We start from the raw sequence: 72089 nt of genomic DNA, 5'->3' as shown, positions 1-72089 counted from the left end.
AAGCATAAACAAACGGATTAGACTTAGTAAAAAAGGAGCAAGTCTAAAATTTACAAGGACAAACTTCATACCTCTAGGCGGCCCAGTTGGAGCTTTAGAAGAAGTGGCCGGCTGTTTCTCAGCCGCCACCTGTTTCCTGGCAGAACCAGGAGAGCTCCCAACAGTCGTCTTCCGGGCCTTGGGGTCCGGCTGTTGGGAAGATGAAGCTCTTGGAGCACCCGTCTAAAAAAAAAAAAAGTCAGTATATGCATAAACACTCCAAAAAGAGGGTGAAAGGTTCGGAGCTCACCAAGGGTGCCCCCTTCTTGGGGGAGTCGGTTGAAGCTTGTTGCATAATAGAGGCCCGCAACATGGCCTCCGCAGTCTTGGAGGCGGTGATCTTGCTCATGGCGTCAGCTGCAAAAACAAACGGCAAAGTTAATAAAAGATAAACAACAAATGTATGAAACAACAGAGTATTCGACAGGCCGACTACCTCTTGAGCACCAACTGCTGAGGCCACAGGCGGCCAAAAAGTACTCGTCATAGAGCCACTTGAAGCTCGGGACGCAGTGCAGGGGTACTTGCTCTCGTACCCCTGAAGTAGAGTTGACCCTCGACTCTACTTTAAAGAGTCCTTTTTCAAGGATCTCTTTCTTAGCCTTGGGGGAACAAGCGGCATGCTACGGCCGCCTGCAAGAAGAGGCGGATTCCTGTTCCACCTATTGAAGCGCTTGTTCTGCTCAATGTCAGAACTCTCAATGATGAGGAAGGTGCTCCGCCAGTCCTTCCACTTGTTTACTTTACCTCTTGTCATGAGGTAGCCCCTGTGGCTTGTCAATTGATACCAGCCGGTACCGCCTGTCTTAGGGGTCCGGCTGAGATAGTTCATATGGGCGAAAGCCTCGAAGCTCGGCTCCACCCCGTGCAGTTCGCACCCGGCCACATAGCCGAGTACGTTGACCCAAGAGTTTGGGGCTAACTGCCATAACCCCAACTCATACCCATCCAAAATCCGCTGAACAGCCGGATGTAATGGGAAGCGAAGCCCTGCCTTGATGGCCGCCTCATAGCAGCCAAAGCAAGAGCTTTCATAACTGGAACCAGCCGGCCAGACGACTGTGTCTTCTGGATCCGGCACAAACACTAGAAAATCGGGGCCCATGGTGTGGTTTGCAATAAAGCTCTCCACTTTTTCTTGCATGGCTGTGATTCGGCCCCGAGGTACCGTGCAGTAGTAGGGGTATTTAGCTCTCGGTAAGAGGCGGATGGTTCCGCCCAATTGTCCCCCTTCTCAACTGCGTGAGAAAGTCTCGCCTCTTGCAGGCGGCTGTTTTCCTCTTCTGTACCCAAAGAAGCATGGCCAGAAGAGCTTGACGAGGAATCGTCCTCGGACGAATCTGAAGAGGACGACTCCTCCCCTCTCCCGGAGGGGCCCGCCTCCTCTCTTTGAAAAGGAGCAGATTTGTTAACTGTTAAATTGGAAGGGGTCACTATGACTCCCCCCACAGAATTGCCGGCATCCAGGCCGCCTTGTCTCACTTCCACATCATGCGCCTGGTCAGATGTTTCACTAATCGACACCCTGTGGGAGGAGCCGTCTGAATTTGAGATCCTAGCTGTCTTTTTCGTTCTGGCCATCCTACTCTGCATAGACACAGATACAGTCCGACTTTGTATAAAGGGCAAAGATGGGTCCGGAAAAGGGCAGGCGGCACTACTAGTCCTAGATTCAGCCGTCCCCGGTGACCGGCTGATCACTAACCTAGGTCGTGTCGTGTGCTTCCGTGGTGCCATTTCAGAAAATAAAAAGAAAATTAAGAGTAAGAGAACTGAGTTACCTGAACGAGTGACGGTTGATGAAGTTCTGAAAATCCTGTGCAGTCGGCTTGTCAGAACAGGCGGTAGGCAGAAAAAGTCCAAAATGTCAGAGCAAGTTCAGGGGTCCGAATGTTCTCAAATAGTTCTCAAAGTGTGAAAATGACTCAAGGAAACTCTCCCTTATATAGGCGAAGTGAGAAGGCGAAGGGTCACTTCCAGAATTCAAAATTTGGGCGGGAAAATCTCTCGTCCTTTCGCCGACTGACACCTGTAGCAGGCCGTCGCCCGTTACTGTGCGACACCTGTCACAGGTAACACGTGACCAGTCACGTGCCACCTGTGAGGGGCAAATGATTAGGGGATTTTGCTCCCACCAATCGGAATGCGCCAAGTGGACCAATCAGGTCCTGCCAAGTGTCTCCTAGTTGGAACTGTCAGGACTTGCCACGTGGCACGCGCTTATTCGTCCACCTTGGACCTGTAATGTCACGACATGTGGCATACTCCATGCCTAATGGAGAACCCGGCCACCCAGGCCCAACTTCCGAGGGAAGCCCAATCGGCCCTAGGTTTACCTAAACCTAGGATGGGCACGTTTCCCAAGGTTATAAATACCTCCCTTAATCCTCATTAAGGAGGACACGAAGAAGTTTACGAAAAAACATTACGGAACAAACACATTAATAACCGGCTGATCTCGCTAACAAAGCAGATTACCTACATTAAACACTCTCACCTAGAGAGACCTTATTGCTTTAATTTCCGCATTAATTACTCCTTAATCAGGTACTAACTTGACCGTTGGAGGCGGAGCTCACAGGAGTCTCCGTTATTTTGCAGGTACAGGCGTCCGGTTCCAGTCTCGGAATTGTAACTCTCCCGCAGGACATCAGAAAACCCCGAAACACCTTCTTCTCTTCGGGCCGAACATCTCGTCGTCTGAAGAGGATTCTTCTTCAGTCGGCTCTCCTCTTTTTCCTTCTTCTTCGTTAGACTGCAGCAGAAGGAATCAGGGGGCAAAGAGCGATATGAGCACCAAGTTAAAAAAAAAAACGAAAACGAAAGAGAAAAGCAGCATTAAGACAAGTCTAGAAGGCTCACCGAAGTCTTCAAGAGGCATTCGTCTTCGGTCGCCCCGTCCTCTTCTTCAGCTTTCTCCTCTTCCACCTGAGGATTAGCAGTAGAGGTAGAAGGTTCAACACCGCTTCTAGAGGCCTCAACAACCCTTGCTGCCCTCACAGCAGCAGCAACAACAACAGCCTGTTCTACAAGGCTCAGAAGGAAGAAGGGGTCACGTTTCTTCCACCAGATCTTCTGCGCCTCGTACTCAGCAGCGCTGACTATCTGAAGCTTAGTCTTGCGCAAAGAAGGGGGCTGGTCTGATGACTTGGTTATATCGGGAGCGTTATTCGTCTCCCGCCTTGCAGTGTTGATCCCGAGCCGATTGTAGTTAATACCAGAATTTCCCTCGTATAGCACTGAAAAGTCGAAATTCAAGGGTTAGTCAGCACGAAGAAAACAAACAGTAAAAGAAAAAAGAGAAAAGCAAAAGCCTTCGGCCCCAGCCGAACTCCTTACGCCCTTGGTATTTTCGGCTGAGGCCGACAACGGCAAGCATCTTCTCCTGGAAGATATAGTGGTAGCAGGGCAGCCAAGTTGTGGGCACTTGGGCCATTCGGCCCGTGCCCCTTGGATTCTTCTTCTTGCCGAAGGGAGTCAGCAGCTCCTTTTCATGACCATTGAACTTGTCAGACCGATGCTCCTCATCTAAGGATCAGGCTCGCTCAAGTACCTCGGCCCACCAAAATAGTTCGGATGGTCCTCTTCCGAAGGCTCCCGAACCCAGATCCATTGGCCCCACAAATCCTTGTCTGAAGTATCATTCGTCCAAGTGGTAAGATGCCCCCTATGGGTCTCAATCCGCCACCAACCAGTGCCATGATGTTCGTCTGATTGTTGGTTCGACACCAGTTTGTGGAGTTTTCGAAAAACATGGAGGCTCGGCGCAAAACCATAAAAGAGGCACACCTAGAGGAACGTCATCATCCTTCGGATGCTGGCGGGGGTTAATTGGCACAACGAGATGTTGTACCCGTTCAGCACTTCAACAACAAAGGAGTGCGGAGGGAACCGAAGCCCAAACTGCAGCTGCCGAGTATACACCCCAATGTACTCAGGGGGAGGACGGTGAATCCTATCTAGAGCTGTGGGTATTCGGCACTAATATCCATTTGCCTCCATTATGCCGTAAAAAATTTCAATCTGCTCGGCAAAGCAGTAGAGGGGACTCTCGTCCACCCACCAGTCATAAGGAGAGGTAGTCATCAACCCAAATTTCTCGGGGACGTTGCCCCACTCCCATGCTCCAGGGGGCAAATCCCAAGGTCCGGGCGCCCAGCTCCCGCCTTGGCCGGAGGTGCTAGCCTCCCCCGAATCTCAGGGAGGCGCGGATGACAACGGCACCGCAGGAATCGCAGCACCGCTTGAAGAAGTTGTTGTCCCAACCCTGGGACGAGGGTTGCGGCGCTAAAAGGCGGCATCATCTCCAGCAGACGATTGTGTCGCGGAATCAGCTGAGGAACTTCCTCCTCCTCATTGACCACCATAGGTCTCTTTCCTCGGTCTCGAGCCATTCTCGTCAGTGGAAGTTCGAGAAATCGAGAAAAAGGGGGATGCTCTAAAAATCAAAGAAATCCGAAGAAATTTCGAAGAAAATTACCTTTATCAGAAGCGGAATTCACCGATCTACAAGTTCGGAGCAACAAACTTCGGTTTCAGGTTTCAGATCGCTGAGAATATACGGAAAAAGGAAAGCGGGTTAACAGTGGTGATTAGCGAGGAACGGAAGAGAATTAGCAAAGAAATGAGGAAAGAGAGTGGGATGAGTGGCCTAAAAGTCTTTTCGGAAGTAAAATTCTAGGAGTCTGCGCCACTAAAACCCCCACTAACTCCACTCCAATGCAACCGTTAAACACTTCCTTAATTAACTACCCATTAAACCTTCCAACTTCCCTAATTACTCTCTAAATAACCGTTGTTGCCTCAATAACTACCCAAATTCAAACTCTAATTAAATCGTTTACTTCCCTCCATTTTGCAAGTCAAAACCCAGCCTGTCATGCTTCCGAATCGGGTCTGGGGGGAAGTTGTTTGGGTCCAATTTACTTCAATTGGGCCAGTCCATAAACGATTTAATTACAAAGACCAAGGCTAAGGTTCAACTCTCCAAACCATGTCAAGTCAGCTGAGGCCCGGTCAATGTGGCAAGCCCACTTGATTCACGGTCCACTTATCTATTGAGAAAAGGTATAAAAGCCTTCAATCCTCTCTCTCTACATATATACACTTTAAGCCTCAAGCAATTAATATTCTTTCATAGCTTTCTCTCTCTAAACACTGTACTGACTTCGGCATCAGAGGGGCCTTCCTCGGCAACACCCCCGAGGCCAGTTCACGTGTGTTTGTTGTGCAGGAAACCCTCGGCCCAATCATCACTTCGACCGAGATTAGTCTTCAGCCCACAGGAAAGGACCTTGTCGAAGGTCCCATTATTTTTACCCGAAACAAATGATATTAACGATGTTATCTTGAACAAAGAGGAAAGTGTTAATCCAACCTTACATGGATAACATTGTGGTCTCGTCTATGTTACTTAGATACAATTACGATGAGTGTCAAGTCCGAGCACATATTCATTAAGTGTATTGTCCATTTGGAAGCACATACTACAAAGTACACATATTTGCTTTTCCTACCTTCTATTTGAGAATTTTCTTATACTGTAACAAATGTTGGGAAGTGTCTACTAGACATTACTATACGGAAGCTAATCTAGCCGCTGATTGGTTAGCTAACTATGGAGTCAACTCTTAGAAGATGGTGATTTTCTCAACGGTCCAGAGTGATCTTTATGCCTTTTTATTGGAGGATTTGAGTTGAGTGACTCGGGCAAGACTTATTCCCTCTAAAAGGGGATAATGTGTGTGTCGTGGAGTCTTTTTTAGTGCTTTCTTTTTTGTTTTTGTTTTGCTGTTTCTTGTAGTTTGTTTTGTTTTGTGTTTGTTTTGCTTTCTCTTGGGATTTGCCCCTCTCCCTCACCAAAAAAATTGACCTAGACAATGGGCCAAATAAGTAATTAAGGGCTTTTGTTCACTATTGGCATGTATCCTGACTGACCCATATCCATCATCTACGTGGACCATTGGAACATTACCTTTTGCCATGTGGATGGGAATCACTATTTGACAAGACCCCACGTGGCATCTCACGTTATACAAGTGTCATGCATCTTTCATTCCAAGATAAGATTATTTTATCTATTCACAAGCATTCAAATTACCTTTTTTTTTTATTTACTAGATGAAGCCTGTGCGATGCACAATTATTTGTATCTTTTAAAACAAATATCTTTTGTATTTATGTGTTAAAATTTGTTATTTATTCGTTGTACGTAATGTATAATTTAATATTTTTATTTTAAAATAAATTGTGAATTTCCTCTCATTGGTTATATATTTAGATAAAATTCCTAATTTCAAAGTATAATATATTATATTTAATTAACTTTTAAACTTTAAAATCTCATTCGTCAATTTTGCTTATGTGGTATTTGAATTATTTAATTCAAAGAGAATTTACAAATCTCTTATTTGATTGGCTATCACTAAAAATTTATTATCCTACATGGCGCGCTAAGAAATTTAATCTATATATATACTAGTTTTGTGCCGGGGCGATGCCCAGATGATTGATAAAATTTTTAGATAACTTTTTTACTTGAATGTTAAATACGGTCAAATAATTCGTTCTGATAGTGTAGGATATTTAGACATACGATATCATATGGCTTATATTTATATAATAGTTTATTTTTTTATAGTTTTGTTTGTAAATAGATATATATGTTATTATTGACTTGAAATAATTTTTATTGAACTTAATTTATTTTTACTGAAATAAATTTTTTTTTTACCAAACTAAAATTATTTTTATTGATTCTCTAATATTTTTTTTACTGAAATGAAATATTAGAATTTTATCGATAATAAAACTCTATACAACAATTTTATCTTAAAAAAATCTATCAAAAACCACTTATTTAGCATCACAATAATACCTATTTATCTCCTACGTGGGGCGACAATTGGCGAAAAACTGGAATGCCAAGTGTCGTTGTCTCGTGCCCTGACTGCGAGACCGACTTTATTTATTAGTGATATATATGATATGATATTAGATTTGGGACTAAATTAACTTTATCTGATACCATTACCAAGCCTAGATACAAGTTCTTAATCCTAACGGGAACATATACTAATCAACATAGATACAGAAGACAAAGGAAGGAGTTGAAGTAATTAATTAACAAAGATCATGGTAATTACTTCCAAAACCAAAGCACAATACAATATGTTCAAGATGCATTATTTTGGGACATTATTTTTTAATGCACTATGTATTCAAAAAATTGATAGATAAGCTTAGCCACTTAGGCATTGCATATGGAATATCGATATTAATCAAACAATTTACCCAAAGGAGTAAAGATTAAATCAATAAGCATGTAATTTGGCGTTCAATCCATGCTTACACGTGAAAGCAAATCACGTAATTGCTTTATTAGTGCGATAAGGACAGCCTAACTACAACTTACCTTCAACCATAATTACTATTTACACAATTAAGCCTGCTAGCTGCTTAATTAGCCTTTTTATTTAGGCCTACATACATTTTTATTATTTAGTTATCTCACACACATACATTATATTAAGGCAAGTTACATTCATTCTCTCTCTCTCTCTCTCTCTCTCTCTCTCTCTCTCTCTCTCTCTCTCTCTCTCTCTCTATATATATATATATATATATATATATATATATATATATATATATATATATATATATATATATATATATATATTATTCTAATTTATGTTACAGAAAAAATAAATTTTCTTATAAGATCATGTAATTTAACTTAATATAACAAGTTTAATTCATTATAGGCCAAGGAAGAATGTATAGGAATCAAAGTTCAATCAATAAAATAACCCTATGTTAAGCTACTTAATTAGGAATTAGGAAGCACCATATTAGCTAGCTAACGGCCTCCGTTCAATAATATTTTACTCGATTGGAGAAAAATATGTCAATTATGACCTAATAATTTTATCTTCCCTATTTTATTTGAACAATTGTTCTTTGAATTCAGCTTGTTACACATATCTACAAGTTTCTAACCAATATTGTATATATAACTATTAGTTTAAGTCATGAATTGTTATCATATGACAATAAACTTAGCTTGTTAGAAAATTTCCGAATTTGTTCACAAATTTCTCAAATCAAGCTTTGTTGCAATCAACTCATGAAATCTTCTAAGTCAGCCTAGCTAACTCAAATAGTTCACATGCAAACTAGCTATTTACATGACCATATTATAGTCTACCCTGGCCTCTACCGAATATAGAGCAGTAGACTAGTAGAGTGACTTAGCTTAGGCTAGTAAATGCATGGTATGGTAGTTGTGAGGTTGCTCGCTCCTCGTGAAATGAAAGCATGAAATTGTAAGGCATGCCACTCATCATTTTATTATCATTATAATTATATACTTGTATATGATTGTTACAAATATAAAATATTTTTTTTTTTTTTTTTTTTTGGCTTGATTTGATCTTGGATGATCCGTTGTGATTCTTTAACTCAATAAATTATTAAAAATGTAGATAATGTAGAAAGTGGAATAGTCAAATACTTATACTCTCAACTTTAATACTTTACTTTTACAAGTCATTATTTTTACTTGTTATGTACATTAGCCTGCTTAGTGGAGAAGAATAGAAGAGAATCCCCTGACTGACATTAACGTCTATTTGATTGTTTGGAATTTAGAGTTCTTCCAACTCTTTGGTCAAATGTTATTCCGTTAGTCCTAAATCTAGAATTCACTAATTAATATGATTAAAGATTCTAATTATGTCCGTCAAAAAAAAAAAAAAAAAAAAAAGATTCTAATTATGAGATTAATGAAATGCCATTATATTGGAGATTAATGACATGCCATTATTTGATTTTGAAGAGAAAATCTTGCTGATGAAAGAATTCACGATTTTCAACTAGTGCTTCTTGTAAGTATTGTAACTCGTACGAAGCTAAGTTGCAATATAACACAGAGTGTAACACAAACTAGACAATGTGCAAACATGTAACATGTACTCTATTTCATGATCCATGCTAGCCTTACTTAAGAGGTACTCAATGAGTTAAGAGTATAGCGTACAAGACTCTCAAAATTAAATCTCAAAAAATACAAGATTCATACCTAAAGCCCTAATGTACACTTACTCCCTCAGTCCTTCAAATATGTTCTTTTTTGTTGCTCTTATATTTGAAGTCTTTTAGCAGGGAAAAAAAAACAAAAAACCAAATTAAAATATGTAGAAAGAACAAAAAAAAGAATGCAAGGAGTACTATTATTTACTTTATCATTAGAAGAAGAATATTACTAACGAGCGTCCCGGGACGTTAGATAATTAATAAATTATATTTATAAAAACAGTATTATGTTAGGAAAGCATGCCAAAATCGCGCATATATAGATCGATGTTGTTTAGGGTAAAAATATCCTTGACACGTGGTCCAATCCTATAGAGACACGTGGCCCAAACAAGGCGACACGTGTCCCAATAGGAAGATGACACGTGACAAACAAGAGAACACCTGAATAAGAGAAAGGACTCCTTACATCAGGAGGCACAAATCCCGAGAAAGGCACTAAAACGGCGCCCCCAAAGGACACTTGTCCTTACCTGATTGCGCCGCCAATCAGAGCACACCATTCTAGGTTACCAAACCCTAGATGGCACACACTCCCATCCCTATAAATACTCCAATCATTTATGATAGGAGGGGTAGATAGAGACATCTCATTTATTGCATAAGCAATTTTCTCCAATTTCTGTCTATTTTCTCTTATTTGAAGTCTTTTAGCAAGAAAAAAAATATGTAGGAAGAACAATAAAGAATGCAGGGAGTACTATTATTTACTTTTATAATTTACTTTATCATTAAAAGAAGGATATTGCAAACGAGCACCTCGGGACGTTAGATAACTAATTAATATATTACTAAAAATAGTATTAAGTTAGAAAAGCATGCCAATATCACGCATAGATCGGTGTAATTAATATTTATTTTACTTTAATATTTTCACTTTAAGCTCCCTTATCTAACCCTCAAAGGCGCACAAATAAATCACATTTTAATTTCCCTTTCTTTACATTTAAGTTGATGCTTTTTATTAACGAACTAATTAATATCCGGCCAAAATAAAGTCATTAGACAATCGTTTAAAAAATTTGCGTTGCCTAGCTAACACCTAAACAATAGATTTATCGGTCAAAATAAAGTCATTAGACAATCGCTTAAAAAATTCGCGTTGCCTAGCTAACACCTAAACAATAGACTTATCACAATTATTTCTCACTACTACACTAGTTAATGATCTTCACATATACCCAAAAGTTTCCCAATATTAAGTGAAATGTTTATGTCATTCTAACTTTCTAGGATTTCCAAAATTTCTTACGTTGTTAGGGGGTACCCCATTCATTTATTTATTATATTTGGTGTTTATATATGTCACCAAACTTACTGAATTGCGTATTTTCTTCGATTTGTTTGATTAAAGCATGAATTAATTAGTATATCTTCTTAATTTATTAAATTTATTTCTTACAAACAATTCAGTACAGGACTACCTTATAGAATTTGGTACACCATTAATGAATAATTAGTACTCCGTAGATGTAGTTTATAGAAAGGAGAGACCTATAAAATGTTTGAAAAGGCATCATAAATAAATATTCTACAATCATCTCAACGCACTTAAATGTTAAATCTTTATTTGTGTTAACTTAATAGATGATTTTTGTAGAGTTTTAATCAAGTGGTTTGGATCAAATCAAATTTATATTCCATCGGTTTCTAGCCAAGCATATTCATATAGTATAAAAATCAATCATGAGCTTTAATTATCGGCTTAAACATTTTCCTGTCAAGTAGTATATTTATCGTTGGGTATGGAGTATTGTTATTAAAATCCCGATTTAAATCTTAGAATCTTATGCTTTTACGATTCATGTATGTCACACGTTTTGATTTACGATTTTTCCTGATTTTACCTATTTCTCCTAACTAGCTTAGCGAAATCCTTACAAGTTTAAAACATGACTATATAGTTATTTATAAATATATTGTCAATTATTGGTTGTTTAATGGATGAACAATTGTATTCTATCAATAATTAGGTTTCAACCTCATAATTTAAATATATTAAATTAAAATAATATGACGTCTTGATTATGCATGTCGGTAGAATCTTACGATTCTACAATTTGTTTTTACGATTCGATTCTAAGAGTCCCTTCCGATTCATAGTAGACTCCTGATTTTAATAACTTTGGTATGGAGAAACTCATGTTACATCCATATTTTAATCCCAAGGGATTTCATGTGAGAGGACGTGGTATATAAATAAATCTTATGATTTAATCATAATTTGAAACTTTAAATTGAGTTGGTCTTTTGACATTTGTTAAAATAAATAAATAAATAAATAAAATAAATAAATAAATAAATAAATAAAAAAGAAAAAAAAAAGAGAGAGAGATAGAATTACTATAGTCTCCAGATATGTAAAGGCTAACTAAAATTATGTATGCATGTGTAGCCTTCTAGCATTTTGCCACAAAAGGAATTAGCCCTTGTCTTCCCGACCTTACTAATTAGTCTGAAGCTAAGCAACACCGTATGATAAAGTACAAAAACTATTTTTTAGTCTCAACCATCTACTTAATCTTTTGGTTGAATTGGTTCTTTAACATGGTATAAGAGCCAATAATAACGCTACACAAAAGTCAATTGTCAATCTCACCGACCCCGACCTACCTCCTTTCAAAGTGGAATTTATTTCACTTATGAGGAGGTTCAATATGCATCTACACTTCAAGCTTAACGAGCTCTCATGTGAGGGAGCGTGATAAAATATAAAATCTAATCGAGTTTCAACCAACATATTAAGTTTTGGTTGAATTGGTCCTCTAACACCATATAATTTAAAAAGGCTATTCATTTTCATTCTTTGTATGTTTTGATAAGTTTTGAGCGAATAACATTTTACCAAATTTAAAGCACCAAACTACAATTAACTCTTATTGCACTGTCTCAACATTAATTTGGGTGTATGAATAGTGTATAAATTAAAAGGCTATAATTTTATTTTATTTTTTTTAAAATGGAAGAAATATTCATATTTTAAAACTTTTTCTTACGATTCGTAGGAATATATGTTCCACATTGACTACATACATACGAGGTATGGACTATGGAGTACGAATTTTGAAAGCAACTAAGCTCCAAATATTTTACTCCATAGTACTATTAAACTTAAAAGAAAGGTGTAAAATTGTACGGATAATGTTATAGGTATGATAATAATAACATGAACACAGCGTGAAATAGCAAGAGCATAAAAAAATCTAAGTAGAGCACTCCTTATTGTTTTAGCTTTTTTACTAAAAAAAAAAAAAAAAAGCTGAGATTTGTAAGTGATCACTTCACTTCCTTCCTCTCACTTTTGACTTAGCTAGCCTTCTTTTCTGTTAGTTTGATCATCACTCCTTTTTGCACTTTATTCTTTCTGTTCCTTTTTTTATTATCATTCTAATCATTTTTTCTTTTTTGCCAATTATGTTTTAAAATACTTGTATAAAAGGTCGGCTCTTTTTATTAAGCTTCTTAAATAAACACATATATATATATATAATTTAATTTGTATGTTCATAGATTAGATATTGTGCTATGAGCCTATGTATGATTGCTACCTAGGTTATGCTATTTAAGGAAGTTGAAAGGATGGATATAAGTTGATTAGATGAAGAATGTGTAGGTTTTCCAAAGGATGGAACAATTAATTTTTGCTAGATTGTTGCATATCTTCTGATTTGATGGTCAACTACGTTACAATGGCCATACTCTTTTGGACTTAATTATTTTTTTTCAATCAATTGAGTTCACTTTTAATTCATTTAGTTTGGCTTAGTTTAGTTCAGTTTAATCCAAATTGATTAGTCTTTCTTCCTTATAAGTTCATTCTACCGAATGTGTAAGATTTCAAACGAACGGAACATTTTTTTTTTTAGACTTAGTTTCAAGTTAATACACTACAATTTAATTTCATTTAGTTTAGTTTGTTTTAGTGTAGTTTAATTCAACTCAATTAGTTTTTTTCTCTCAATAATTTCATTCAATAATTCAATTTTTAACTAATTTCTTCTCAATATATAATTTCATTCATCAATTTATCTCAATCCAATTCATTGAGTTAGGCTACATTGATTAAGTTCAAATTCATTCAATTCAAAAGAACAAGGCCTAAGATTATTAGAGATATATGGAGTAATATATAGTACTTCATATATAGCAGTATTAATTATCCATTATAGCACTTTGTAAAATCAATGAGGTGATCAACTATCAAGGGAGCCCCCATTAATCAGGTTAAATCAACCACTTTTTTTTTACAGAAAGGGTAATGATATATGTAGTTCTTAGGGCTATACATAAGCATTAAATATACTTTCTAAAATGGAATTAAGTTGGGAATTTATGACAAAATCACGCACAGATCGATGTAATTAATATTATTTTATCTTTAATATTTCCTCTTTTAGCTTCTTATACATAGCCCTTAGGGCTATGTTTATCATTTTCCAAAAAATAAAATAAAGAAGAAAAGTAGATGAAATAACAAATCTGCCCCCCCCCCTCCTATTATTGGATGAAATGACCCTAATACCCTTTATTTACAAATAAAATGTGTAAATCACACTTATAAACTTGAATTTTTCCCTCAATTATGATCGTGCTAACCGTTTTCGGTTAGAAGTCCAATAAATACCAAAAATGATGAAACAATTTTTTCAGGCCCATTTGCAATCGCAATAGTTGAAGGTTCATAGTACACAACAATTACACGTGGTTAGGAGTAAGGAGGTAATTTCAGTATTTCATGATGTGAAAGATAATCAACAAGAACTTTGATTGATGATGCTTAATTAAACTTGATCGAGAAGATGCTCTCACTCATGGATTTGATGATCATTGTTGTGAAAATCATGCACCGAGTAATTTTCTCAAATTATTTCCACCATTTTCTTCTCAATTCATCATAGTATGGTTAATTGGCTAGTAATAATCCAATGCTGATTTATCATAGTTTTTGGAAAACATGTCCAGTGGCGAATTCCGCACATATGGATAATGTGTTGATCACTTGTGTTCCTCTAGTTTCATAATTCCTTACATATTATGAGTGACTAAAATTGATACTCCAGTCCTTAGGTAATTTATGTGTTAGATAAGGAATTCAACTTAAGTTGTGTTCTGTTTAACTTATTTGACTCTTTTTTAAATAAAATAGGTTCAAATAATGTAAAACAAATCATAAAAAAAATCCAATAAGTTTCGATAAATTTTAGTTAATTTAATTCATAACTATATTAAATTTAAATTAAGTTCCAATATAAGCTACAGAAAATTATAAATGTGCCATATCCCTTTGAAAAAAACACACATGCTTATTGACTTGTCATTATTCTATAAAGTATACAAGAATATGGAGACATCATTTGCCTTAGGTATAGCAATTTAATATTTATGTATTTTACATATTGGGTTTTCTCAATCTTATTATTTTTTTAATAGAAAGATTCACATATTCAATTAGGTACGTCTTCTTTCAAGACTAAGACCCAATCTATCAAAGTTGAGAAAATAGAAAAAATTACGGACTAAAGAAGGGTCTATTTGTTGATGACTATCACTCGGGTGACCAAGCGAGCGACATAATCCGCAACTCTATTAGGTTCTTTGTAGACGTGTCTGAACCAAATGACTGGGATTGTTGAAGCAAGATCCTAACTTTATCGATTAGCAATTGAATTTTTCCAAGGACATATATGATACTTGGCCTTGCAAATAAAATATTTGTAATAGTAAGATCATCACCCTCAACAAAGATGTGGGTAATGTTTAGGCTGCAGCCATAAAAGGGCTACAAGAACCTAATTATAAGTAGAATTGGCTGTAAGCGCACCCCATTATGGTCCTAGATCATAACTCATATAGATGCAAAATTATTGATAACGGACTCATCAGTTGAGTTTTAATAAGGGGGAGGGGATCAATGCACCCAGCAGATTGGATAATCTTTATAGGTTGAGCGGGGGGAGTCTTTTTGTGTTGAAATATCCAACGAGTCAAGTTACATTCAAGAGTGTCATTCTATATAAATAGAAAATCAGAACAAAAGCTTTGTGTCTAAATAGTGTATGTAAGAATAAAACGACGGTCAATTTTTCATATTCGGAAATTCAAAATTCAAAGAATGAGGCAATCTTAAAAGACGAAGCTGAGAGACCGAGAAAAAATTTATGTTATATGAAAGGAATGATAACAATGCAAAGTACAAGTACTAACCCACTTGGAAAACAAATGGGTAGGGTAAGCCTACAAGGTTGGGTCTGAAAATAACTAGTAAGATAGTGAGATAGTCTAAAACAATAGTACTCGTACATATTAGGCTCATCCTTAACTGATGATGTTTGTACAATTTACACAAAAAGGAGTCCTAAAACGGTGGAATTATTTCTTTTTATTTTTCTGCATGATCGAGGCATGGGCAGCCACAATGATCACAACGTCAATCAATATTAATCATCATGACTTATGGTCCATTCTAATCTAATTAAAAAGCTAACTTTGGCTACCCTAGCTATTATCTAATCATCTTAGATTTTATACTATTAAGATACGTACTCTATATTCTATTTACCAAAAAAAATTATATACTCTATCATTTATTTTATCCCATTAAAAATTGTCTAGGTAAGCTAGATAGTAACTTTATAACATATACCTCTAGAAGATAATTAAATACTAATTAATTGATTTAATTACTTAAGTTAAGGGGGCGCTTGGATTGGGAGTATTAAATTAAGGAGTAATAAAAGTCAAACCAAGTAAAATTAAAGTAAACATAGGAGAGGGAGAGCTAGTGGTGATGTGATTGTATGTAAGAAGATTTATATAGTGATGGTGTGGGTGAAAAAGAGAACTATTACCCTTATTTTGGGTTACACTAGGGGGAGGGTGGGTAACTTATTACCCTCGTTTTGAAGATAATGATTCCTCCATCCTTCTCTTTTCCTTATGTCACTACAACCTTAATTCATTCATAAACACCTTGTCTCTCTACAATAATACCTCTAATCAACTATAATTTAACTAGTTTGACTTTTATTACTCCCTTAATTTATTACCCCCATTTCAAGCGCCCCCTAATAAAAAGTGGAGGGGGAGTTAGCATGAAGAGTGAAATAAGGCGACTACTAAGATATAAAGTTGTTAGTTGTTTAACCTAATTCGATATTTTGCTCAAAACAAAACTTGTGTGCTCCGGAAAAACTATCAAGAAAGGTTTGTTAGTTTGGTTGTTTTAGGATTGTTCACTCTTATAATAAAAAGTATATATTTGTATCAATTTCACCTATTTTATTGGTGTCCAAAAATTAAAAAATAAATAAATAAATAATAATAATAATAAAAAAAAAAAAAAAAAAAGAAAACAGTTAAATATTGGTGTTGATGTGCCTTTTCTTTTTATATATGTTTACATTATTTGTATCTTAATATTTATAGACTTCATATAATCTTTTTTATTTTGAGGAAGACTTCATATTATCTTATTTACGTTTTTGTTCGAAAAATTACAATTTGATTAACAAAGTTGAAAAATAGGATAAATAAGATAATAATTACCTTATTAATCAAATTCACATTTCAAAATTTTTCAATACGGAATACTATTGTTCTGTTTGGTTGACAAGTATCATGTCCATTTATCTTGAGTTCGTTTGTATTGCAAATTTGCAAAATTTATGTGTCGTTTTTTTAATTAACATTATTAGTCGTAATTAACTTAACATGAAAAAGTACTATTCAGATTAAACCTACCCTTTTTTCTAGCTTCGATTTTGTGCAACCTATATGACTAACATCAAACTGATTAAAACTTGGAATTCAAATTAATAGTAACAAAAAAAAATCAAATTTAAAGTAGAAATGAGATTTGTCAATGAGGTAATAATTCCTAGATTGATGAGTTAGGATCCAATACCTCATCTAAAAAATGGTCCACTTCATCTAGAAATCCTTATATGATCAATGTCCCACCACCCATAACCAACATCATTAATCCCACATTCTTCCTTTCATATTCTTTTTTAATTTTCTTACCAATCACCTGTCTATGTCTTTTAGCATCTTAAGCCTAACACTTTCCCACTTTTTTCTTTTGTTTAATTTTATCTCATACAAAACTTTTCCCTTTTCATGTAATATATGTTTTAATTTACAATTTTACCCTTGCCCTATTTTTTGGTATTCTATATGTATCCCACACCACGTGATGTGCATGTGGCCTATCAATTTCTAAGATATGCAAGAGGTAAAGGTAATTTCCTTATATGTTTTGTTATTTTATTCTTTTAGTCATGTAATTGTAAAGATTATTTTATTTTGTTGTGTAAGTGAGAGTTTACCTAAGTTAAGAGGATTCTCTTGATCCGTCGTAATTTTAAAACTAACAAATTAAAGTGAGTGTCATTATATTGGAAGTGTGTTTCTTTTGCTATTTGTTATGTTATCCTGCCCTGCAAGGACGAATAGCTTAAAAAATGTGCGGCTATTATAAACTTTTTGTGAGCTGTAATTTTGTGAACTACGAATTATTCTGTAGAAGTTTTATACGGAGTATTATATAAGAGTATACAAATTGTACGTTTTTTCGTATTTTTTATGTATCTCTCTTCTCGGTTATGATATCGTGTTAATTACAATATCACATGTCAATCTGTAATCATCACTAATCTAGATATCTAATGAGCTAGCGAGTTCTAGCATTTAAAAAACGAAACTCATGAAAAGTGCACTCTTTCACGAATAATTTGCCAAATAGAAGTAGCAAAATTATCTATTTTTATTGCGAGTTACAACCTTTTAAATTTATTTTTGCAAAATACAAGTATAACCTAAAACCACACTAAGAAATTTAAATTACAAACAAAAACCGGACTCCTTATAGGAGTGTGATGTCATTAATAAACAAGTTATTGGAAACACGAGTCATTTGGTGGGGAAAATAGTTAGCACGAGTCATTTTGTGGGACCGTTTATTATGCCTAATACATCATTCTAATGCTATATTAAGGAGAAGATTTGAGATTGTAAACAAGGGGTTAACTATTATGTGCCTAATATATCCCTCTTACCAGTGTTGAATTTATTTCACATTATAGGTAATTTGTTCGTTTACTTATCCTATTGCCCTCTTAATATGTCGTGTGTGTCATAAGGATGTGTTGTGATTATAAAAACAGAGGGATTACTGTTATAAATAACATGATGTCATGATAATGAGTGTTCCAAAGCGAGTAAGAAAAATCAGCACTTGAAGCTGATCAGATTTGAGAGTACTAATAATACACATGGATTACGGAGATAAATCACCAACAACTTCATCTGATCTTCAAGAATGAAGCTAGTGATAGTTTGTATGTTGACATTGGTGTGACTTACATGCGTGCACTTTTTTTTGCCATATATAGTGAGTTGGGTTGTTGTTGTGCCAAAGGTGGGTTGGTAAATTGGTTTTTCTAATATTTTCTTCACAACATTTTATTAGTGCTTCCAAAATCACGGCTATATCTTTTTTATTTTTATTTTTTAACCCTTTTTAGTATTAGTGTATTGGTAGTTTGGTATCCAGCATTATATACATCGTGTTGTATCTTGCATGTGTTAGTTTCGAAATTAAAGTGAGAATCTTATCGAGATACTGACTAATCAAACAAGTGAAAAAAGGAAGGTTATTATTAAAGATAATAAAATCAAACCTCTTAATCATCTCATACAAGTAAAAAGAAAGAGCTATTTCCATAACTACAATACTCTAAACAGTAGCTAGCTAGCTAGCTATGTTAGTGTCTGTGTGATATAGAGCGAGCTCAAGTACAATAAGCAACATTGTGCAAAAATGGATACACACCTAAATAGAATGTTGTAGAAATGCAATATGACATATAGCGTAGATAGAGTAAAATATATTGATGATACAATAAATAATGATGGTAAGATATCCCCATACTAAAAGGCATAACGACCAAGATGGACATGAGTATGAGACAGAATCAATGTTGAACATTGAATATTGAATGTTGATGTACAAATTACAATTACGATTACAATTGAAATTGAATATGTCCGGAGCACAGTGATTGTGAGTGTAAGTGGGGCTCGGATTATTTAACATTAATAATATAGGCTTCATTTGGTGGTTGGGGCGATACAATACAACACCACATACAAACTTGCTATTCGTATTTATTATATTTCTATGCTTCATTTGACATTTGTTCGACCTATAACCATTAGTATTTATTATGAAATTAAATATACTCTATGTACTTTAGTTTCCAATAATGAATCTGTAAGAGTATTTAAGATTTGTAAGAGTATTTCTCCCACCAAGCTACTCCCTCCGTTTTTAAATACTTGCTCCACTTTTCATTTCCGGCCGTTTTTAAATACTTGCTCCATTTCCTTATTTAGAAAACTTTTACCATATTTAATTCATTTCTCACAACTAATGAACCCAACATAAATCATATTTTATTAATTTCATATTCTCTCTCCTTCAATTCTCTCAACTAAATATTATTAATGTTAAATAATCCCGGCCCGGCCCATGCCCAGCTCTAATTATCTCTATCACTTAATTATTTCTGATCAATTTTACAAAGAATTGAAAAACTTGATTATTAGGATGAAGTGCAATTGATCACATGAAATGTGTGATGGATCAACGATACCCCGTTAAATTCTTATTATAATTGATAATAATCCCTCGGTTTCTTTAGTTTTTTTTTTTCTTTTCTTTTTAAATTTATAAGCACACTTTTGACCGAGAATATACAGTAAGACTAGTAAGTATTCTCGGGTGATGCCCCGAGTTCCCTCAATAATATATATCCTTATGTTTTAAAAATCCTTATATTAATTGACTACATATAAAATAAGGGTAATGCTATATGTAGCTCTAAGGGTTATATATAAGCATTAAATACACTCTTAAAAATTGTATAAAATTAGAAATTCATGACAAAAACACGCGTAAATCAGTGTAATTAGTGTTTATATTTTTATGATTTTCTAACTTTGCACGATTTTTTAGTGTGTATTTAATGCTTATATGTAGCTCTAAGGGTTATGTATAGCATTTTCCATAAAATAATTATAAGGAATAATTATTTTCTCAAAGGCATTATCACTAATGACTAAATTTATCCCCGTTTGAAACATTAGTTGGTTTAAATGTTCATAATCGGATAAGTAATTTAGTTTACGATTCCATTGACATTTAATATTTGAGTTCTCCTAGACTTTATTCAAAACCCTCAATTTGAAAGCAAGTCTTTGGCTCTCAGACTTTTAGAATTTCTTTCTTTTTCTTTTTTTTTTAAAGACGATTGCCTATTTGGTATTTTAATTCTGGTGGCGATACCCAATTTGTTAATTGTATTTTAAAATAAATTTTTTTATCTATATGCCAAATTTTAAAACGCATCATTGATACAAACATTGTTATCATATTATGTAAGAGGTGTATATCCCTTTTGATTTGGAATATTTTGACGTAAGATATATATTATATACACTATATATGAGAAAAATATTTAGGGGGCGTTTGATTTGGGGGTTTCAGGAAACGGAATGGGAATGATTCCGTTTCTTGTCGTTTGTTTTTCCATTTCAATCATTCCCTTTACCCTTTTTTATTTTTCACTTTACCTAAAATCCCTCTAATCTCATTCCCTACCCCCCCTGACTTTTGCATTCCCATTCCGGCGAGCACCGTCAGCGACCACCACCGTCAGCGACTACCGTCAGCGACCACCGTCAGCGACCACCACCGTCAGCAACTACCGTCAGCGACCACCGTCAGCGACCACCACCGTCAGCGACCACCACCGTCAGCTTGTTCAAGGTAAACCCTAACTTCAGAATTCGCTATTTTCGTGTTTGTTCAAGGTAGATTTGATCTTTAGATTGATTTTAAATTTCATTATAATACCCTAATCTATGCTCTGTTACTTGTAAACAACTTCTGATACTTTTGCTAAAATTGTGTTGAGATGTTATCTACTTCAGATAATTTTACTTGAACTGTTTGTCTATGTTCTGCTACTTGTAGCAACTTCTGATACTTGCTAAAAATGGGTCATGGGTGGAGAATTTCGTTTTCAATAATGAAAGCATAATGTTGGCATCTTATTTCTAGTCTGCAATTACATTATGATACACTCTTATATATTAACCAATTATGGGGAAGAACATGTAGCCGAAGTAGGATCAATAAATTGGTTCCCTATGGAAATTTGAGTGGGAAGTATTCTAGTATTTTTGTAAGTGTTACAACTTACGAGTTTTTTATGATTTTACTCTGGACTCCAGAGCAATGTTAGTGACATCATTAATTTAATTTTGATTTTTATTAACTAAATCAAATATTTTCATACGATCGTATCCAATTTTTTGGTAGTAGATAGATAATTTTATAGGCATCATGTAGCATTTAGCCTTTCCCCTGTAGCTTTTATGCTGTTTGCTGTACTGTGATATGATGTGTGGTCTTCAAATTATAGTGTCCAACTAGCTATAGTTGAAAACTCTTAACCACGACTGTGAAGCCCGGTTCTTCCTCCTCTGTTGGTCCATCATGTTTACTTTTTGGAGATAATGTGCCCTTTCAAATTTAAAATTATGGTTTCCTCTGGAAAGATGCTTATGTAGAAAGGTTTTTGCTAATTTTGTCATCTCTATTTTGAGTAGCTATATCTGAGTTTGAATTATGCTTGTAACATTGTCTATTTGTTTCACTTTTATGGGCATTATTATGTTTGTAGTAAGATATGCTTGTGCTTGGCATTCATTTTTTCAAGGTAAATTTTCAATACTTGACTATTAATGGTAGTGTTGTGTTGTGAAAAAGGCTTGTATAATTGTATTCATTCTGTAAATGCAACAAGTTCTTGCTTTTCCCTCCCTTTCCTTCCAATTACTTGTTATCCAAACAAAGGTGTTGCCATGTCTTTCTCTTACTTGTTATCCAAACTGCCTGAGTTTATATTTTGTATAGTAGACAAGTAGTAGACAAGTATGAAGTATGAAAGAAGGCAGTGTTTCTTGAATTGTTGAGATGTATTGTAGTATGTGTTGTACAATATTGATTTCATATGTATATACATGTATATATTGGTTTAGGTTGAAACTTGTCAATGATATAGTGTTGTTGATTTTCTTTTCTACAGAAAATGGCTCGAATTGGTACTTCTTTGAAAAGGAAGAGAAATTGGGACTTTATTCGTTTCATAATTACTATGATTAATTGTGTTGTGTTGCTACATTTGATATGGTACACAATGAGAAAAACTATATACAATTCTCATTCTCTAAAGCTAGATAAAAAAACTAGAAGAAAGATGAGATTGCACAATTTGAATAGAATGATTAGAGAAAGTGACACTTTGTGTAGGAACTATCTTCGTATAAATCGATTCACATTTGGTGTACTTTTAGAAATGGTTAGAGATATTGGCGGATTAAATGAAACTAAAAACACATGTTTGGAAGAGATGGTTGCGGGTTTCTTATACACATTAGCTCACCATAAGAAAAATAGAATGATGGGTGCTCACTTTTATAGAAGTGGTGAAACTATTAGTAGACAATTTCATGCTTGTTTGTTAGCAATCTTAAAGTTACATGTTGTTCTTCTTAAGAAACCAACTCCAATACGAGAGGATTGTGACGATGAAAGGTGGAAATATTTCAAGGTAAATTAACAAAACCAACACTTTAATTTGAGATAAATAAAGAGAGAGACTAGTATACATAAATGAGAGTAATATTGTTTTTTTTTTGTAGAATTGTTTAGGTGCCCTTGATGGTACAATGATTCTAGTTAATGTTCCTTGTGATGATCGACCCAAATATCGCACTAGAAAAGGTACCATTGCTATGAATGTTTTAGGAGTATGCTCACCTGAGATGGAATTTACATATGTCTTACCCGGTTGGGAGGGATCGGCACATGATTGTCGGATTCTTCGAGATGCTATTTCTAGGCCTAATGGGTTGAAAGTTCCTAAAGGTAATACGATTGACATAGTAGACTTTATTTGAGATTAACTTAGTAAGAGAGTAATTTTGTTTTTTTTTTTGAATTTGTCAAGGTTGTTATTATCTATGTGATGGAGGATATACTAATGGAGAGGGATTCCTTGCACCATATAGAGGGCATCTTTATCATATTAAAGAATGGAATAATGGCCCCCGACAACCTCAAAACGCTGAAGAATATTTCATTTGATATGGTACACAATGAGAAAACCAGCTGAAGGTTTTGCTGATGCAGTCAACAACTTGGAAAAAGTTGCCCCTCCACAAGTTACACTTGATTCAAGTGATGATGAGGATGTTCTAGGTAGTGGTAATGTCACTCAAACTGTTACCTCTCCTCCTTATAAAAAGATCAAGACTGAAAACACTACAAAAAAAAGTAAGAGAGGAAGTGGTGGTGCCGGAAGTTCTAATGAGCTCGCTAGCTTACAAGCATTTATGAAAGACATGAATGTTCATCTTTCCACTATGGCTACTGTGATGGCACGCACTGATGATCGTGAACAACGTGCGGATGAAAGAGAGCAAAAATTAGTTGAAAAGAGTGAACAAGTGCTAGAGGAACTACTCTCTTTTAATCTTGAAGGTGTCACTCCTACCCAAGTTTTTGAAGTGGCTAACATTCTAACCGCACAACCTAACAAGCTCATGATATTTTCAAAGTGTCCGGATGTTTTGAAAGGTGCTTATGTTAAGAGTCTTCTTGGAGGAAGCGGTGATGGTAGTGCCTAAATAAATTTTATGTTATGGTTTTATGTATGGTTTTGTATTAGGAAGGATTATTGGCAAAGACTTTGGTTGAATGTCAATATTATTAGAATACTTTTGGTATGAACTTTTATCTATGAACAAGTACTTTGGTATTATTTTCACCATGAGGTGATAATTTGGATTTGTAATCAATGGAGCATGAAAAATGTTATTTATAGTTTTTTTTTTATAATGTCTTTATAGTTTTTTTTGCTTAACTTTTTCATAACAAGGTCTTCAAGTATTAATTCATGATTTCACAGGTTTATCATATAATACAAGAATTTAAAAAATGACAATTTCATTCCCTAGCTTGAACCAAACAGTCACAAAGGGAATCAATGAACAGTTCATTCCGTTTCCTGGATGCAACCAAACAACCAGGCTAAATCAGGGTCAACCCATTCCTTTCTCCTGCATTCCCTGGATTCATTCCATTTCGATTCCCCTGCGCGAACCAAACGCCCCCTTATGTTATTCCAATTTTCTACTCATGTGTTAATATTCACTTGACAATCATACCTATAAAATTAAAAATACAGTACTGCCGATCATAAAGTCGTGGATTATAATTTTTAAAGTATATCATAAATGGATTTATTTTGAAATACTCTTTAACATGAATATTATGATATAAAAATAATAAATTATTAAGATAATAATTATTGAAAGTTATAATTTAATTTTTTTTAATAGGATTATAATTTAATTTGTACATATAAATATTAAACCAGCAATTTTATCCTAAAATCTATCCAAATTTTATTGAAAATGAAACTCTAAACTAACTTTTTTTTCTTACAAAATATATCTTTATTTATCCAATATTTCTATCCTACATGTCATACTAATAATTAATTGTTGCCTACGTGGCGCGATACTTGGCGAAAAGTTGGAATTCAAGTGTCACTGTCTCGTGGTCTGGGTAAAAGTTTAGCTTTATATATTAGTTACTAGTTTTGTGCCCGGGCGATGCCCATGTTGATAAAAATTTAAGATAACATTTTTACATGAATGTTAAATACGGCCAAATAATTCGTTCTAATAATGTAGATATTTAGACATACGATATCATATGGCTTATATTTATATAATAGTGTACTTTTTGTAGTTTTGTTTGTAAATAGCCATATGATATCACAAACTTTAATCAGTAAAAACAAGTTTTAAGTAAAAAATAATTTTAGTTTAGTGAAATACTTTTAGATCAATGAAAATAATTTAAGTCAATAAATATAATTTCAAGTTGATAATAATTTTGTTTATTGATTCTCTAATATTTTCATAAATAAGTTAAATAACAACGCATTTTGTATGCGGCTAGCCACACCATTTGGCCGGACAAAGTAATACGTATAAAACTAACCGAGTAACCCCTGTAATACTAACTGAGTAACCTCTAACATTGACTAAGTAACCCCTATCTATAACACTGATTGAGTAACCACTGTAACACTGACCAAGTAACCTCTATAGCACTAACGAAGTAACTTTTGTAATAGTTGGTGACACGATTTGGCCAGCTACGTATAAAAGTTTGTGATTATATATATTATAAACAAAACTTATTTTTAGAACTTTTTAAAACGAATTTGATGATGGAAATAGAACAAAGTTATAGGATATTTATTAAAAGTTTATGATTAATTTTGTATACATGAAATATTAGAATTCTATCTATAATAAAACTCTATACAACAATTTTATCTTAAAAATCTATCCAAAAATCGCTTAGTTAGTATCATATGTGTCACAATAATACCTATTTTTTCGCCTACGTGGCACGACACTTGGAAAAAAACTGGAATGCCAAGTGTCGTTGTCTCGCAGCCTCGTGGTCTGGCTGCGAGATCGGCTTTATATATTAGTGATATAATATGAGTAAAAATCTTTTTTAAAAAAATAATATTTTGATGTTAGTGAATGTAATAAAATTCTACTTGTATATGATATAATTTAATTTTTTATTGACCGAGAATATACAATAAGATAGGCTATATATTCCAGCGATGTGTGCGAGAAATGTACCACAATGCAAGATCTATTCAACGGTCGTAGCTTTGATGAAGGAAATCGTATTTGGTTCAATTTAATGTATTTGTTAATTTAGATTTCAATTATATTATAGATTTCGTATGGCTTTTTATTAATGAATTGAGTTGTTTAAAAGAATATATATATATATATATATATATATATATATAAGTATTTATTATCAAAATTTACAATAGTTTACCATAAAGTCAAAGTCATCACTCAGTTAGAGCTCCCCTTCCGGTTTCAGGAGATCTTGTGATCGATTCTAATCACCCGCCCTTATGGCTCTCTAAACAGACACACACCCAAAAAAAATAATATATATATTTCGTATATAAAATAAAATACAATAGATAAATCCAACAAGATCTCACCTTGTCAAAAAAATAAAATAAATAAATAAAATAATATCACATGTATATTATCTCTTGTAGATTAATGAAAATTTATGGTCTATATTTTAAAATTTTGACTCAAATATTGACAATGAGGCAAAAAAAGGAATTATTAACTTAATATTGCGGAGTATACACCGTGTCTTTTGTCAGTTGGTCTAATTGATGTAGTTGAGTTTATAATTCTTTATACATCGTATTTATTATTGACATACGGAGTAATGTATTTATATTTATTGGACAATCAATAATTAATCTTATCATTGATGATTTTCCTTCATAAAAATGATAGATAGAGAACATTTCCCGTTTCATTAAAAAATATTGAAACTAAATAGTAGATTGATACTCCACCTGTAAACACTGCAAATTGTATGGAAACGAACGTATTAATTTCATAACAAACAATCCACCACGCACTGTGATACAATTTTTTTTTTCTTTTGGTTGGTAAGCAGAAGGTTTCTATCAGGCCGAAATCTCTTATAGATCCTCCTCTACACCCTCTCGCATTAGTGGGCTAGGTACTCTTTGGAAGTGGGGGGACGCACTAAATGAGTAAGTTATTTGGTTGAAAAAAACTTGGTGAAATGAGGGAAGTAGAACTTCCTAGGAATTTTCAATTCCCACAAAATGTAGGAATTTACTTACCTAGTCCTCTCTAGATAAGTTGAAATTCCTATGGAAATTTACTTCCCACATTACTAACCAAACAACTTTAAAAAATTCTTTCTGGCTATGGAATTTAATTCCATATATTAGAAGTTCATGGGAATTTTCATTTCTTATGTTAACCAAACAACCCCTAAGTACGATGAGAATACCGTGGTCTATCTGGATTTGGTTCGAATTTAATTAAATTTAACGCCTTAGACTTGTTTTGGTTTAGGATTAGTAAGATTTGAAAATTCTCAAGTGCATCCAAACTCTACACATATGGCTAATCTATCTAGGCATAGAGATTGAAAAGCCTGAATCGAATGAGTGTAACGAGTCTAGGGTCTGGTCTAGCCGTCTAAAATGGTTTTGAACCATTACTATTTTTTTAATGTTTCATATTTTCTTTTTGGTAACAAAAGGAAAAAGAAAAGTCTTGTTATTTTAGGGCATGTTCGGCACTAATTTTTGAGTAACTTTTAGTAGTTTGACAAAGTCAATCCACTATAAAATTTGAGCATTTGACAATATAATGGTTATTAACTTTTATCAAAAGCTAATAGTATTATTAACTTCTGAAAACCAAAAATTGTGGTTGATAATTATTTAATCTATAATTTTAGAGGAAAAAATATTAATTTTTTTTTTTGTACAATATACAATTACTTACCAAACACTCATTTTTTATCTATCTACACAGCTAACAGTTTGTGACACTTAACCGTTACTCACACAACTAACGACTATATTTTGTTGAACGTGCCCTTAATATTTTGAGGAAATCACCAATAACAATTGCTACCTTTGTTTTAGAATAATTAACATATATAACTTTACTAGATGAAGCCCGTTTGATGCATAGTTTGTTTGTATTTTTTCAAATAAAATGTTTTACTAAATATATATTTATCTACTACCTCCGTTATATATTAGTTCAACTTTGGAATATTTTATCTCTCACAAATAATAGCCAAAGTTACAACTAATATGTGACGGAATTGAAGGTAATAAATTTTGTGATATTCGCTTGCTTATGACTTGAATTTTTTATTATAAAATGAATTATTAACTTTGTTTCTCATATTTAGATAAAATTCGTAATATAAAAAGATAATATTTTATTTCACAAAGTTTCATATGTGGCTGGTCACACCGTGTGGTCGGGATTACTTGGTCAGGAGTTACTTGGTTGGTCAAGGGTTACTCTATTGATTAGGGGTTACTCAAACGGTCAGAGGTTACTCAGTCAGTATTTGGGTGTGTCTCAGCCGGCCACACGATATGGTCAGCCACACAAAAAAACGCGCTGATTTTATTTTTATAATTAATATAATTTTTTTTATCTAAAATAAATTGCAATTCTTTTTTTTTTCACAGGCTATAATATAACATTTTCCTATGTGACGCTCTAAAATTAATCTTACGTGGCCTAACCCTATTATAGCATTTTAAAATTATTAATCCTACGTGGCGCTTTTTTATTATTATTATAATCCTGCGTAGCGCTTTAAAAAAAAAACAAAAAAAAACTAATCTTACGTGCCATAATCCGATTGTAGCTAGCGTTTTAAACATATTAATCCTAAGTGGCGGTCTAATAATTTTTAAAAGAATAAAATCCTTCGTGGCGCTCTAAAAATTCGGGAAAAAACTTCCCTTTATATATATACTAGTTATGTGCCCGGGCGATGCCCAAATTGTTGACAAAATTTCAAGATAACTTTTTTGCTTGGATGTTAGATACGGTCCTACAATTTCTTTTGATAATATAGGATATTAAGACATACAATGTCATATCGCTTATTTAATTAAATAATAGTACGTGCACATAGTTTTGTTTGTGAATAGGTATCTATGTCATTATTGATTTGAAATATTTTTATTGAACAATTATTATTGATATGAATAATAATTTATGTCATAATTGCACCCCCGATGCCCAAATTGTGAATAGGTATCTATGTCATAATTGCACCCCCGTTGCTTAGCCTGAACATCCTGTTGCCGCCCCATCACAATTGATATCCTATCTACCAGCTATTGTTGCGATTAATTAAAAACAAAGGAAATCTGTATTAATATAAAATTTATACTCCGTAGTATGTAGAAAAAAAATACTCGTACACTCCAAAGTTTTATACCTAATGATGCCCATATTGTTGATAAAATTTTTGGATAAACTACTTTTTAGCTTGAATGTTCATTATTATGGTCATGTAATCGGTAATCCCTTTTGATAATGCAGGATATTTAGACATACGATATCCTATCTCTTATTTATAGAATAGTGTACTGTTTTTAGTTTTGTTTGTAAATAGATATCTATGTTATTATTGACTTGAAAATATTATTTAACTTAAATTATTTTTACTTAACTTAAAGTATTTTTACCAAATTAAAATATTTTTTACTGATTCTTTATTGTTTTTTTTAAATAAATTAAATATGATATAAATGGATCTTATTTTAAAGAATTTTTTAAAACGAATTTTATGATGGAATTAAAACCGAGTTATAGGATATTTATTAAAAGTTATGATTTATTATTATATTATTATATGAAATATTAAAAGTATAGTGATAATAAAACTCTATACAACATTTTTATCTTACAAAATCTATCCAAAAATCGCTTACTTAGCATCATATGTGTCACAATATTACCTATTTGTCGCCTACATGGCGCGACACTTGGCGAAAAACTGGAATGCCAAGTGTCGATGTCTCGTGGCCTGGTTGCGAGACCGGCTTTATTTATTAGTGACTATTACGTGCCCCGTGCGTTGCCCCGGATACCCATTTTAAAGAGTGTACTTATTTGTGGGCATGTTTTGTATTATTATTATAATTATAACTAGATGGAAGCACGTGCAATGCACGATTTTTTCATCTAAATTTTTTAATTATTTGATTTATTGTATTTAATAATTTCTAACAAAATATTACAAAAGTATAATATTATTTTTTACTATAATTTATAATGAATTTATTAAATATAAATAAATTTAAATATGATATTTTTTCCGTTATATAAAATCTTTAATGTGAAATGATAACTTTTTAATAATTTAAATCCTAAATCATTATTCATTGTTTTACCATATCTTTTATTTCGATAAAACCACCAACCTCGTCCACAACCAACCTACTATATCAATGGATAAATTGAACCGTGAAATGTTAGCCAAACTGAAATTTATATAAATTAAATCTTAACATTTATATAAAATAAATCAATATATTTACCATGAAATGAAAAATTGTTGCGATATAAAATCAAATCTATACATTGGAATTTTTTCATCATCTCCAAAAATAACAAAAGCCATCCATATATTAAGTATACAATATCTAATCTTTTGCCATTACATAAACAAATATTTGTTAAGTATCCTAAATAAATAAAATGTAACTAATAATTACAAATATAAATTAAACATAAGATTTTAAAAATTACCCGGACATTGATGACCTAAAACTAACACGCACAAAATTACTAACACAAAATTCGCTTGATGGGGTTTTGTATTGATACGAAATTTTATTTGTGTCGTATGATGTGTTAGATCTTCATGTAAAAAAACATTTAGTAAATAAAACATAAACATATAATCGTTGAGTATCCCTAATTAATACAATGTAAATAATAGTTAGAAATACTAATTTAAACATAGGATTTTAAAAATTAAGCTAAAAATTACTTGGCCATTGATGACCAAAAATTAACACAAAATTACTAACACAAAATTCGCTTGATGGGGTTTTTTATTGATACGAAATTTTATTTGTGTCGTATGATGTGTCAATTCATAATGGTAGGTATCACAAATTTTAATTTAATTATAATTAATGAACAGTTTGTATTTTTTATCATAAATACTATCAAAATTTATCCTATAATGATAGGTACCAAACTTTATTATAAGCGTTTATCATTTAAATATTTCTTCTTATATTTTTTTTGGATTTCTTATTCTCGTAGTATTGAATTAATTAATAAATTTATCTTTTCCTATATTTTTATTTTATTTTTTTTCATTAAAATAATTTAATTCGTGGATTATAATCTACGTGACATTAAAATTTAAGATATATCAAATCTAATTCGTTACTTTTATCTTATTGGTCGAAATAATTATATTTCTTACGTGGCGCTCCGAATGCTCTCGAATAATTTTATTTGTGTGTGTGTGTGATATATATATATATATATATATATATATATATATATATATATATATATATATATATATATATTAGATTATCATAATAATAACAACAATAAAATTTTTATTATTAGTATTTACATTTTTTAAAATGTTAGATACAAAAAGAGAGGAGAAATACTACCTATTATTCTTTTTTCACGTTTATTATTATTTTCTGTTTTTGTAAGTTGCACTATATTCGCTTGGTCTACTACGACCAATGTTTGTGAATTATACATAAAAAAATTTATATATAATTAAGATATTGTTTATCAAAGCTCTATGTCGACATAAGGCTAAATTTCAATGGGACACTAAAATAATAGAGGGATGTATAATTTTGTGAAAAGAAGAGTGCGTCGGTAAAAAAAAAATAAAAAAAGTTAGAGGTAATTGTTTTTTTATTAAAATCAACGGATTATATTATTGGTTTAATTGGACCATTTGTAATATATGGCTGGTAAATGGGCTTCAGAGGCTTTGTAAAACCCTTAAAGTTCTAAGACCTTGCTAACATTCATCTGAATTCACTTCAAAATTCCCTTGTATTGTACAAGTTCTGTTGTCTCCTAATTTTAGTAGTTTTTTACTTCTTTAATTTCCTTAACAAAATCACAAACATACACAAAAATATTAGTACCGAATATGAAGAATACCTGGTTCAAAAGCTTTAATAATGGTAAATCAATGGTAGACTAAAAAAAATTAATGATACATGGCCATATTTATAATTATAATTATAATTATAATTATAATTACGTGGTTATTCGTATAAGAGTAAAATTCTATTGTTAATTGGATATTCATATTAATTATAATATATGGTGTGTTGCTTTAAATAAAATTCTATTGTCAATAAAAAGATAAATTTTTTTTCAAAAGAATTATAAATTATTTTATGTATATATATATTTTTTTATCCTAAACAAATCTATCCAATCTAATCTGACATCTAATATAATGTGGTGTGTTGCTGTAAGTAAAATTTTATTGTCAATAAAAAGATAAATTTTTTTCAAAAGAATTATAAATTATTTTATGCATACTGTTTTTTATCCTAAGCAAATCTATCTAATCTAATCTAATATGGCATCTAATCTAATCACAATAATATCTATTTGTCGTCTACGTGGCTCGACACTTGGCGAAAAACTGGAATGTCAAATGTTGTTGTATCGTGACTTGGTTGCGAGACCTGCTTTATTTATTATTGATATGATATGATATGATATGATATGATATGATACTACGTATTAGATTTTGTTAATTAATTTTGACCACATATTATTTTTGCTAACTTAAAAAATTCAAATATTATTATGTTAATGTTGGTAAAATAATATTAATATATATATTTTTAGCTTTTTATAATTCATACTACTTTGTGTGATATAATTGTATTATTTTAAAACAAAGGGAATAATTCAATCAATTTTCTAGTTATATTATATGTATTTGTCACATTTGCGAAAATTGCTATACACAATTAAACCATTACCGTTACCAATTGTTTAGTTAGAAGTTTTGAGTACGTAACAATTACCATTACTCTTTTCCACCTATTTGTTACCTCTTTATAACCTTAAATAATTATTACCCTTACCTTCTTAAAATAAAAATAAAAATAAAGGAGGTAGGTTTAATTTAAGTGACTTCTTTACATGGTTTATTCCAAACAAATGAAAAGGTAAGAGTCAAATGAGTCATTTTCCCCATCTTATTTGTTTCCTTTCCATCCAATTTTCAATATTCATACAAAATGCCTCATAAATTAATCCTATAGAATGTTTCAAAAAAAAAAAATTAATCCTATAGAATTTTGGACCAGATCATTAAAAAAAAAAAAAAAAAAAACTCCTTCCGTTTTTAAATACTTGCTTCACTTTTCATTTGCGGCCGTTTTTAAATACCTGCTCCATTTTCTTATTTGGAAACCTTTTACAATATTTGATTCATTTTTCTCAACTAATGGACCCAACATAAATCATATTTTATTAATTTAATATTCCCTCTTCTCTAATTCTCTCAACTACTTTTTGTTTTTTTTTTACAATTTTTTTATTTTTCCACCTACTTCACTACCTCCATATTTTATTACTTTTTTCAATTTCTCCTAAAACTTCACGCAAGAAAAAATGGAATAAATATTTAAAAACGGAGAGAGTAAATAATACTTGTATTCTTCAATTTTGAGACTAGATCGATCCTCTTTAGTTTTCCCATACAATTATTCAATTATACCATCTGTACATACCAATATACCATCCCTCCAAAATTAACCCAAAATAATCGCAAGTGATGAACCCCGACAAATGAACCGAAAGCAAGGCCATAATCGTAAAATCATCACCAACCCCTCAAAACAATTTCTTTCTCCTCCTGCACGCTCTTTTTATAAAAAAAAAAAAAAAAAAAAACAGCACCAAATTCCGAACAATTTCAGTGGAGAGAGAAAAATTAACAGTCATCATCAATTTACAAATACAGCACCACTCTCTTCATTCCTTCATTCATACTGGAGTACTACTACTATAGTCTATATATAACCAGTACAGCACTTGTATTAATGGCGTTTTGACTTTCTCTCTCCTCCATTCTCTTCTTCTTCTTCTTCTTCTTCTTTTTCTCTCTCCTCTTTTTTTAACTACAGAGAATACATATCATTCTACGACGTCGTCTCTGATTTTATTCTACCACTACTTTCTCTCTTTAATTTCTTTCTCTGTTTTTCAGAGATTTTGAAATTAATGGAGTTTCGTTCTACATTCTTCTTCTTTCTTTTCTCTCTCCAGGTAATTATTATTATTATTATTATTATTATTATTATTATTATTATTATTATTATCATCTCTTTTTTATTGTTGATGTTGAATTATCAATTATGTGTTTGAATTTAAATTATATGCAGATTTTTTATACTTCCTATAAGATTGCAGGAAATTCTTTTGCATAATGTTTGATTTTATTTTAAACAAAAAATTTTTGCTGTATTTTTTTAGTATAATGTTGATATGTTTTTGAATTTTTTAATTTTGATTTTCTGTCAATTTATGGTAATTAGCTGTGATTGCGTTTGCGGTGTTGAATTTTTCTATTTTTAGTTTTTTTTTATCAATTTTCATGTTTATCTGCTAAATTTTCTTTTATTTTTAAAAATAATAGTAGTGTTTATCAATGCCTTTCACTGTTGTTAAATTTGATTATTGTTACTCCGTATTTTGTTTTAAATTTGTTCTATAATTAGAAATTATGTAAATATTTTTTTTTTTAATTTTGTTTTAGTATATAAAATCTATTGCTGTTAACTGAATTAAGTAGGTAGTTGAGCTGAATTTATAAATTTTTGTTACAAATTGTCATTTTGTGAAAATTACCATGAAATTCTGCTGTTAAAATTCTATTTTAACTTTTGGAAAGTTGGTCCAATTTGTTTTCTTCCCCAGAAAATAACGGTAGAAAGTAAAGGAGTATTTATAGTAATGTTGATTGGTTTTGTTAACTAGTGTGGGGCGTGACAGAAATTTGTAATCATACGTACTACTTTCATTGTCATAATGTGAAAAAAATGACTAAGACAGTTGAATTTCACACTATAAAATTGTTGTCCAGTCTCAGAGATTCGACAAATTTTCAAATCTCAGAGATAGATTTATCACTGCTCGAGTTATAAAATTTGAACTTAGATTTTCATTTTACTACAAAACACTACCTTCATTTTTTTTTTATTTTTTTTTTTATTTTTTTAATGACACATTTAAGCTTTTGACACCAACTATACTTTGAATAGCTTTTGTGATTTATAATTACGATGTAGCATAGTCATGTGGGAGCTTATTTGAATCATCTCAATTTTAATTTTATTTATATCCACTTTTTATACTTCTTTTAGAATGTTGATGATCAAACATATAAATCGTAAAATTTGTGCGTTGACAAACGTGATAAAAAAAATGTGTAAACTGAAAAAAACAAAAAAAAAGGAGGAAGTGTGAAAATAAAATTTGAAGTTATTTTTTCTGTGTTATGGAGGCTATCAACAATGTTTACTCTTTTGGTGTGTTTAAAGTGGACCTGACTAACTTTTACTGTTCTTTTTGCATGTTCTAATCATTTTTCAGAAAAAGTCTGGTCTTTAATTATTTTTTTTTTAAAATTTTATTTTTAATACAGCTGTTTTGTTCTATAATTAATATTAATATTAGCACAATGAATTCTGTTGTGCAGGTCTTACTACCAAGAGTAGCAACATCTGCATCGGAGGCAAAATCATCTAATACGCGCTTTCTTTTGACGTCTAATGACACAAATGGGTATAAGTCTGTTGTTTTTATGAGCATGAAATGTATGAGTTGATGATGATGGGACTGTAAAATTTTTGTTAATGGCGGTCCTAATAAACAACCTTGCTCCGGAAGCTGGTTCATCTTATACATTGCTATTATTATCACCCAACAAAAATGTGGCTTGTATCGTGTCTTTTAGTAATGCAGCTAGTATGAATGAATTTATGTGGGAAGTCTTGTAGTAGTAATAATGGTCTCAATCACTGTGATTGGTTAATCTAAAACATGAAGTACTACATTGCATGCTAGTAACATTTTTTGTATGCCCTTTTCAAACAACTGATACACACTGATATATGAAGTGTTGAAATATGTGCTTTGGCTTTGCAGTTTGCACCCTTACATAATGCTGTACTCTTATTTGGTACAATGAGAGATGAGACTTACTCTGATGCTTTCTGATTGTCAGGGTGAGGCATGCACCAGGTATATGTGCAATGTATGACATATGTGGTGCACGAAGTGATGGAAGAGTTTTAAATTGTCCATTAAATGCTCCTGCTGTGAAGGTACTGAGGCCTTACTGTGCCACTAAGCCACCTGGTTGTTCTTTTAGCTTTGTTCAGCTTTATTGAAGCTGAAGCATGCATATTGAGCAATTTGTTTTTCTTATTTCCATGACCTATTAGGGTCATGTATGGGACATCCCATATCATAGGAGCTGTTGGAAGAATTTAGCTTTTATTATCAGCTGATTGTCATTATTTATGAGATTCCTTAGTAATCATATTTGCCTTTTCCTGAATGATTTACAGCCGGATGGCTTATTGTCCTCAAAGATTCAAAGTTTGTGCCCCACAATTACTGGCAATGTTTGTTGTACGGAGAAGCAATTTGATACACTAAGGAGTCAAGTCCAGCAAGTAAGATATCTATAGCTTTTATTTATGAAATCAATCTCAAATCTTCATATTTGCATTTTATAGAATAATGTATATTTGCAAAATTTCAAGTTCTTGTATGTTGGGTGTGCTTCTCAAATTAGATTTTTGATTCAAAGACAGCTCCAGGGTTGCTCATACAATAGTCAAGAAATCTTCATGAAAATTTCAAACCTGGATTTTTTCCGCAAACCCTTACGTAGATATTTAGAGATGTTGCCGCTGCATGATTTTGTTAACTTTGAATTAAAGTGATGCATCCAATACTTGCCTTGTTCTAGTCTTCTTGCAATTATTATTATGTCAACGTGCCAAGATTTCCTCAAATTTTTTGTTTGTAGCCAGGGACACAGGGTGTTGAAGGTGGGCTGGGTGCAATGTGCAAGTCACTATGCCAATGTTCAGCTTAACTCACACCTTTATCTTGCTATATTGGCCTAACTATGATTCTGCCAAATCAAACCTGTTCACATTTATGCATCTCTTGCCCTCTTTATTTAAAAAAAAATTAAATATATCATTTTTACTTGCTTGATAACTTGTGGACATCTTTGTCAGGCAATCCCCCTGCTTGTGGGCTGTCCAGCGTGCTTAAGGAATTTTTTGAATTTCTTTTGCGAAATGTCCTGTTCTCCTAATCAGAGTTTATTCATCAATGTTACTTCTACTAAAAAGGTGAGAGTTCTGCAACCTTTTTAAAATTATATCCTTTATAAGAATGCTACCATTATGTTCCCAAAGAGTTCTCACATTAAAACTTCTGTATCCATTTCTAATAATTTAGTGAAATGCTAAATGCTGCTGGCAGAAAGTCTGCTAATCCGCTCAAAAGATTCTTAATAATCAAAGCAAATTACTAAGAAACTTCAGTTGCTTGCTTTGCCAGTATACACCTTTTTTTACAAGGAGGGAAAAATTGATGTCGTCATAACTCCTTGCACCAAGAGTCTAAAGACATAGTACAATTGTGTGTGTGTTGGGGGGGGGGAGAAGTGCATGTGGAATTGTGGATCTTATATGTTTGATGGATCAGCACTTTCAGATATTTTATCAATTGTGGAGTTTGGGACTTTAGGAAATAGTGAGTGAGAGACTGAGAGTGGAGAAGGGAAATAACTTTTATAACAAAATTCATGTAGCTATTGTCATGTTCCTGTATTATATATATTGCAAATCGTATCCAAGAATGTCTGTTTTTAAAGAGCTGGGCCTTATATCTTTTCTATTTCAGGTTAATAACAGTTTGACTGTGGACGCAATTGAATTTTATGTAACTGACACTTTTGGTGAAGGGCTGTACAATTCGTGCAAGGATGTGAAATTTGGTACTATGAACACACGAGCCATAGAATTTGTTGCTGGTGGTGCTAAAGATTTTAAAGGTTGATTCTAACTGTTAAAAACAGTTTTTACAAATAAATTGTTCTGTGTAGTCTATTCTCCTTAATAATAGTTCTTGTTTCATGCAATTGTGATGATTATACTGGAGTATTGGTTAATTAGTTGGATGTGTGAGTGGCTGGGAATCAGTAAAGAGTTCAAAGGGGAAATTTAAGTTATATTCATGAGTTATGTCAGCATGAATCTTTAATACAATTTGCTTCGTACCTTAAGTTTTTCCCAGTTTGGGTTGTCTCTACTCTCTATGGGTTTTTCTTATAATATAAATGACCACGAAAGTCCACCTCTTAACTCTCAAATTCTCTACATCTGGTTCCATCAATTTTATCTCTCTTCAACTCTACCCAACAAAATTATTAGAAGTAATTTTACCCCAATGGGGCAAACAAAAGGGGATGAAGAGAGTACATATTAACTTTTTTAAAATGTAGTGTTAAAAGGAAATTCTAGTAAAATAGTTTCAAGAAAATGGGATAATATGTCTTCACTTTCCTTTTCTATTTACAGCCCAAAATACTGAATTTTCATGCATTTAATGAAAATTTTTCAACATAGAGATTTGCTAATGGCTTTATGGAAGTTTGGGATCATAGGAGTGGATTTTCTCAACTTAGCTAGATATCCTGTTAGCCTTTTGCAAAATCACTTGTAAAAGTGTTTTATGTAAAGCAGACAAGAACTACTTTAAATGGAAATCAGAGAACGAACATTGGAAATTTTGTTCTAGATTGCTTCATTGCTCTGTTGCATAGATAGACGGGAGTATCTCAAAACACCTTGTATCTACAAATCTAGATGGGAATAATTCTAGATTTTTGCTGGAAATTTTCAGAGGAAAGGCATTTGAGTTTTATGATAGTATAATACTATGGGCTTAACCTCGCATTTCCATTTGGAAAAAATGATCTTCTATTTCCTGGCTTCCTGCACTAGCCACTGTCCTTTGTCCATCCTGTCCTTGGATCCATAAATTATTTTGAATGATGATTAACAAAAATGTCATCATGCGGACCCCAAGATATGAACATGTAAAAGTATACAAATGGATGGTCAATTACAATGGCCAGTATGATAATATAAAAAAAGGGGCCAAGTAAATGTGGTTTATGTTGAAGAACCCTAACATACTAGCATGTTATTTAAATAAGCCTGTTGCTCAGAGAAAGGTATGTAGTGTTTGGCTGCATTATTTGGTTCTAGTATCCCTTTAATTTATGATTTAAGTGCTAATTTTCTTAAAAAAAATTCTTATTACTTGATTGTTCTCTGCAGGGTGGTTTGCTTTTGTTGGTAGACAAGTGGGCCCTAATGTGCCTGGCTCACCATATGCTATAAATTTCACTTCTAGTGTACCTGAATCTTCAGGGATGAGTCCCATGAACGTATCTACTTATGCATGCAGTGACACTTTGCTGGGTTGTTCTTGTGGTGACTGTCCTTCATCTCCTACATGCTCTAATTCAGCAGCTCCGTCCATCAGCAAGAGCGGTACTTGTTCAATTAAAATGGGTTCTGTGAAGGTGAAATTATTTACATATTTGGATTAATTTCTACCAATTGAATTTTGTATCACAAACTGCACAAAAATATTCCAGTTGAATTAAGTTCTTATGATCACTGCAGTAAACACTTATTCATCTTGAACTGCTTGTGATGACTGTAGGCAAATTGCAGTGATATTGTGGTAGCAGTGGTATTTGTTGTGTCGCTTTCTGTTTTTCTTGGATGGGGGTTTGTTCATCAGAAGAGAAAAATGAGCCCTGTTTCGAGAACAAAACCACTGGCTAGTGCCACTAGTAGCGATGGTAGGCAATCAACAGACCAGAAAGATGGAGACCTTCCTCTGCCAGTATGTGCCATTGTTCAAGCTTTTGTCGATTTGTTAATGTACCCCCCTTCCCTATGATCTATTCTATAGGACAACTGTTTTTGTTATGCTTATGTTTCTATCTCAGTTGAGAAAGTTTCTGGATCCTCTGATATGCTTAACCTTTTTCTACTTATACACGTGAGCATGAAAACTCCACTTGTCAATATCTTTTTTGTTTAAGAGGTATAATGATTTTCTCTCTTCAGATTCTTCGTGACAGAGCTCGACTCTCTGGTGAGGCGAGACTTTCATTGGTTCAAGGATACATGTCACACTTTTATAGGTTTGTATAAAATTATGTGTATACATTTGAGGCCAAATTCTGATACGGAAAATTGTTACATATATTGTTGTCTATTTTGGTTACCAAAATTCTTTTCTTCTATGGCATATGGCTTTCAGGATATATGGAGCATGGGTAGCCAGGAAACCTGCTCTTGTTCTTTTTTCATCATTGGCCATTGTACTTGTTCTTTGTTTAGGTTTAGTCCGTTTAAGAGTTGAGACACGTCCTGAAAAGGTATCCTTCTGTGCTGTTTTTATTCATCTACTGTCCTGCTCCTTCCAGTTCTGTTATGTCTGTGTTAATTGTTAGTAGTTGCTTAACATGCTCTGATGAAAGAGGCAAAATATGTAGGTGCCTATTTGCTTGCCAAAAAAACAAAAAAAAAAAACAAAAAAAACCAAAAAACAAAAGAAAAAGAAAAAAAAAATTCAACATGTATATATTTTGTAAATTTTCCACTATCAAGTGATTAAATATTTCTTGGGAAATAAAGGGAGATATAAAGTGCAAATGTGCTTTTATGTGGAGCTATTAATTAAGCAAAAATCCAAGAACAATTAAGTTAGAAGCGTAGATTACTCAAATGGAGAGAGACAAAATATTATTAGACAGAAGCAAACGCCTAGTTGGATGGCACACCTACCTCATGAACATAGAAGCAAGATAGGCGGTAACAATGACACTTTTAGGAATTCTGCACATGAGACATGATATTACAGAAGAAGAGCAGGAAGGGGTGAAATGCCACTGGAACCCAGAGCTAGCTTCGAACCCCCGACACTGTGGTTCGTAGCCATTGAAGCCTGGTTTTACAGTTCAGCAGTGCTATAATGGGGATCTTTGAAGTTATACTATGCGAGACTTTTTGTGCTTATCCCTGTGGTAAGAATTTTTATGCATGTAGAAAGATATTTGAAGCACAAAACTAGAAGGGTTATGCTGCATTGTCCTGATGAATTGCTTTGACATTTCTTAATCATGAAAGATGGGGATGGTTCCAGATTGTTGGAAGTCCAATGTGTGAGCGGCCTCTACTATGGGCTTGGGATATCGATGACTGCAGCCTCATCCATATGTTGCAAAAGGCTCTTGGTGACCTTGCCTGTACAGTATGATAGGGGCTGGTTTGATTTTCTTCTTTATTGGAGAGGCAATTGATTGACCTTTTACTTTATAAGAAAAGTAGAAAAGGACTTGGTTGATACATTACTGACTTACTGTTATCAAAAGCTGAAACATTGGCCATCATAGGCTAGGCCAAGTTTGTTGAGATTTGACTATCAACATTTGGGAGCATGTGGGTGGTTGAAAATGTGTGTGTGTGTGTGTGTTTTTTTTTTCCGATCCAGCTGAAAATTTAAATAGGTTTTAGTGAATGTGGTGAGAAAATATTCTTGATTTTTCTAGGAAAATTTAGTGCTTATCTTGTTGGAATGATCAATTTATTTTGTCTAATGGAAATGTAAAATTTTTTAAAATGGTGTTTACCAAAAAACAAAGATTGTCCCTTCTTTTGGATTTGAGGCTTTGTTAAACTGGATTTTGTTACGTATTCTGATTTCTGATTGTACATGAAAATGGGAAAAATCATTCAGGACAAAGGTTACATTTCAGGCCAAGTCTGCAGAGAATTTATGTAGAATGTTCACACTGATTTAATTATATACTACAGCTTTTTGATTTTGTAGAATCTTACACATGTGTTCAATTTCAGCTTTGGGTCGGGCCTGGGAGCAGGGCTGCAAAAGAAAAACAGTTCTTTGATACCCATCTGGCACCTTTTTACAGAATTGAACAGGTGCTTCATTTAATTTTTAATAACTTGTAGACGATGTGGTTTTTTTTTTATTATTATTTTTTTTAATATTGTTTTCCTTTCTTTATACAGCATGTGTCAAATATTTTTACTGAGTACCTTATATATAGAATCAAGTGACATGTAGTGAAATCAGCCTGAGTTCATTTAATTTTTAATAACTTGTAGACGATGTGTTTTTTTTTTTCCTTTCTATTTTTTAATATTGTTTTCCTTTCTTTATACGGCATGTGTCAAACATTTTTACTGAGTAGTGAGTACCTTAATATAGAATCAAGTGTCGTGACATGTAGTGAAATCAGCCTGTGTTTCTGCTATGTGATCTTTGTTTTCACTCTCCAAATCATTTTGGGACTAAGGCTTTGTTGTTGTTGTTGTTGTTGATCTGTGTTTTCGCTGCTACTGCTGCACTCTTGACATTCTTTCTTCATCATCAAGAATGTATCAAAGTTTGCTTTATTATTTTGATTCCTTTGTTTGTATTGGGAAAACCAAACCAATATCTTACCAAATATTAGAACACTTAAATAGAAGGAAAGACCGGCAACTATATGCAATACTAATTTGTGAATACACCAATGCATGTATGAAGACCATGATCAGAAATTATTGTTGTGAAATGATGTTCTCTTCATTGTATGACGGAGGAATATGGACATTTTACAGAGCTTGTGCGTACTCCAATATCGTTTCTGCCTTTCTGTTTAAATTGAATTGGAGAAATCTTTTTAATGTTATCTGATAGTTCTTGCCAATATCATTCTTGTTTGGAGCTGTAAATATATAGAGGAATTTGGGTCCTTTCTTTATCTCTTGTAAGTTTCTCTGAGCTATTAAAAGGCCTTACATTAATTGGAAATTACAGTAGATGGTATTAATTTGGAATGAGGAATGAAATTAGGATGTTATGGGATTGGAACTTGATTCCTTATTCCATGTGTTTAAGTTTAGTTTAGGAATGAACACAATCTTTTATTTTGACACCTGCATGATTGGTATGAGTCATACCCAGCTTCCCCCAAGGGTTTTAAAAACCCATACCGTATGGGTTTGAGGTGTGGGTTTTAAAATAGAAGAAATCTCTAACCAAACAACAGGTCTAGGTTTTTATCTTTCTAAACTCATACCTGAAACCAATATCATGCGAACCAAATGCCCCCTCATCAATTTGATTTCACATTAGAGTTTCTGATATTTATCATTATATAAAACGTTATGTTGAAAAGTGTGAATAACATCTGTTAGTTTATCCTGCAGCTTATAATTGCTACAATTCCAGATGGAGGACATGGAAAAGCACCTAGTATCTTGACAGAGGATAACATCAAATTACTTTTTGAAATACAGAAGAAGGTAAGCCTGGTGCTTTATCTATTTCTAGGAAGTAATCTGTCGACTAGTTTACTAACATGGACAAAGTTAAGACTTGGTAATTTTTTTTCTATTTTTTTTAATAGTTCCCTTCGTGACAGGTTGATGGAATTCAAGCCAACTTTTCGGGATCAGTAATATCTCTAACTGACATTTGTTATAAACCACTTGGCCAAGATTGTGCCACTCAGAGCATTTTACAGGTAAATCAGTTTATCTTTTCTCAACCCACATTCTCAGATTTGACAAACTTCTGGACTTCCATTTATTCTACTACTCTGTCTTGAGAAGCTTAGGCTAAGGAATGATTTTGAGGCAATATATATATTCAAAAAAGGTGTATAATGACAATAATTAAAATATACCATATAATGAGAAGTCTTCATTTGTCATTTAGGAACTACAGAAAAAGAATGTTATGTGGGCCAACTGGATTGCAATTTTTGTGGTCAAGTCTCCATGAATTCTCATATTCTTTCCTTCTCTTTCTTTGTCTTCTAATTGCACTTAGAATGTGCTCTCCTATTTTCTCGATACTCTATCTAGGAAATTATAATGGGATAGGTTGTACCTTGTGCATAGTGATGTTCTTTGACAAACACCACGTTATAGAATGCCATGTCTTTTTGTCAAAGTTCTATATATGCTAAATGCAATATGAAGCTGTTTTAATTTTGTGCATGGATTTCTTAATTTATTGTATACTTCGAATGGCATATTTTTCATCAACTCACCCGGTTAGTGTATACTGTATAGTCTGCCATATGAAATTGATGTCTGATCTATAAATCCTAGCTGTCTGCAAGAAGTCATGCACTCATGCTAACTGCATTTGATGCTCAGTGAAGGCTATGACATTGGCTGGTTTCCCATAAGTATTTCATCTAGAATCTCATAGCTATTATGACTTTAATTCTCATATACTTTGTTTCTTTTTCTTTTGATGCCAGTACTTCAAAATGAATGCTGACAATTTTGATAGCTTTGGTGGAGTGGATCACATTCAGTACTGTTTTGAGGTGTGTAATTTCCCATTGAAAGTTGGTTTGTTCAGAATTATATACTATTTTGCTTCTGCTTTTGCAGAATTTCTTTCATCTTGAAGAATTCTCTTAGGTATAAATTTGAGCTACAGTAATTAATGATTGAACATTCTAGTACAATCTTATACTAGAGAAAATTATTTTTTTCTATGGTAACCATATTTACGGGGTATGTCAGAACTTTGTACATAAATGTAATACAACTTTTAATAAGCTTGAGAAATTCCATCATTGACTTATTTTCTCTTTTCTAGCTGTCACCTATGAAGTGAAATTCAAGATTGACTGGAAAAACATATAGGTTGACACCATTTATTTGCCTTTTGCAGCATTATTCTACCGCAGACAATTGTAGGAGTGCATTCAAAGCTCCACTAGATCCTAGTACCGCACTGGGTGGTTATTCTGGAAACAATTACTCTGAGGTACTTCTTGCAGTGCTAGTCATTTCTCCTGTTGCATGCAATGGATTTTAATTTTTTTTTTGTTTGTTTTTGTTTTAGGCTTCTGCGTTTACAGTCACCTATCCAGTGAACAATGCAATTGATAGAGAAAGCAATGATTCAAAAAGGGCAGTGGCTTGGGAAAGGGCCTTCATTCAACTAGCAAAGGTTAGCATATCAATACTACTCTAAATTATCGTAAAATTTAACTTCAACTTTTTTAATTTTCATCACTGTTGAATGATATTATTGAAGCTCAATAGCCCATTCCAATGGAAGATGTATCATTCATGTGTGTTTTGTCCCACGTTAAGGGTCTATGTCTTTTATGAGAGATGTGACGAGTTCAAATTTGGTTCAGCCCTCTTATCAAAGCAACAAGGCCTCTTTTGGGACAGTTCTCTTCGAAAAAGGGTTGTTAAGAAACTTCCTGCTGTTGTAAATTGTGTTTCAAAGGTGTTGGACTAAATGATACTACTTCCGTTTCCCCAAGTTCTACACTTTTTTTCATCCGTTTTTCTAAGTTCTCTTCAATTTTACTATATTCCTTTTTTGGAAACTTTTTTTTAATCATTCATTACCTTACTTTATGGGACACAGTTATATTTAATAAATTCCTTACTCTCTATATCTCTTTTCTCTATCATAAAAGTACTCACATGCATGATCTCCGTTTTTTTATTTTTTATTTTCCTTGGTTTCTGTAGCTACAGTAATTGAGTAGCTTTAGAAAAATGACGTAAGTGATAAAGGTGTTTGTTGAGGAAATTAAATTTGTATTTTATAATTTTTATTTGACTAATTTTGTTTAAACTTATACTTCGTATAATTTGAACTTAAGCCTATTTGAATTTATATTTGCTGTAGTAGAATTTATTTTGTCATAACTTAGTATCAATGTGCCATTACTGCCATACTTAATTCGTCTGAACTTATTATATTGTTTGCATTATTAGAACTTATCTTGTTTGAGATAACAGAATAGGGCCTCAATGGGATCGCTAAATATATATCAGAGGAAGTTCAAAATATGAAATGATAATTCTTAAATTTCATAGAAAGATATGTATGCTGACTTTCACATAACTGTATAGAAGTCATAAAAAATTGCTCGGTAGTTGTTAAATGCAACCATATCTGCTAAAGTGGTTATGTGTGTTAAATTTTTACAACTATCACATGTTTGTGGATAACTTCAAGCATGCGGGTGTGTTAACGTATTGCAAGTTTCTGTAAATACCCAAAAGGGTGAGTAGAGATAAATGGCAGTTTCATTTTGATATAGTAATAAGTAGAAGCATAGTTAAGATTTTGTATCTGTTATGCAATACTTAAGATTTGACGCAGTCTTCAGAATTCTGTGTTAACTTTGGGTGTTATGGAAATATAATCCTGGGTAAATTTTGCTATTTATTCGAGCTCCATATTTGACTTGAACCTAGATTGGAATTTTGGTTCAAATGTAAGTTTACATGGCTGGACTTGAGACTTCAGAAGTCACCTTTTTAAGTTTTGGAAGCAAGATGACATTGGTGATGGGCAGCAAAGTCATAAAACAGCTCTTGTTGTTTTCTGTATTCATTGAATTTACCTTGGATTAGTCAGAAGAACATTCTCCCCATAGTTTATAAGAGCATCAGGTAGGAAGTAATTGGTTTGGGTTTTTGTGTGTGTGTGTGTGTGGGGGGGGGGGGGGGGGGTGGGGGTTTGTGGTGGGGTGTTGTGCTATAGATATTTTCCTGTTGGCAAATTTATTATTCTTTGACAGATAGCTTCCCTGAGAAAGGGTCGTATAGTGATGTCATTTGGTCTAGGGATGGGGATTTATATAGAAAGTATGACCTTAATGAGTGGTCAAGTTGTTCAATTGAGTTAGTTGTTTCTTGTGCCTGCCCCTAGATTTAATATTATTGATATCATCGCTGCTGTCCTCTGATATGACATGTAGCTGGGTGTGTTATGGTTTACCCTTTTGGGGTATATCTAGAGGTGGTTCTGCGTTGTAATAATATTTCCTCATCCCTTCAAAATTTCAATATTCAGGGTATTTCTCTACCCTATATGTGAGTCCCTTGATCACCGTGAAAGGGTGTTTGATTTTAAGGGAGAGTTTATTGCATATCCTGGATTTAGATCACAATTCTTGCTACATTAAGAAGAGGCTAGAAAGCTAACCCTTCCAAGAACTATTTTTCACAAATTTGCTGAAATGTTGATGTGGCTAACCGCCAAATTGTTAAGAAATGATGAAAAATGTTAAGAACGGGCTTTAAATTATAACCACTGTCATGTTACTCATGCATCACAGAAATTGAAAATAATTGGTGTAGCTTATTCATGTCTCAAATTTGACCTTCCTGCTTCTATATAAACCTTGTTTTTTTTTTTTTTTTTTTTTTTGCTTTTGTGTTTCATTGTTTTGTTATTGATTGTTGACTCTTTGTGACAGGATGAGATAATGAAAATGGTTCAAGCTAAAAACCTAACACTCTCTTTTTCATCGGAAAGTTCCATTGAAGAAGAACTGAAGAGAGAGAGCACTGCGGACGTCATAACTATTGTGGAAAGTGTTTCTTTTCCTCTCTATTATATAAGATTCATATCAAAGCGGTGTCACAAACAACTATCAATTGTATCATCAAGAAAGTAGCCAATATACTGTAACGTTTATAATGACTTGGAACTTTTTTTTCTTTTAAAATCCTTTTCAGATAAGCTATCTTGTGATGTTTGCTTATATATCACTTACTCTGGGGGACAAACCTCGATTATCTTCCTTTTTTATTTCGTCTAAGGTACGATTCATCTGTTGCACCTTTTCTCTTACTTGATTGGGTTATTGCTTTTTTAATTTGCATAGTACCATGTGAGGTTGTGCTGCTTTTGTGTTGATTGATTGTTCCCAAAAGAAGATGTTGAAAACAGATACAAATAATTCCTTGAGCAAGTATATCAGAGAATTCTTACAACACAATGACAGTTTTAGAGCCTTAATCCTAGAAACCCAACGAAAATTTCAACAAGATTATTCTTGAAAATTGAATTTTCAAACTGTTCAATTGCATGGTCATTTCCAAGTTGTTGTTTTAGCAGATAATACTAGATAATTCCTTATGCTTCGATACTCTCCATGTGCCAAAGGTTTTAAGGGTTTGTAAAGCTGTCTTTCACCTACCTGTAGTTCTCATATCCCTTATTACTTTTGATCAAATGTGCTTCAGTTGATCTGCGAAGTATATTTTGGCTGCTAATTGTGGCTACGTGACAATTTGATCTGGATGATGAGGAAAAGTCTCCTCTTCTACCTCGGTATCAGGGATATATACTCTCATATCTTTCATCTCTGTTTGTGTGCGTGTGCGCTTCGCGCGTGTTTTACGTGCCTTAATTGCAATATGTGTAGTTTCTTTCTTTAGTTTCACTTTTGGGAAATTTCAAAGCGCTGTTTAGCTATATTTAAATGGCATGTATTACTTGAGCTGCAGATTGAACTTATATTGCCCTTTATCTTTCATTTTCTTTCTTGAATTATTGAAAATGCATAATGTTGGAGATTCCAGGTATCGCTTGGGCTTTCTGGAGTCATGCTGGTCATGCTTTCTGTTCTTGGATCAGTTGGATTTTTCAGTGCTATTGGAGTAAAATCTACACTTATTATAATGGAAGTCATTCCTTTCCTTGTCTTGGCTGTAAGTTCTACTTTTCTGTCGATGTATAACTGCTTATAGCATATTATATTTAGGCAATGTATGGGGATAATATGTCATTGACTTTTTTATTTACTGAAGCTATTCTGCTCACCAAAATAAGATGTTTCCAACAGGATGCCTTACATTATTTTTGTAGGATTTTTCTGGAGGAAACTAATCTTGACTCTTGAGTCATTGACAAAAGGTTTCATTATATGCTATCTCTTTCCCTCTAATGACAAATTTCTCATGAAAATACAAGACACCCTATCCATGAGGATCCCATTAGCCTATGATTTTTCTAATTGAGTCAAGATTTAATTCATGTGGTCGGATGAGACTCACATGGGGATTGGGGACTGTTTGCATGTCTATGAGCAGGCCGTCTTAAACTTTTGGGGGCCCTGTGTTATAAAAAAAAATATGAAGTTTTGATTGCTACATTTTATCCACTTAAAACTTAAAATAATACAGCTAAATAGTTGAAAATTATCAAAGGGTATAAACAACAAAAAAAAAAATTGAAAAACAAACTAAGTCAGAGATTAAAATTATCAAAGGGTATTAACAAAATAAAATCATTTATCAAAACACCAAATAAAGAAAAAATAATAATCGGAAAATTAGGGTATAACCGAAAAAAAATAATAGTAAAAAAAAAAGGGGAAAAAAAAAAAAAAAACTAAGCTAAAAAGTGAAGGGGAAAGGATTCAAAAAATAACTTGGTGGAAGGGAGACACCCAACGGATTAAATGCACTACCAACTAAGCCAACTTGTTCAACAATTTAACCTCCTTAAGAAATATATATACACTATCTAAAATTTCAGATTTTGGGGCCCCAAATAAAATGAGACCCTGTTGGGCTGTTTGCACAGCCCAATAGCCGGCCTGTCTATGAGGTTTTAAATGTGCTTTGGGTCTTTCTATCTCTATCGATCACATCAACTCTTTTTCTCTCACGATTCTTATACTTTGTCTTTCTAATTTTCTCTCTATCCATTTATTAACATTCAACCACATTTCGGCTTGTCTCCTACCCTTAATTATTTTTATTTATTTATTTATTTAATTGTTTATTTATTTATCATTGCTTATTTAAGCGTCAAAATCCGTAGGTGTCGTATTAGGCAGTTGATTCCAAAGTTTTTAACATATTGGTAGTTCCTCACACAGTAAATCGTACTATTGTACCAGGCTAATGCCTTACATATCTCCTGAACTTGTAGTAGGTTTGGTGTAAACTTCATGTCTTAATGTGTTCATTTGTTCAAACTTTGTGCACTCTTAGGGTAAGTTTATCATTGTGACAACAATTGCCTTCTAATTACTAGGTTGGGGTGGACAACATGTGCATTTTGGTTAATACCGTTAAGAGACAACCACAGGATTTGCCTTTAGAGGGACGCATAAGTAATGCACTGGTAGAAGTCGGACCATCTATTTCACTGGCTAGCCTCTCCGAGGTATTAGCATTTGCAGTCGGAACTTTCATTCCAATGCCAGCTGTGCGTGTGTTTTCCATGTTTGCAGGTTTCTCTCTCCTCTATCTTCCAATCTTTGTTGAAGACTTCTTCTATTAGTAATACATTAGTGGATTATGTTGCTGAATGTTATTTTCCTTTCTTGTTTCTTTGAAGCTCTTGCTGTTTTGCTGGACTTCCTTCTACAAGTTACTGCATTTGTTGCACTGATAGTATTTGACTTTAAGAGGACTGAAAAGCATAGAGTTGATTGTTTTCCTTGCAAGAAGGCATCTTCTATCGAGGACTCAAACAATGGTATATGCCGCTGATTATTATCTAGGTATTGAATTTCCATACTTTGTTTCACACCCTCTTTGATTAAACTGTATTGTGTGGATTTGTAAAAATGCAGGGATTAGTCAAAGAAATCCAGGATTACTTGCTCGTTATATGAAGGTACGCATATATATGTAGATGGAAGCTTGAGGCTAGTATAAGCTGTATAACACTTTTTATTGCTCAACAATTGATGAAGAAACATTTAGTATTGAATGGACATTGAGAATTCTATACTGGACTGACTTACTCTAAACTTGTATCTGTTCTAGTTAAAACTTGTATTCTTGTAGTTGGAACATGTCTGTTTCATGCTATCTTTGTCCTTAAAATAACTGAGATTTACCCTTCCCTCACTTTTGGCTCAGTCAATTTTTAAAATATGTGTTGAGTGTTGACTATACTTTATTCCATTGAAATGATAAAAATCATGTAACTTTTAGGGATAATTCATTACATTCATATATTGGAAATCTTGAAATCTTCGATATTGACAAGCATGAATCTAATCCATGAAACATGAAACTCCATTTTCTAGCAACTCATGTTCAATCTTTTCCTTGAGTAAAATCAGGAATCTTTCTTTATGTGAAATTACAGTATGCTCCTTGCCATTTTCAGTGTATCTCTTCATATACATTACATACTTTTGCCTGTTTGTATATGCACTAATGTGGTGAATTTTTTGCATTATTATTAGGATGTCCATGCACCAATTCTGAGCCTTTGGGGAGTGAAAATACTGGTTGTTTCAGTATTTGTTGCTATGGCATTGTCCAGCATTGTAAGTTGCTCTTGTTTAGGCTATATGCTTTGATTCTTATCTTTGATTCTTTGTTTTCCCATTGTCCCATTTGTATTAATTATTAAGCCTCTTCTTTAGTTTAAATTGGTTAAGAGATTCTCTAGATATCTTGACCTCTCCAAACCCCACTGGCACACTTGGTTTGTTGTTTTCTTTGTTCTTTGGTTTATTAAAGATTCTGACCATGAAAGCACTGCAGACATTATGCACCAGGATTGAACCTGGGCTGGAGCAACAAATCGTTCTTCCGAGAGACTCCTATCTTCAGGTCTAATTTTGAATTATTTATGCCCAGGATTTGCATATTTTTTAAAAAAAAAAAACGTGGAATATGGAGGCTGTGCCATAGGCTCAAAATTTTTAACTCTTTTCTGGTGGTTCTTTTTATCAGGGATATTTTAAAAATATTTCAGACTTTCTCAGGATTGGACCACCAGTATATTTTGTGGTGAAGGACTACAATTATAGGTACCATCTCTTTTCTTTGGTCTCACATCTTGTGGCCCTTTATAACTTTATTGGGGCATGTTATATATTTGACTTCTAGCATTATCTTATTTAACTGTTTTTTTCTCCCTAACAATATGCTTCATTTTTAAGAAAGATAATTATCATAAGTTAGTAATTTGTGCCAACATGTTGTCTGATTATTTGTGCTCCTATTGTCTAGTTATCTATTTATTTCATTGAGTAGGTGTTCTAATGGTTATTTTTCTATTTGCTTGATTACTTGCATTTTTTCCCTTTCAAACTATCTGCTTTGTCATAGTTTTACACGTATAAGTTTTAGGCACGGAGTGACTTTGTCCACTAATAGAAATGCTTAAGCCTGTCCTCTAGACTTCTAGGAATCATGGAAGAACAGATACCATTAAGCTGCATGTTGGATCTTGAATTGGAACTCTTATGAGAGGTATTCACAAAAACATTGGATTAATATAGCATGTACTCAATTGATCGAGTAGGTAGAAGAAAAGGTAAAAGAGATCAGAAATCAAGGCGTCCAATAATATTGGCATTTGAATCAATTTAGGGACACTTGTAATTATGTGGTGCAGGTTAAAAGTACCTACTATAGGGTGTCTGCAGAGCTCGTGATAGGATCTGAGAAATTCAATTTAGTTACTTTACTGCAGCTAGGGTTGGAGGAACAAATCAAGAAGAGTTTTGGGAAGTGTTCTAAACAAGCTGGTTCAAGGTATTTATATTGATGAAAAGTTATGATAGTAGCCTAGGAGAGTTTGATGGCTATATTGGAGTGAGAGCAGATGGGGATGCTAATGTGCCTAGAAGATTTGGTTATGATGATATAAAATCAGAATGCAGTATTGGATTCCTTGACATCTTATTTTGTCATTCTTAGTCAATATGGCACAAGATGTAAGGACTACTAAGATATCCCTGGTGAGTGCTTGACAATGAAATTAAGAGGAAGCAGAGAGGTTTCCTAAATTGTATCAAGATAATGTTCTGGAATCTAGAATGGATATTAAGAATTAAAAGTTTATCACTACTGAGTGCTAGACCAAATTTTCAAAGAGTAAGATGAGAAGTTACCAAGTTGCATCAAGATAAAGTTCTAGAATCTTGAAGAAATATTTCAGACTGACTTAAATGAAAAGATACTGCAGACATTTGAAAATAGGATGGCGATGCAATATAAAATTGGAGTGGTTGCAAAAAAGATAAAAAGTATGGGTCAGGAAATTTTGTGATGATTTTGATTTAGCAAGAGGACATGCAACATGGTATGGCAGTGGAATGAAGAAATACCAGAAATGCTAAAAAGGAATGTTGTAAGATAAACAGAGGCAGCAAATAAAGTCGCCATAGCTCCATATTGAGTGTGTAAGCTTTTGTGTAACATAATTCAAGTGAAGGCAAACGGGATAATATTAGTCTACAGGAGACAGGGAGTGAAAATCAAATGATATTTTTAAAGAGAGATGCATAAAAAAGGGAGGGAGGAGAGTTTCGGGGGTTGGGTTGATATCAAGAAATAATGGTAATATAGGTAAATCCATGAATTGTTTAATTTTATTTTTTATATAAACATAATTATAAGAAATAATGTTGAAGAAAGTTTGCATCATATGGAAAGTAGGACAATAAGGCCTAGCAAATTATCCACAGAAGTTTTGAGGTACTTGTGTGAAAAAGTTATATCTTGGTTGATAGAACTACAGTGTAATTATATACATTAGGTTGATAGAACTACAGTGTAATTATATACCATCAAATGGAGATTATTCTCTGTATTCACTTTGAACAATAACAATTGAGACATCTATATTTTTAGTAACTATATACATTAGGTTACTTATCCATAAAATAATACTGAGGGAAAGGGTGATTAAGAATAAGATACAAACAGTTACTCTTACATAAAAGATAGAACAATTTGTTTAGTTTTATGCCAATAAGATATCTTATAAATGCCATCCATATATGTCCAGTAGATTACAGTAGAGATTGATGAAATGATCAGCCCATAGTTTTTATGAGCATAGAAATTGTTACTCTGAGCAAACAGGGAGATCGTGTAAAGTTTGGACTATAGAGGCCTAGGGAAACCCTGATGTTTAGGTCAGTTAGAGACATGTGTGAGGGGAGTTAAGGCAAGTGTGATTAAGCCCATTAAGGGAAGTCACTTGAACTGTGAATTCAATTCAAACCCCCCCCCCCTCTCTCTCTCTCTCTCTCTCTCTCTCTCTCTCTCTTCCCCCTCCCCCCTCCTAGTTTCCAGGGAAACAGTGTATCTGTTAATGGTGTTGATTTAATATCTTTTGAAATACAAGATACAATTATCTAGGTTGAGTTAGAAAAAATTATTTTGGTAATTTTGCTGCTGATGTGTATGATTGTTCAATTGCAGCTTTTAAAGCATTATCTGCTAATTTGAGAGGGCTCCTCTAGCTTCGTGTTTTGTTTCAATTTATGTAATTAATTTTTACCAACTTCACAGCTCTGAGTCACGGCAAACAAATCAATTGTGCTCTATCAGCCACTGTGATGCAAATTCTCTTGTAAATGAGGTATGCCTTGGAGTTGCAAATTGTAATCCTGCACTGGCTTAATTTTCATTATATCTGTGGATAATTGTTTACATTATGTATCTTTGTTTGGGGTTGGTCTCAACACAATGTCAGTGGTTACACTTGTATGACTTGACCTGTCCTCTGTTTGTGTAGATTACCAGATTATCCTTAAGTCCAGAGTCAAGCTACATAGCCAAGCCAGCAGCGTCATGGCTTGATGATTTTCTAGTATGGATGTCTCCTGAAGCTTTTGGTTGCTGCAGAAAATTTGTAAATGGAAGTTACTGTCCACCTGACGACCAGGTGCGCTATTATTATTGTTCATATAATTAGATGTTATGCAAGTTATCCTGGAACTGGAGCATTAGATCAACATATACAAAATCCAAAATTTTAGAATTTTAATTCAGATACTTTCTTGGACTCTTTAAGTATTACTATGCTCTTTTGTCGAATGTTTCTAACTTTAAACACTAAATTGGATTTTTTCTGCAGCCTCCTTGCTGCTCTTCAGACCAAGCTACATGTGGAGTCAGTGAACTGTGCAAAGATTGCACCACGGTACTTTATCTGAATTTGAGAAAATGAAATTATGCCTTGCCCAATTAACCACATCTAGCTTTCTTAATTTTCTAAGATAAGATTATGACGACTATCTATATGTTGGCTATATGCAGTGCTTTCTTCACTCAGATCTTGATGATGATCGCCCTACTACCTCACAATTTCAGAACAAGCTTCCATGGTTCCTTAAAGCTTTACCTTCTGCTAGTTGTGCCAAAGGAGGACATGGTGCCTATACAAACAGTGTAGACTTGCAAGGTTGGTTATGAAAAATATGAAGTATGGAAACATTTATGCTCTTAATAAGATGTGGAGCTGCTAAAATTGGTTGCTCTAACATTTTTTTTCTTTCTTTCTTTCTGTTTTTTTTTTTTTTTAACTTCCAGGATATGAAAGTGGTGTAATTCAGGCTTCAGAATTTCGAACTTACCACACCCCTCTCAACAAACAAGTACGAAGATAATAGTTTCAAATTTTCAATCGATATAATTCTGACTCGAATCACTTGGCCACTGCATATCTTTTTGTCTTTCTTATATCTGCCATTCATACTGTGCAGACTGACTTTGTCAATGCACTGAGGGAAGCACGCGAGTTCACCTCTAAGATTTCTAAATCGTTAAAGGTAATATCTTTGGTGCTACTGAGTCTTGCGTCATTTTTTGTTGGATTAAGTATTCAAAGATTATCAAGCATAAGGATCTATCTATTACAGAAATCAAATCTTGAATTCATTTAATTCTCCCTCTTCACTTTGCTGTTAAGCAAAATTTGTACTAACAAAACATCAATGGATTGCATGAACACTATAATTGTGGGTCTATTGTTCTTTTCATCATTTATTCCTTTTTTTTTTTTTCTTATTGCAGATGGAAGTATTTCCATATTCAGTGTTTTACATGTTCTTTGAGCAATACCTGGATATTTGGAGTACAGCATTGGTAAACCTTGCAATTGCTATCGGTTAGTCTTATGTTGCATTTGCTCCTGTAATTTTCAATATATTATGCAGACAAAGTAAATCTTTCATCAACTGGTCTTCATATTGTCAATCTAGATCTTGGAGCATGTAGACAAAAAATCAACTCACCTTTACTCTCGCCTTATTGCATAAATATGCTTTGACAGTTATATCCTAAAAGTTATGCTCTTTGGTTCTGATTAATTTTTATAATGTGGGTGTGTTATTATGTTATCTCAGTATAGAACATTAAACTGAAACAGAGTGCCTAGTTATTCTATCTCCCATGAACCACATATTGGTTTCCCCTACTGACGATCTTCTGGCCTTCCAAAACTTGCCTTGATGAAGCCTAATACTCTAAAAGTAGCAGAATTCTCTATCAAAGATGTAACTGATTAACAAAGACAGAGAGACAGGAAAATTTCCTCTTGCAGATGTTCCAAATCGCTATTATTAGAAATCAGCTACTTCTTTCAAAAAAATAAAATAAAATTATTCAATAAATAAATAAATAAAAAACATCAACTGCTACGGAGTATTTACAATTGGGGTTTTTTTTTTATCCAAAAACTTCTGGAAGTTGGATAAATAACAAGAGCTTAAACTTTGCCCCCAACCCCCATCCCTCCGGCCTATCTGAGCTCAAGGTACTTTTTAACTCAGTTTTCTCTTGTAAATACACTATATACTATTTAAGATGATAATACTTCCACCCAAGTATTTTAGTGGTTACTTGATTGGAATAGATTTAAACAACTTAAGCACCTGGCAACTTGTTGAATGAGAAAATACCCTCCCAAAGTTCGGATTATTGAAAAGTAACTCAAAGTTGGAATTATTAAAAACAAATGGCCTAAAGCTGGGATTATTTAACCAAATTTTCTAACTTCTTTTACTTTTTATTAATTAATAATTGAAGATATGAATAGTCAAAGTTGTAAGTTGACAAGCGTGAAAGTCAAACTTTTTTAAGCTATAAAGATCGGCAAAAGTATTCAAAATCATGAATCATAAGTTGTTTTGCCTAATATTTCAACTAGAAATATTGTTAGTCTTCTAACTTTACTGATTTCCTTCCCTAACAGTAGATATAATTTATATTGCTAAGGTATTATTTCAACTAGAAATATTGAGTCTATTAAAATTTACTGACTTTCTTCCCAGCTTGTCATAAATTGTTCTGTCTAAAATTTTGTTTATTTCCTTCTCACGACAAATAATGCTGTTTTTGTGACTGAACAGGGGCTGTCTTCGTTGTGTGCCTGATTATTACTTGGAGGTTTGTATATGTTGTGAAACATATGCTCCCCCCTCCCCCACCCCTTCTCTGTTCTCAACTTCTGTTGATAGATTGATGCTGACTCTACTTGTTTTCTTGTATTGATGATTGTAGCATATGGAGCTCGCTGATTATTCTACTTGTTATAACAATGATAGTTGTAGATTTAATGGTAAATTCCTAAATTTCAATTTTCTGTTCAGGTTAATATGCTTGTGAACTGTTTTTATGAGCATGTATACTATACTCACATTAGATTCGTGATTAATACTTTTCAGGGGGTTATGGCCATTTTGAAAATCCAACTTAATGCAGTTTCCGTAGTTAATCTTGTAATGTCAGTTGGAATTGCTGTTGAGTTCTGTGTGCACATAACTCATGCTTTCATGGTTAATATCTCTTTCATTCTCATTTTCTGATTATCTATGTCTCCTTGCTGTGAAGTTTCTGATGGCCCTTCTGGCTGCTTCTTCATGCAGGTAAGCGGTGGCAATAGGGATCAGCGTATGAAGGAGGCTTTGGGTACAATGGGGGCTTCTGTATTCAGGTTTTACATCTAATATATAAGCTGTCTTGATCCCGAATTTTCACTGTTATGGCGGTTTGGTGGGACATATATGTTAGTACTGGCTGTTGCTAAGTATATGACTCTAGAATGTTTCAGGCGTGGTGGTCATGTTTGTGTGAATTAGAGGCTGATTTTTTTTTTTTTTTTGTAAAAAAAAAAAAAAAAAAAAAAAAAAACATGAATAACAAGATATATCATGGTACTCTCTCTGTCCCAATTCAATAGTCATACCAAGCTTTGCTCTTAATATTATGCAATAAGTTGGTGGCTTATCTATCACTCTATATTTTAATAGATTAGCATATTTGATGGGAGATAATGGAGGAATTTTTTAATTGAATGAGAGTTTGGGACCTTAACTTTTGATTGTTGGAAGAGGGAGGTAGTAAAATATCAGTGGATCCATACCATAAACGAAGTGTAACAATTAAAGTGGGACATGTGTAAAAGGAAAGTGTGAAAATTAAATTGTGACCGGGAGTATTGGTTCATTCATACTGTTTTGGCAGATAATTTAATTGTCATTCCTATAAGAAAATTACATGAGGGAAATGTGACTTTTTACATGTTTTTACTTTCTATAGTGAATAAGTAATAGCTTGGGTTGTGTAATATGTAATTTGTAGTACACTTTGGTAAGTAAAATGAGTACGAGATTGCAATACGTTACCTACATGTTATATTAGCCCAAAAGTGATCCAGCATACGACGCACGCATTCCTAATATGAAATTCCCCGCGGGAGGGGGGGGGGTGTTAGCAGGGATTGGAGTATCAGGTAGCACTGGTAATAACTTTAGATCAGTTAGCTCCTGGTTCTGCGTTGCCTGGCAAAACCATGCCATATGATGGGAAAAAATCTAGCATGTAAAAAACCAGTTTTCTGCTTTGTTTTGCTATTATATTATATGTATTATGATTTATCTCCTGTAGTATTAGTAACTAATGTCCTATCTCCTAATGCTTTGCTTTCTTTTTTGCAGTGGAATTACATTAACAAAGTTAGTTGGTGTTATTGTTCTAGCATTCGCCAGATCACAAGTCTTTGTAGTATGTGTTTCAGAACTTGTTTCTCTTTAACATGAAAGTTTGCTTAGTCTGTTTGCTTTAATGCTACAAACCTTTCTATTCTGCAGGTCTATTACTTCCAGATGTACCTCGCTCTAGTCATCCTTGGTTTTCTACATGGTCTAATATTTTTACCTGTGAGTTGTTTTCCTGAATATATTCTTATTTAAAAAGCCAATATTCTCCTGTTTTATGGTCCTTGTTCCTACATGGCTAGATATTAAATCTATATTCTTGGCTTAATGATATCAGATACACAATTTTTTTTTTCTTAGACCATCACTGCCTAGAGGCTGTGTTGATTTTGCTAAGGGCTTAGTACAACCGTAATAAAATATTCTTATTAAGATGGGAATTTACAACAAAATCACACATTGTTCAATGGCGACTTATTGAGCATAAAACCTTTCTGATTTTTCTGAGTCTTGTCTGTCTAAATCATAATTTGGCTGCTTCCCTCCCTTTTTTTTCGGTTTCTCTCCACAAAATTTTCACATTACAAAAATCATAAAGAGTAATTCCTTTAGAAAAAGAGTCAATTGCATTGATAATCTTGAAGGTTCAAATGGATCATCTTGTAGCTCGGTATAATATAACAAAAAAGTTGAAAATGATGTGATTGTTGCACAGAAGAGTGGCTTAAGTTTGCCTTTACCATATCAACAGTCTAGTATTTTGAATTTTCAATTGGCAAAATGCTTGCAGGTATTATTAAGCATGTTTGGACCGCCTTCAAGGCTCATCTTAGAGAACGAAGATGCTCGGCCATCTACATCTTCACAGTTCTAAGCTGAGTACTCAACCCATTCTTTTTACCCTCTAAAATAATTGATAGAACGAAAGAAAATCAGTTTTGAGACCATATTTACCCATACAGCGATTTCATTAACCCTTACAGCAGCTTCTTGTAAAGTGAACCATAATTTGATGAATAGAGGAGTGAGAGCATAGATTATGATTCATCTATGTATATAGGCTAGAGTGACACATTATTTGTATCATCTCACATTCTTTAGTTTGTCAATGAGTTTATGGGCTATTATATACCTTTTGACATGATGAGGTTAATGTACAGGAATTGAACCAGTACTCTGTATTTAAAACTTGATTCAAAGAAATGAATATGTTTTTAGATCGAATTTATAATTAGATCGAGTTTTTAAAGTTTGCTTTGTCTTTCCTATTTTGATAGATCTAATGAGAAAAGTTTGAACCTTCAATGTATTTTTTTCCATTTGGAATCTTTTATTTGAAGAGAGAAACAAAATTATTGACTATTCACCGATTTATATAAGATGCAACGTAGTCAAGTGGATGTGTGCATTGAAAACAGACAAACCAGAAATAAAAAGGAACAAATAGAGTATAATTGAACAATGTTCAGAAAAAGTTATCTTTAAAGTAGAAATGATTTATATTTTTGTATTGACATTTTCTAATTTGTTAGGCCTGCAAATCAAATCATACATTTTACAAAGTACGGCTTTGCTTTTTTTTTTTTTTTTTCCCCAATAATATTTCTATTATTTTTACCTTCATATATTGTTTATATTTTTAATCTCAAATAATACAATTAGATATTCAAAGTTAAGCATCGCCATAGTTGAAAGAGTAATTTTGTTATAGGTTTAATCATTTTGAGTATCTTTAGCAAAGTGCACTTACCACCCTTTTGTGACGCTTTGCACTTAGGGGTAATGAGGCTCTTTCGGCTGCATGATAAACTTTTGAGAATAATTTATTTTCTTAGATATTTTGTAACGATAGCATATAGTATGATAATTAAAGAGGTTCCCTAGATCACTGATGTCGAGAACAGTTGCTCAGTGACAATTTTATACATCAAGTGGCCATATGAGAACACTAATTAAACATAATTACCACTTAATTAAATGACATAATTAACACTTAAATTTCCCCCACTTGGGCACTTACTACTAATCACTAATCAGTGATATTCTCTTTTTGAGTTGGAACTTGGGAGGTGGGTATTTGGAATAAAGGAAATTATATACTTAATAATGATAGTTGCCATGTGATGCTCCATAAGCTTAAACGGACTCAAAATAATGGCGGATCTAGGATTTTCAAACAAGAGTACAATAAAAGATAGTACTACGGAACACTCCGTATGTGCATATGCTCCATAAGTATACACTAATTATTTTCTATCCTTACTAATAATTTCAATCACTATTATATTATTATGCATCAAATGCATGCCATCTACTGGAGTATTCTACAAAACGTAATGTACTTTTCATATAGAATACGCTCAACATAAACTTCAAACATTATACTTTACAATCTATAAAACATATGGTACAGTCTACTTTCATAAAAAAATAATAATATTAAAAATATAGGGAAAATTTGAGGAAATTTATGGTACAGTTTGCTGAGAGCATATCAAGGTTCATTGCCTTAAATAAAAACATACAGGCAAAGATACAACAAATTTGGTAACTATGACCTTCATACCTATAAAGCTTTATATGCTTATGCTTTTGCTTTGAATGTATGAGGTATCATATATTACAGACTAATGATAAAAATTGCTACAAGAATATTGTGATTCAGCTTAACATCTACTCGCCGTTCCATCCAGCAGCAACCCTGAGAACGAAAATTCTCATGAGACGGTTTCCTTTTTTGCTTGTCTTGCTTTTATCTTGTTTCTTTGGAAATCCAATAACTACATTAAGCTACCAAAGCCTCAACACTAATACATACATCGACTTCTTATGTGGGTGGCAACTGTCATAAGTGGCCGTTGCTTGCAACAGAACTTCTTGAATGACTATGAGAGACTTGGAGAGTGAGCTTGATAGTCTGCCGCTGAGATGATTGACTTATATCAACACATTCTTCCAAATCTGCATCACATGTTAACAACACCCAATCGGAGTCATCATCTAAGTATTTCAGCTGATAACCGCTCATTTCACCTATATGGAATCTCTTAACTACTTCCTGCACTAAATATTTGAACCCCCAACTCCTAAGCATGCGAAATCTGATCTTCTCCTCTCCATAAGTGACTTTGACCCTCAAAGAATCATCTACTTGGATCATCTGGACCCCACATTTTGGAACACGCGGACGATCATCAATATTATTTTGCAGCTCAATCAGAGATTTTTGGCTCAGGGACCTTGATGTGTTGTTTGCAGCATTTTGATTAGGAGTGCGAAGAATCTCTGCTTCACTTCTTGTTCGTTTTAAAGCACCTTCACGCAAGGTAATTCCCGCTTGAGGATCCTGCTTACCAGAGGCTTTATTACCTGTAGAAGGCTGCTGCTGAGCCCCGGATGAGCAGCACTGGCTTGAGCTTGAACTCTGGCTGCAGGAGGACGTGGGAGATTTTGATGTAGCAGTACCCTCGAGCTCCTTTGTTTGTTGCGGAGGATCAGTTTGCTTAGAATTTGAAAAGGGGCTAGTATTTGAGAAATTTGGGGAAGCCAAGTCGGGGAAGTTTGAATAGAACGAGCCAATTTGCAAAGCACCAGAGGTGCCCTGAACTGAGTCAATCACAACTTGAAGCTTCTGTAAAGAGTGACCAACCTTCTTTATCTTTCGGGAAGGCCACCGTTTGATCCCATGCTGCCTACATATCCTTTTCAAAGTGGTAGGGCAGACTGCTACAGAAAAAAAATAGTTAGATTTTATATAAGCTGTAAGCTCTAAGCGGACAATGTATGAAGACCTCAAAGTGGATCCAAGCGTCAAACATGATTTAAGGAGATTCAAATATACTATGTCTTAGCTCTAACTAGTATAGATTGGTGGGAAAATACCATTGTAGCATCACTACTCTGCAACATCCAAAGAATTTTTAAAAATCAGTTAATGTAGAATTAGCAGAAACATTTTCCAACCCTCATGTTTCTATGTTTATATTATAATTGTTAGAAATTCATCCAAAGAGAGTAACTAAAAGAGAAAGAAGAGGTTGGACTGTATGCTTCTTAAAAGTTTAACTCTTGAAGTACTTTCAATGGTGATTTGACTCTTCAAACAGTCAAACTGATAGTTCTATCTTTTTATCTGATTTCCTCCTTGAATCTTTTTCTTGTCAATTATTAAAAATTAGAAATATTGCCAGATTTTCACTCTCTTGCTTAAAACTTTACGAACCTACTTCATTTGTCTATGCAGGAGAGATCCTAACGTTTTGCCCAGGCAAGCATACTACACCTAACTAACCTAAGTGACCTAATCCTCAGAGTCCACTCCAACACCTCAAAACTAGTCTAGCACTTCAAAACACAAGAGCCTAATTGGTGTTCACAATGCTCGAATTTTCCCCCAACATAGTACTCCTAGTTATTCAAATTCATCACCTGTATTATAAATATATTTATGCATGATTGTTTCAACCAAATTTTCAGAAAAATTGATTAATGGGTTTCAACCATCCAAATTCAAAGGAAATAACAGCATACCTCCAATGCTCTTTGCAGCATCCTTTAGGCTGCCAGCAAAATGCTGACGAAGAACTTCCAATGTAATAGTTTTCTCTGCCTTGGCCCTCTTTTTGTCCCCTGGTTTTCCAGAAGTTGAGAAACTCCCATCACCAATTGCAGAATTATCTAGACTGCCTGGACTTCCCTTCATGTAGGATTGTGGCGGATGCTGGTTCAACACTTTCCCAGCTAAAACCTCCCTTTGTTGATCTTCTTGAGGAACTGAGAGACTTCTAGTTCTCTCTCTTTCCTGGAGAGCAGTCCCACACGACTCTTCCTGAGACGAAGCTGACACAGTATCTTCCACCTTTAACACCTTATTCCTATGGAGTGAATCATCTGAAATCACAGTTACTTTGTTAGGATGTGTTCTCTTCACCTTCGGACAGTAAAAATCAGTATTTTCATTGTCAAATACTTTGTATTACTTTAATCAACCAAATACGTTTTCATTGTCAAATAATACTTTAACTCGAAGTAAGTACATTTAGAAAACTGCAAATAAAACACTAGACAACCAGCAAAAAAAAAAAACAGTTTGTCAAAGGATCAGCTTAATCAACAATCAGCAAATTTTTTAGTAGGCTAGAAAAAAAATCACTTTGAAATGATTTGAAGCAGTAAAAGCTTCTTAATCAGAAAACATATTTCAGTTATGTAAAAATCAATCAAAAAAAGAGGGGCTTACTCAGCATTAATGTTTCTTGCTCTATCTCCTTGTCACTGACAACCCTCAAGCTCCTACAAACCCGTTGTATTATGATTGAAAGTGAAGTAAGCATTTTCTTTTGCTCTTCAGGATCCCTACAATTAGTAGGCAGGAAGAATTCCACCACAAAGTCGGCATTACCAGTGTAGATACACCTAAGGCGAATAGCAACAGCAGCACAAAGCCCAAACATCCTAGCATGGTGTGAAAGTGGATACTCCGTCTTAGAATAAGTTGTTATGTCCTCTGAGAAGCATGGTTGATTTGTCATGAATGCCTTCCCAGCAACACCTTGGCCTTTAAATAAGTGGTGCTCCGAGCAAGCCTCATGGAAGTCTTGCATATAAGGATTAGCAACAAAGCAAGCAGAATCAACGGTGGACACACAGCGGGAAAGGTTCTCATCAGAGTGTCGACACCCCTCTTTGCCTTGTTGGATGCATGGGACCCAGGTTTGGGCTAGAGGAAGCCCATGACTACTACATGCAGATTTTATTACCTCCAGGATCTCTGGTAAGGCAGCTTGGTATGAACTGCAGAACTCCTGATATGAAGAAAATTCTGCTCATTAAAATAATTTATCAATAATCAACTGTACTTCATCCAAAGAGTTTACAATTGTTACCTTTGATTTCTGAGGACCTGGAATTTCGGAACAGCTTCGAAGATCAACAGCCTGAGAAGGACAGGGTAAATAGTTAAGATCATATTTGTCATAGCAAGGGGGAAACCGGGAAGGGGTTGGGAAAAAGGGAATACTTGTGACCTTTTTATCATCCAGGTTATGTTACTTCATTTACACAGATCACAAAATATATTGTGATTTGACAACAATTTCTGGTTTAGAAAAATTGTAAGTTAATACAACTTTTGAAAAGGTTGCTCACAATCAAGTCAGAACACTGCTCAAATTTAGGATACATTTCTGACAAAAGATGAAAAAAGAAATTATAGTAACTAGTTATAAGACAACTCTCATAAGGAAATCTAGTCACCTTCCAAAACATTGTTGCTTAGGTAAAATCCACAAAAAAACAAAGACTTAATGAAACAGCACATTAATGAAGATAAATGGAGACAACTAACCTCGAGAGCTCTGCAGACACTTTCAAGATCAGGTCGATAGTTGACCTTCTGAGTGGTCATGACAACCTCAATAACACCCAAGCAGTTCCTGCTACCTTGCTCAAAAACTGGGAGAGCAAGAGTCCCACGCACATCGCACTGCTGAGCATAAGAAACTCGTGGGTACTCATCGACCCTGAAGAATCGAACATCAGGAGTCCATTCAGGGACTTTACCCAAGAAAACCCGCCCAGGCAAACCTACTGACACACAGGAGTCTTCCTCTGCTGCAAACTCATAATTGGTAGAAATGTTTCTGTAACTAGCAAGTTGTGAGCTGCCAGAGTTGATTGAGAAAGGTTGATTAACAGTGGTCAGAATACGAGTACTTCCCCTAACAACCGGCACCCATATTTGGACGAGAAGATCTTTGCCTTTTGCTGAATCTTTTATGTAGCCAAGAGCCTTAAACAACCTTTCCATTACAGAAGATGCTGCTTTATTTAACCCTGGCTTGATCCACAACAGTTTGTTGAGCTCAGAACCTTCATCACAGAACTTGTCAAACTGATTTGAATCAGTAGCAATATTAACCAAACCCTGACCATTAGACATGCTGACTAGAGCTCCCATTTGGGTATCAACTAGAGGTGAATTATCAACCATTTCGGAAGTTTCCCTCGCTTGATGGCCACTTTTCTGTGATGAGTTCATGCTCGATTTTTCATCTGTCACCTCTAGCATCGGCCATAGATACGAAGAATCAAATATAGCACCAGAAGTCGAAACATTTTGCTGAAAGAAATTAGAGCCATCAAATGCTTCAAACCAACATCCCTCTAACAAGAGCTCATCCATATAATCAAGTTCCATTGCAGAACTTGATGGAGCTCCAACTGCTACACTAGAATGGAAAACTGCATCATCCATTTATCAGCCAAAAACCCCACTTCTTCTACAAAGTTCCAAGAAGCCTTATCAAACAAAATATACCCCCACTCACTAACTCAAAACAGAAGCTGATGTTCTTCAATAAGAGATAAGCATTTCCAAGATTTCGTCGTCCCTTGAAAATTATAATGTTAACTTAGCCTGCTGAGAATCCAGATTTGTCCAATTAAATTATTACCAATTAAAGAACTTCACATAAAAGAATCAAATAAAAATCATTCATAGGAATCGAATACTTATTAATAAATCCTTAGTTATTACTCAACCACTAAGAAAAAAACAAGAATCAATTCATTCCTTTGAGATTGGTCACAACTTTCATTAAAAGTTCATTCTGTATCCAATATCATCATCAGTCAAAGAAGCTAACTGATGACATAACTTAGAATAGAAATGAAAAATACCCATCAAATTCACAAAGGAATAAAAACCCCACCAAATCTGAGAATCCCAGAAATATTTTCCAACAACTTGGACCAAACCAACTTACAATTAAGGGTGGAAAAATATCAGAAGAATCTGATACATAAGTTAAAAAAAAAAAAAAAATACAATCTTTACAGAATCTTTCAAAGTTGGGTTGGCATGAACAACACTTTTTATTTGACAGCTTCTTTATTAAGCCTTTGCACAAGAACAAAAGTATTAACAAAAGTAGCAGCCCATTACAATCTTGCTAAAATCATTGAATCAGAAATTAACACATCTTTTGTCTTTTTAATTGGAGTACATAGAGCCATCAACAAAGATAGACGGGATTTGATCTTAGTTCTTGGGTATTATTCCGATGACATGACTTGACCAACTAAGCTAGTTACCATTCGAAAATATTAATCCAACAACATGATAGATAGGCAATGAAACCAAATTTGACCCAAATTAAGGTTGTTGAATAAAAATAACAAAAGGAGCTCAATGAAAAGCAATATACAAACAGCAAAGTTACTAAAATTAGTAGGGAATGAAAAGATACCTGAAAAAAACTAGGCCCAAAAAAATGTGGTACAATCTTTCTTTTCTTTTAAGTAGCCTCAAGAAATTGTCAGAAATGTTGATGCAAAAACACCACCTATATTGGCTATATAACTAAAAAAATCCCAACAATAATAATCATTATTATAATTTTAACCCAAAAAAAGAGAAAATTAGAGACCCCTTTTTTTTTTATTTTCTTTTTGCCAAATCAAAATGAAGAGTAAATAAAGGTAAAAAAAATAAGAAAATTTCTCTCTCTTCTGAAGTGGGTTGTTTGAAGAGAAAGAAAAGGAGGAAGAGATGATTCCTGTGAAAGTGTGGTTGGTTTGGGAGGAGCGAAGATTCTCCGTAGGAGCAGCTCCAATGGGAAGGATGGTGGGACCTACCTTTTGGGGGTTCTTGGGATTCACGCTGTAAAGTCAACCAGAAAACAAAATTCAGTTTTGTGGTGTATCTCTACTGCTCTGGTGTGCAACTGGTGTTTGTGTGAATGTGTGCATATGGGTGTGTTGTGTGTATGAATCACATGGAAATATAAAGTACAACTGTGCAAGAGATAGGGGAGAATGATGGGTTATTCAATTCGTCTCCATATAAAAGTCTTATTTGTCTTTTACACCTATATTTAGGTGTGTTTAAAAAACAGACCAAATTAGATCGAGAGAACTGATTCGATGTCCAAGCTAATGAAATTTTATAACCGGTCTTTAGTTCGATTTGGTCCAAAACTTCTAAAAATCTGATCTTAAATCGAACCGGTTTTCTTGTAATGTTATAACTAAATTTATATTGTGAGCTATTTTATATGGAGTACTTTGAATAATTGTACGGAGTGTTAAATGATCAATTAGTTATTTAAACAATCATTTTCCTTACATCTATTACTTCTTTTTTCCATTATGTAATATAAATAATTAAAAAAAAAAAATCTAAAACTGGTTAAGTTCGAATGCGGGCCAAGCAAAACTAGCCCAGACTCTGGTTCTTGAATTTTAATTTCCGGTCTTTGGTGCAGTCCGGTCTTTTTGTAGAAAAATTAAGTTTTTTGTATGAATGAGTCAAAAAGCAACATAAACAACAAATAGGGTAGGGGATCTAAAACTACAACCTATTGTACACAAGTCTTCAATCATATCCACTAGGCATCTAGGCCAATATCTCATTAGAATTTCGAAGAAAAGTGAATTAAGGAATTCAATAATATAAAAAATATGCTAAATTTAACAAAAATAAGTTAAGCTCAATAAAAATATAAGCTCAGCAAAATTCATTTTAATAAAAATAAGTTTCAATCAGTTAAAATCAGTAACTTCAAAGAACAATCTTAATAACAAATCGGTTAAAGTAAATTTTAGTTAGTAAAAATAATTTAAGCTCAACATATATAATTTAATTTGAGTAAAAAATAATTTAAGGCATGGTTCTCTTCACCTTATCTTGTTGTAGTGAAATTATTTTTACTAAATCGATATTATTTTTACTATAATTAAATTATTTTTACAAAATTTAAAATTTTTTAGAACTTAAAATATTTTACTAATTAAAGCTTATTTTTATAGATTCTCTATTCACAAACTATTGCGTCAGTCCAGTCTGACCAAATGTTTCATCAGTCCAGCGGGTTTTTGCTTTATACCAATGATCGCTCCCATTGACGGTGTTGTTATTGGCGGTGATATCGTCGACGGCGAGAAACTCGTTGATTGTTGATTATATTTGTCCATGATTTATGCTTGAATTGGCTTGATAATTGCTTGAGATTCTTGGATATTTCGAAAAATGCCCAAAAAAATCGATTTGGGGCTTTCTTGTGTGATGTATAATTATTGTTGAAATTGATTGTCCTATGTGATTGTATGTTGAATTGTGAGCGTTTTGATAACAAATGCATGTATTTTGGTTGAGAAATGAGCATGTTATGTTATACCCATGAGCTTAGTACGGGACCTTCAATGGTGGTTCCGCCATTATTGACCTTTTAATTATTATTATAAAATAAATTATATTGTCTAGATTAAATCATCTATAACAAAGTTTGATGATATCATCTATAAGTTGGATGATATCCTCTATAATTTGGATGATATCCTCTATAACAGGATATGATATTATGTATATCAGCCAACAAAAGGAACATATCAGCTAACAATTGAAGCATATCAGCCAACAAAATGAACATATCAGTCAACGAAAGATAGATATCAACTAACAGATTGAACATATCAGCCAACAAATGAAGCATATCAGCCAACAAAAGGATGAAATCGACAAACAAAAGCAACAAGTAAGCCAACATATTGTACATATCCTCTATCAAATAATATATATCCTCCAACAAACTTTACGTATCCTCTATTAAGTAACACATATCTTCCAACAAATTGTACATATCCTCTATCAAATACTACATATCCTTTAATAAACTGTACGTATCCTCTATCAAGTAACACATATCCTCCACCAAATATTACATCATATCATGTAATAAATTGTACGTATCCTCTATCAAAGATAAATTGTACATATCCTCTATCAAATACTACATATTCTATAACAAATAATATATATCCTACAACAAACTGTACGTATCTTCTATCAAATAACACATATCCTCCAACAAGTTGTACATATCTTCTATCAAATAATACATATCTTATATTAAATATTGCATATCATATATATACTTGACGCACGAATTGTTTGGTGCGGCTTGCCGCACCCAATACCTTCTCTTCTCTATTATATTTATTCTTTAAAGTTGAAGAGTTTTATAGAATTAAATTTGTTTTTGTTGAACTTAACTTTTTTATTTTATTTTATTTTAAAAAAAAAAAAATTAAACTTATTATCTTTACTAAATATTATTTGAATAAAGTGAAGAGAATAGGGATTAAGTTCAGCAAAATTAAATTAAGTTCGGCGAAAACCAGATGAAGAGAATACGGCCTAATAAAAAATAATATCATATACATAATGAGAGTTGATTAATTAAAGGTGAATATAAAATTAAATTAAAATAGTGGTAATATAAAATTAATTTTGGTATTGTATTTTGCATCTGGAGAAAGAGTGATTGATGACGTTGCTTTAGGAGCAAAAAGTTTGGAAATATTTTGTCCATGCCCACTTAATTTGCTAGTCTTGTCATATATATTGTTGTTCTTTTAATTTTTATATTTATAAATAATAAATACCGATTTGATCTCAAATTTTGGGTATTAACTAATATTTACAAATATGGGATGAGTTCTTATAAGTTGATTAAAAAGAACACGAAATATAAAAAGGGAGTTTACATTTAGCTTTGTGAGTGCTTGTTCGAGCTCATAGTATATAGTTACCATGCTAATTTTTGGATTAAATATACATCTAAAGTTCACCCTGATTCAATCTAATCATACATAAAAACAAACACCCAAAAAATAAGAAGGAAAATATTGTCAAATTACGAATTAATTTTTTCTAAATATTTTATTTTTAAATGACAAGTCTTAGTTCTATATGTACGTACATGGTACAAAACCCAAAAGGAATTGAAGATCAAAAGACCATAATATTATATAGAACTCTCACGACGTCAGCATATAATTGAAGCATATAGTGTAAATATATAATAATAAGAATATAATTACAGGTATAGAATATTTAAGTATCGTTTTAGATTGGTATCTGACAACAACTTTTTTTTTTATTTTTGGTGAATAAAATGAAATAATCAATTAAAATAAAGAAAGTATTTATGCAAATTGAGGGGGTGAAAGGGAATCATAAGCCTGGGCCAATGTGCTTGGCAATTTGCATTAAAAGACGAATTAGTGGGGTGTGACCACTTTCCTTTTCCCTCTTTTAGATGCTCTGTCTCCATTCTTATTTTATTAATATTATTTATTAATTAATCAATAAAATAATTAAATAAATATTAAGTGGTTTAAGAATTTCTAAGTACTCTCTAATTACTATCACTAAAGCCCTTCCACGCGCGTTTTATTCAATCCAAGTGTTGATATTTGCAACTTTGCTATGATTCCATGAGTACACTTCTTTCTTCTTTTATTTCAATGAATGTTACAAATATTTTCGAAGAAGCCCCAATTTATCTCCTTGTTATCAAATGGCGAAATTGTAATTAAATCAACTCGCAATATAGGATAATGATATATGTGGTTTTTAAAACTTGTTCTCTTCACTTGTATGTAATAAAATATTATGATTTGACTTCAATAGGGTTTGATATAGATTTTTTTGGTTGAGCCTGATGTACTAATTTGACTAAGCTCGACCACATTTTAAAACTACTCCTTCTGTTTCATAATGCCTCATATAGAATAATACATTTGCCAACACATAATTTTATCCAATAATATCTTGAATTATCAATAACTGTAGATTATAAAACGTTGATTATTGAGATGATTCTAACAGATAACCACATAACTATACTTACTTTATTTTCTGTGTAAGAAATAACAGAGGTTATAAAGTAGTGTGTGAATAGTGTAAAAGTCCAATTAGGTCATTTATTTTGAAACAGATGGAGTAATAAATAAGAAAAAACACATTCAATTAGTATATAGGTGAGATCTTGTGGGATTCCTCTTAGTGTAAATTTAAAATTTTGAGGGGATGCTTAAATTTTATATTAACCCTTGAATACGTCAAATAATGGCAACTCATGCAAGTTGCCAAAAGAAAAAAAGAATTAATGGTTGTCGTCATAGCACTAACAATAGTAACAACTAACAAATAGCGAGTGTTAATGTGTTATGCAAAATACTATATAAATTGATTAATATTTTGCCTTTGCGTTTGGTACAAGAATGTATAATTAGATAAATTAGCCATTAATTGAATATATGAGAAATTGGATAGTGACTAAATGTGCATTTGATTGTGCTTTTTCAAAATATTATGGATGACGATTTAATCAAGACAAAATTCAAAAACAACTTAATTAAAAATTGTTGTAAAACAAACTATAAGTCAATCTTGGGAGATTTGCTAATTTATGATGGGAGTCAATCCACCATATGTATAATATATATTAGGTTTGTATCATTGTTTTTATATACACAATTGTATTGCCTCATTAGGTTCATGTATAATCGCATGCAATTTGGGTTTTTAAAATTTGAAGTGTTGATTAGAAAAACAATGTCAACTAATTAGATAAACCATATAGGAGCATAATGAATAACTAGATCACCATAGGTAAACATAATTCGATCTAAATAAAGTGATAATCAACTTTTATTGGTTTATTGTGAATTTGTGATTGTGTTGGCTTCAAAAAGTTGTCAAAGATTGACTAATTTTGACTCAATTGGGAGATAACATATTCATATAAAATTAAATGTCTACGTCAATATAATGTTTGCCGGGGGCAGAATTTAGGGTTAAGAGGTACATATAAAGGTACAACTATACCTACACCCATTTCACCCAGAAAAAAGAAATGATTATATTAAACAATATATGGCTCTTTAGGTTAAG

At 33.2% G+C, this 72089-nt stretch overlaps 3 protein-coding genes across 5 annotated transcripts; 2 read left to right on the top strand and 1 right to left on the bottom strand.

Moving 5' to 3' along the window:
- The first annotated feature begins 20960 nt into the window (after positions 1 to 20960).
- On the top strand, positions 20961 to 22943 carry LOC110719801. Its single transcript, XM_021898784.1, has 2 exons — positions 20961 to 22811; positions 22913 to 22943. Exons 1-2 carry the CDS (start codon positions 22290 to 22292, stop codon positions 22931 to 22933), a joined length of 543 nt encoding a protein of 180 aa, XP_021754476.1. The 5' UTR covers positions 20961 to 22289; the 3' UTR covers positions 22934 to 22943.
- A 10404-nt stretch (positions 22944 to 33347) lies between these two features.
- LOC110719800 (Niemann-Pick C1 protein-like) lies at positions 33348 to 59334 on the top strand. The gene is made up of 39 exons (XM_021898783.1): positions 33348 to 33996; positions 35429 to 35514; positions 35957 to 36056; positions 36303 to 36410; positions 36987 to 37103; positions 37660 to 37810; positions 39102 to 39349; positions 39493 to 39678; positions 39906 to 39982; positions 40102 to 40219; positions 41700 to 41783; positions 43059 to 43154; positions 43274 to 43375; positions 44123 to 44191; positions 44545 to 44640; positions 44719 to 44826; positions 47108 to 47221; positions 47370 to 47453; positions 48219 to 48347; positions 49681 to 49879; positions 49987 to 50127; positions 50225 to 50268; positions 50849 to 50932; positions 51153 to 51221; positions 51345 to 51421; positions 53919 to 53988; positions 54145 to 54294; positions 54487 to 54552; positions 54669 to 54813; positions 54942 to 55006; positions 55115 to 55180; positions 55425 to 55518; positions 56762 to 56798; positions 56913 to 56970; positions 57077 to 57187; positions 57278 to 57345; positions 58349 to 58415; positions 58502 to 58570; positions 59139 to 59334. Exons 1-39 carry the CDS (start codon positions 33952 to 33954, stop codon positions 59220 to 59222), a joined length of 3882 nt encoding a protein of 1293 aa, XP_021754475.1. The 5' UTR covers positions 33348 to 33951; the 3' UTR covers positions 59223 to 59334.
- Positions 59335 to 60714: 1380 nt separating this feature from the next.
- On the bottom strand, positions 60715 to 67133 carry LOC110719799 (protein NLP4-like). Of its 3 annotated transcripts, none has more exons than XM_021898779.1 (6): positions 66598 to 67133; positions 64695 to 65768; positions 64234 to 64284; positions 63588 to 64152; positions 62879 to 63238; positions 60715 to 62074 (listed from the first exon to the last, which is right to left on the bottom strand). In XM_021898779.1, exons 2-6 carry the CDS (start codon positions 65601 to 65603, stop codon positions 61194 to 61196), a joined length of 2766 nt encoding a protein of 921 aa, XP_021754471.1. In that variant the 5' UTR covers positions 65604 to 65768; positions 66598 to 67133; the 3' UTR covers positions 60715 to 61193. The 3 variants fall into 3 exon arrangements, with proteins under 3 accessions (XP_021754471.1, XP_021754472.1, XP_021754473.1); XM_021898780.1 differs by having other exon boundaries at positions 64695 to 65765; XM_021898781.1 differs by having other exon boundaries at positions 60715 to 62071; positions 66598 to 67132.
- Between the last annotated feature and the right edge of the window lie 4956 nt (positions 67134 to 72089).

The sequence above is a fragment of the Chenopodium quinoa genome, unplaced genomic scaffold (genome assembly GCF_001683475.1).
Source record: "Chenopodium quinoa cultivar QQ74 unplaced genomic scaffold, ASM168347v1, whole genome shotgun sequence".
In the NCBI taxonomy this organism is placed as follows: domain Eukaryota; kingdom Viridiplantae; phylum Streptophyta; class Magnoliopsida; order Caryophyllales; family Amaranthaceae; genus Chenopodium; species Chenopodium quinoa.
Note: the sequence above shows the minus strand (reverse complement) of the source record. Positions and strands in the feature narration are given on the sequence as shown.

Excerpts from the sequence above, each read along its gene's own strand:
- LOC110719800 (XM_021898783.1), top strand. The coding sequence starts at position 33,952 with ATGGAGTTTCGTTCTACATTCTTCTTCTTTCTTTTCTCTCTCCAG. Across the intron at positions 37,104-37,659 it reads ATGTTACTTCTACTAAAAAG|GTTAATAACAGTTTGACTGT; the intron begins GTGAGAGTTCTG and ends TTTCTATTTCAG. Across the intron at positions 55,007-55,114 it reads ACACCCCTCTCAACAAACAA|ACTGACTTTGTCAATGCACT; the intron begins GTACGAAGATAA and ends CATACTGTGCAG.
- LOC110719801 (XM_021898784.1), top strand. The coding sequence starts at position 22,290 with ATGGCTCGAATTGGTACTTCTTTGAAAAGGAAGAGAAATTGGGACTTT. Across the intron at positions 22,812-22,912 it reads AAAGGTGGAAATATTTCAAG|GTGCCCTTGATGGTACAATG; the intron begins GTAAATTAACAA and ends AGAATTGTTTAG.
- LOC110719799 (XM_021898779.1), bottom strand. The coding sequence starts at position 65,603 with ATGGATGATGCAGTTTTCCATTCTAGTGTAGCAGTTGGAGCTCCATCA. Across the intron at positions 64,285-64,694 it reads GTGTCTGCAGAGCTCTCGAG|GCTGTTGATCTTCGAAGCTG; the intron begins GTTAGTTGTCTC and ends TGTCCTTCTCAG. Across the intron at positions 63,239-63,587 it reads GCAAGAAACATTAATGCTGA|ATGATTCACTCCATAGGAAT; the intron begins GTAAGCCCCTCT and ends CTGTGATTTCAG.